This window comes from Tamandua tetradactyla, chromosome 26 (genome assembly GCF_023851605.1).
Source record: "Tamandua tetradactyla isolate mTamTet1 chromosome 26, mTamTet1.pri, whole genome shotgun sequence".
NCBI classification, from domain to species: domain Eukaryota; kingdom Metazoa; phylum Chordata; class Mammalia; order Pilosa; family Myrmecophagidae; genus Tamandua; species Tamandua tetradactyla.
Window position 1 is genome coordinate 10313651 of NC_135352.1, and position 60948 is coordinate 10374598.

At 37.7% G+C, this 60948-nt stretch overlaps 1 long non-coding RNA gene across 2 annotated transcripts; it reads left to right on the forward strand.

Annotated features, from left to right (window-relative positions):
• The first annotated feature begins 13431 nt into the window (after positions 1–13431).
• Positions 13432–60445, forward strand: LOC143669928 (uncharacterized). Of its 2 annotated transcripts, none has more exons than XR_013169129.1 (3): positions 13432–13699; positions 59698–59830; positions 60170–60445. It is a non-coding gene; the product is annotated as an uncharacterized LOC143669928 (long non-coding RNA). The 2 variants fall into 2 exon arrangements; XR_013169128.1 differs by lacking the exon at positions 13432–13699 and adding an exon at positions 32079–32434.
• The last annotated feature ends 503 nt before the right edge of the window (positions 60446–60948 follow it).

A 60948-nucleotide genomic window follows, 5' to 3' on the forward strand; every position in this document is an offset into this window, starting at 1 on the left:
TTATTTAGAATAAAAGCTAAAGCCCTTACACTAGATCACAGGGCCCTACATTATATGCCCTGCAGCATGATCTTTCTGGCATGTTTTCTTGTTTCTGTCCTTCTAGTTTTCTGCACCCAGCCATACTGTCTTTCTGGCATGACCAGGCATGGTCCCACTGCAGTTTTCTGTTCTCCCCTCTGCCCCGATACTCTTTCCAAGATGTGCACGATTTGTTCCTTCACCTCTTGGGATTTATTATTCAGATGTCACCTTCTCAGGCTTTCTCTGCCACCTTCTTCAAAAGCGCAGCCTGCCACACACTTCTCTATCTGCCTCCCCCCCTTTATTTTCTCCATAGCATTGTCCCCTAATATAATAGGTCTTTTACTGATTTGTCTTTCTTATTCCCGATCTCCTCCCACTGGAATATAGGCTTCATGAGGGCAGGGATGTTTTTGCAATGGCAGGCACTGGGAATTGAACCCGGGTCTCCGGCCTGGTAGGCAAGAACTCAGCCTGCTGAGCCACCGTGCCTGCCCAAAGGCAGGAATTTTTGTCTATTTTATTCCCTTCCCTATCCCCAGGACCTACAGTCTTGCCCTATACCTAGTAAGTGTTCAAAAAAACATTTCTTGAAGAAGTGAACTTATTCTGAGATGTGACTTACTTAGGAAAAACTTCCCTGCCCAAAATTATAAATAAGTTTTATTATTTTAAAAAATGTACATTTAATCCCTCTCTAGCTCCCTCTTTCTGTGTGCCTGCATTCTTCATGTTTAAATTAGAGTTCTAATTTCACTATTTTTCCGAATTAAAAACCAGTTAATATATCACCAGCTATAAACAATGATTCTTTTTTTTTTTTTTTTTTTTTTTTTTTTTTTAGCAAACAACAGACAACTTTATTCTGAACCAGATTCTGCTTATAGACTGCAGGGTAACAAAAGGCATGCCTGCTTCTCCTGAGGAAACAAAGTACTTAACTTTTCATACTTACATAATCATTTGGGGGTAAACAAACATTCTGTTCCTCCCGGACTGTTCCAAACAAACAAGTAACAATCTCCTCAGTTTCTTGCCCACCCAGGGATGCCACTTCTCCCAACAAATTCTGCAGGTCTTGTTTTAACCCTTTGACTCCTACATTTCCCCATTTTTATTTTATTAGCCAAGGTGGCTGTGCCTATCTTAGGTTGCCCTTAAGCTCAAAAGGAAGGGTCTACCCATCATTGGCTACCAGTCAAGCTCTCTGACTTTGATTCATGAGGGAGCCAAGAGTTTTTGCAAGAATCACACTGTTAGGGTGGCTTTGCTTCATGACTGTGCCTGTCTTAGGTTGCCCTTAAGCTCTGAAGGAAGGGGCTTACCCATCCTTGGCTACCAGTCAAGCTCTCTGACTTCGATTATTTGTTGTTTAACACAGCTGAGGAGGAAGAGAAAAGTATAAACAGCCCCAAACTTAACAATGCAGTTTCAGCGACCACAGCCACTGTGATAATTCCAATGATTCCAATGACAGTTGTAACAATGAGTCCAATTAGTCTCTTAGTCCTTTTCAGATATTCTTTTGCCAAGTGGATCAGGACTTCTGTTTCTGGAGAGGATTGTTAGGATCTTGATATCTGCACTGGCAGCCAAATACCTCTTCTTTTTCTTGCTGCTATAATCATCTCATTTTCCTGCAACATAAATGCTTGGAGACAAGTGAATAGAAAATAATTCTCACAATTAAAAGTTTTATTTCTTATTGCATATAGTGCTTATGGTTGCTATTTAAAGGGAAGTTATAGTTACTAGAATTTGTTATATAAATTGGTTCCAGCCCTAGGAAAAATTTCCATAAATTTCTCTGAATAATGTATTTATCATCCCAAAAATTTGGCACAAATCATCTTCTATGTAATAAACTTTGATTTAGCTTGCCTGTCCATATAGTCTCAGTTATCTTTGAGTTAGAGATGGGAGACCCTACAAGGGCCGCATCTCTTATAATTCCATAGGTATCATTAATTATGATAACTGCTCAGTTCATATGACATAATTGCCATCCATTCCAACTTTCCTTCCCAGCTAACAGGCAAGTACCATTTGATTCCATAGAGTTATGCATATGGGTCTTTCCAAAAATGGAAGAGTTAAATTTGATACCATTTTTCTTCTTCTTTAAGTAGTTTTGGAAGTCTTGAATCTACTGGACCTGGGAATCCTACACTTGTATTCAGATATTTTGGTAAAGTTGGATCTGCCCATGTTAGGGCCTGCAGCAAAAGTGGGTTAGAAATATAAGCCCAATAAGTATAATTGTGTCCCTGTCCTTCAGCAATTAAAGTTATATGTCCTATAATACACATTACCTATTTAGTTATTTTCATCCGGGTCGACATGTCTGGGTTTTATTCTCTCTGAGGGAATCCAAACCAAGGTCCTGTCATCAATATGACTCGAGTCCTCTTCTATCAGCTGGACATTCCTCTAATGGAGACTTTTCCTTGGTTCCTTAATCTTTTTTGGAGTCTTCTTCTTTGAGCCCCACGTTGGGCACCAGATTTTGCTTCCTATGAAATGGAGCATGAAGGATATTAAGGAATGATGAGAAAGAGAGAGAGAGACTGAAAGAAAGAAAGAAAGAGACAGACAGACAGGATCAGGGGGTCTGAAGCTTAACTTTAGCAAACAACAGACCGACAATGATTCTTATCTCCTGATTTGCAGTTCTATTTTCATCATTAGCAGGGTGTGTTTTTGGACTCTATGTTCCATTATCTATTGATCTTGTCTTCCACGAATACCATGATCTTTAATTACGCAGCTTTATATGGGTTTTGATAATCAATTGGGTATGTCGCCCATCAAAATTTTCTTAGTTACTGGGCGGGCCGCGGTGGCTCAGCGGGCAAAGTGCTTGCCTGCTATGCCGGAGGACCTCGGTTCGATTCCCGGCCCCAGCCCATGTAACGAAAACGGAGAAACAAAATACAATAAAACAAGAAAATGTTTAAAAAGATGTTTCCCTTTCTTCCTCTCTTCCTTCCTTCTATCCTTCCTTCCTTCTCTCTGTCTTTCCTTTAAAAAAAAAAAAAAAAAAATTTTCTTAGTTATTGCATTTTCTGCTTTTGATGAGTTTGAGCTTGTCAAGATCAATAAAAATTCTGCTTGAAAATTTGGACTAGTTTTCAATCATAGACTAATTTAGAAAAAATCACTACTGTAAATATTAAATTTTCTTATGTATAACATTATCTATTTATGATGGTCTTTAAAAAATGTCCTGAAACTATACATACATATGTATTTTTACTTACTATTATGTTATCTATCAGTGCATCCATTACTTCAAGATATGAAAAGAAAAATAAATAGTTGGTTCAATGGATGCTAAAAAAGCATTTGATAAAATTTAACTCCTGTTCGTATAAAACTTGTATATTTCTGATTTGGTTTATCTTACTATTTTGTGTTTATATGTATCTTGGTTTGCTTGAGCTGCTATCACAAATATCATACACTGGTTTTGGCTTAAACAATGGGAATTCATTGTCTCATGGTTTAGGAGGCTAGACGGCTTGCCTCCGTTTGGGTTGGCAGCGTTCTCGCTGGCTGGAAATTGTTGGGGTTCCTTGGCCTTCCTATCATATGGCAACGTCTTATCCTTTCTTTTCAGTTCTCGCTGACTTCCTGCTTTTTCCTGTGGCCTTCTCCTCTTAAAGCCTCCAGTAATCCAGATTGAGACCCGGCCTGGTTCATTTTGCCACATTTTAACTAGAAATAACGTCTCCAAAATTTCTATGTAGAATGGATTCATATCCACAGGACATGGATTAAGATTAAGAAGATGTTAAATTGTGGTACATAATTCAGGCTACCACAATTTGCTTTGATTTTGTTTTATTTGCTTTTTGTGAATTCTAATGGTATTTTTTCCCTATTGTTTATGGGATTGTTGTTGTGGCAGTTTTTCCTATCGTGCTTCCTAAGTGTATAGGAAAGCTATTGTTTTTATATGTTTGTCTTGTATGTAGCACTGTTTTATAAATTTTACAAGTTATGATTATTTTTCTTTTATTCTTTTGAATTTTATTGGTAAACACTTTATGTATATCTATTACATCTTTATCTTGCCTCAGACTTCAATATTGAATTAATATAAATTATAAGTATTGATTATTAATATAAATAATAGCAGAAGTACCGGTTTTATTACTGAATGTAATTGGAAATAATTTAAATGTACCACCGTTTGATGTGAGGATTGTGGTGGCAACATTTTACTCCCTATTAATACTTTCTCGTTATCAGCAATGGGAGTTGAATTTACCAAATGATTTGTAATAGATAAGCAAATGTTGAACTGTCCCTGCATTTCTGGGAAATGCTCTCTTTTGTCGCTAAGTATCATACCTCTAGTAAGACTTCTGAGTCTAGAAAATGTGATTGAGTTTGACTCTGATCAAGTCATTTAGTTTTCCTTAACTTTAATTCTCTCTTGGGTAATATGAGTCCTGTCAAAGATACACTGAGACATTTAAAATTTTGGGGCGGGGGGCAATAAATGATTCACACATCAGGCAGCATCAAACCTAAAGTGGAAAGGACCTCTCTCCAAGGAGTGGAAAGGGGAAAGCTTATATTGGACAAATGGGGAAGCGGATGAGGAAATTTTCAACAAATTTGCAAATGATGATTTGCAAACATCATTCCCATTTCACATGGGGGCAGAACTGGGGAGCAGGTGGACATTGATTATTACGGTCTGCTTGTCCATTCTGAAACACTGTCACCACTGCATTGAAACTATCGCCAGGTGTTGCTTATCTGAAACTCTATAAGGTGCAATTCCATCGCTCCATTTTCTGCAGGTCAATTGTTTTTGTCTCCAGCAAATCCTTTCTTGGACAGGTGTCCCTCCCAGCACACCCAATGCAGGTGGCCATTTTATTTTACTTAACAGTACATTCCACCCTGTCCACAAAGTAGCTGTTAGGATTAGATGAAATATAACATTCTTACATAGTAAAATGTTATGCAAATAGCATTTATTACTTATGGTATTCAAGATAAGTGACCAACTATACCCCTGGGTAGTAAGCATGAGCTATGAGGTACACTGATAATAAGGATGAACTGAGAACATTGCATTATTATTTCATGTAATTGATCTTTTATTCCAGCAGCATTGACTCTATACAGCAAACAGATGTACACAAGATGGTAAGTTAATTTTTCCTAAGACTACACCAAGGTTAGAAATGTTGTCATTGCTTTGCCTGAAGTTTCACTGATACCAGCCAATAATTCTTGGTTTGTAGCTGAGGCTACTAACTCAAGAATAAAGGCTTTACTTTGAAGGTTGGAAAGAAAATTGCCCACGGGATGAGATTTCAAATATTGCCACTAGGTGGCATTACATACTTATCAGAAAAGTTTCAATTTGGCATTTATTCACCAGTTAATTGTTAATTAGTTAGACAGAGATATTGGTAAATATAAGTTAGTGATTGTTCTAGTTTGCTAGCTGCCGGAATGCAATATACCAGAAACAGAATGACTTTTAAAAGGGGGAATTTATTAAGTTGCAAATTGACAGTTCTGAGGTTCTGAAAATGTCCCAATTAAAGCAAGTCTATAAAAATGTCCAAATTAAGGCACCAACAAGAGGTTACCTTCACTCAACAAAGGCTGATGAAGTTCAAGGTTTCTCTCTCAACTAGAAAGGCACATGAACATGACAATGTCTGCTAGCTTTCTCTCCAGGCTTCCATTTTATGAAGCTCCCCCAGGGGTGTTTTCCTTCTTCATCTCCAAAGGTCTCTGGCTTGCTGGGCTCTCTGTGGTTCTCGTAGCTCTGAAGCTTTTTCCAAAATGTTTCCTCTTTTAAAGGATTCCGGTAAACTAATCAAGACCCACCTGGAATGGGTGGAGTCACATCTCCCTCTAATCAAAGGTTAATACCCACAATTGGGTGTGGCCCATCTGTGTGGGGATAATCTAACCAAGTTTCCAACCTACAGTACTGAATAGGGATTAAGAGAAATGGTTGCCTCCAAAAGATGGATCAGGATTAAAACATGGCTTTTCTAGGGCACATAATCCTTTCAAACTGGTGCAATGATAATAGCACTATCTTTTAGAAAACTGTCCCTTCCAATTTACCTGAATATAAGCTAAAGTTAACAACAACACAAAACTGTCTTGGAACAGTATTGTGGAGCTGTCATTTGAAAAGAATCACTTCTAAAAAAATAATTAAGCTATAGCAAATGGATAGGATATACTCTCAGGACTACAAAAAGTCAACGAGAAAATTTATCAAAACAGCAAACATTTTTGTACTCAGTTGAAAGTTCTAACCTTTTTATGAGAGAAAGTGGATCTAAAAGAGCTTTATAAGTATACTGATGGCAGAATTAAACATAGCTTTGTAAGGAAGCTGGGTAGGATGACCATGGCTAACTAATTTTTATATTGAAGTTATGGAGGTTTACTTATTCTGTCATATTTTGGGGGTTGTTGCTGGTAACAGGACACATAGATGGATAGAAATTAGGTAGTAATAATAAGAAATACTATCATGATTATTAATTCTAGGTAAGGATAGGAAGGAACTGAATTTAGAGCCAGGAATTTTTTGATAGGGACCCTGGGAGTAGCATTTACCTACTCTGAACAAACACTAGCTTTTATTCTACTCTGTTTCAAATAATCTCATCTGACCCCTCTATGCAACTGTACTTCCACCTGTATAGTCTTACTCACACTTATGGTATATTAAAGAACTAGACATTTTTATCACTCTTTAATCCTTTGGGAAAGAAGGAGTACCCCAAGTCCATAGCTTACATTATTCAGTTTGAAACAGAGTGGTCTATGGTTGCCATTTGCAATCATGGATTGAAATACCATCTTCAGCAGACACACTTATAAATTCAGCTATAAGCACACCTTGCATCTCATCCTCAGTCACACGTTGAATAATCCTTTTCCCATGTGTTTAATACCATTAATATCTTTACAAATATGAAATAGTAGACTTTCATCACAATATTTTATGATTTCTATCATAAATAGAAATCATAGACTTAGAAATAGAAATCATAAATAGAAATAGTAGACTTTCATCACAATATTTTATGATTTCTATCAATGGACATTCCTGTTAAGGAAGAAACTCTTACCAATGGGTAGAGTGTCTTGGCAAAGAAGAAAAATGATACTGAGGAAGTTGTATGTAATTATAATATAAATATATATATATATAATATAATGTAGTGCATAATTATATATAAAATATATAATTCCATTATCTAAAACTAAGATCTGACATGAAAAACTCAGAAAAGTCAGGGATCTCAAGAGAAACTGTTTCTTTATACAGATTTCCTGTGTTGAAATTTAACTTCAAGTGTTACCTCACAGTTTGGGGAATTCTATCCTCTTAGATAATCAGTAAATGTTCAACATTTTAAGGCATGCCACTCTTCTGGAATCAATCAAAGTCCAAGAAGGAAATTCCCTGTTGGGTCACATGGGTTTTAAGTGCCGAGTCATGCTGACTCAGAGGGCAATGGTGTAAAGAGGTAGGTGGGAAGGATCCCAGTCACTCAGGTCACGGGAGTAGCAACAACTCCCTCCTAGGACTGGAGAGCTCTCCTGGTCATGTGTCAGAATTCCTAACCAACGGGAGAGAGAGAGAGAAGCTCAAGCTGCCTCTTTTAATTCAATGAGGGAAACATGCCTGGAATGTCATTTGCGTAACTGTGACCTCTGTTCAGTACAGTATGTCCAGCCAGGTGAGACAGAATCTACCACCCTGTATGTAGACATTTCAAGGGTGTGCTTTAACATTTCAAATGCAGAAATATTTATCATGGGAGAACATTCTCACCTATTCAAGTTGGGACTATGTGGTTATACAATTCCTTTTAAAAATCAACACACTTACCAATGTACACAATCAAATTAATGTTGACCTTTGTTGCACATCCTTTTGACTCCCCTCAGAAGTGATAAACCTTGTCTTTTGAGAATAGATTTGAGTTTTGGAAATAGCCAAAATGAAGGAAGCTTGGAGGGGGTACTGAGGAGAGTCACCTGAAAAGCTGAAGGATGGAAAGGCCTGAAGCTGCAGTGCTTAGGTTTTTCCAACAGGAGTTTCTCTTAGTTCTCACAAAGATTTCCCACATCTGTAGTGAGGGTGGCCTGAGAGAGAGAGTTGTTATTTGTGGATGGTAGGTAATGTGTGTTTCTCTCCCATATTGGACACTCCATAAGAAAGCACGCAAAAATTTGAGCAGTGAACTGAGTCCTTTAAAGGGCTCAGTGCATCACAACTGGATGTTCTGGTTGAGGATGCTTAAGTCTAAAGAACTGAAATTGTGAGTCATATTCCATTATAAGGAATTCAGTGGAGCATCTCAATTTATTCTATATAGCCTGGGATTTCATGCTATTATTTTTAAATAAAGTCTAATGCTCTAAGAATAAATTTTGGGAATATGTTTACTAAAGTAAGATGTTGTTTACCATTTCTATTTATTTCCACCCTATTTGGATTATGAGAAACATAAGAAAAGAAGACGAACAAAGCAACCTATGCTAGATTAAGATCTATGGGGAGTTTATTTAGCCTGGACTCTGTCTTCTCTAGTGACAGAATCACGTGGTTTGGACTGAGATTTAGATTGAGTAAAAAGGAAACGTTTCTAGACAAAATTCCAACCCTTCTTCCCTCGTGATCTATGAATTGGAAATGTGATATATAGCAGCCTGCCAGGAAGGTTTAAATTCTATGCTGCCTTATTTCAGGGGGAGTAATGACTTATCTCCTGGCAAGTCACCATGGGCACTGGTTTTAAGTTTCAAAAAAAGCTCACTGTTTGCGGAGGCTGGGGATTTGACAGTCTTGATCAAAATATTAACAAAGGATACTGCAGAAAAATAAAGGAAGGTAGCCTTCCTCATTAATACTCGCAAATTTTAGCAAATCATGATGTAGCTTTAAACTTTGGCACCTAAATGAGCTATCTATAATGAACTATATATTGCCTATTCAGATCACATGCACACATATATATGCATACACATACATATACATATATACATAATCACCTATATGAAAGAATATTTGGAAAAGTTTCTTTACAAGCAATATAGTCCTGTGTATCTGGACAAGATTTTCTTGCTCCATATTTTTATCTCTCTTTTCAAATGTTCTAATGCTGTAAAAACCTTAGGTGGCTAAAATGTGATTATCTTCCTCATTTAAGGAAATTGGACCATTTATATTATGTCACCCCCTCTCCACCAAGTCAAACAATATTAGCCTCCCATTTTATTCTAAAATGGAGTGTGTAGAAGCAGGAGTGAAGTAAAGAGACAACAATGACCAGTATACTGTAAAAAATGGTGACGCCTGGTTCTATTTTTGCCCTTGAGTAGTTGTTATGCCTTTTGAGCAAATCACATTACCTCAGCAGGTTTTAGTTTCCTGGTCTGTAGAGTGCGGGGTTGAGCCAGAGAGTTTCTAAGGCACAGGTTTTCCACCCTGTCCGCACATTAAAATCACCTTAAGACTTTGTAGAAGGTGATTTGCCCGAAGTAGGGAATGTTGTCGTATATTTACCTCTGTACCCCCAGAGCCTACTGCAGCAGAGGGCATATAGGGTTTCCAGATTTAGCAAACAAAAACACAGAATGCCCAGGTAAATTTCGAATTTCAGATAAACAGTGGATATATTTTTAGTATAAGTATGCCCCAAATATTTACCCGACAATCCTGCATTAATAGGAAGTTAAAGTTCACTTATGAAATGAATATAACCCGTCAGGGTTATTTTAGATAAACAAACTAAGTGGAAAGGGTTATACAGTTTTTCAGTCATACCACATGGGGAGTTCGTTACTTAATCTTTTTCAAGTGCTCCCAGCTTTAATCTGAGTACTTGTTCTTCCTCTGATGAATTATTGCATCAGCGGGAATGTGTTAGATTGTAAGCAACGTATAACTCATTAAAATAGTTCAAACAATAAGGACCTTTGAGTTCTCTTAACGAGAGGTTTGGAGCAAAAATGAAGTCTTCAAGGATGCAGGTGTTTGGTTCATTTTTCTGCTGGAACATCCAAAATGGTTAGCTTTCTTCCTTGGTTCTCCCTCCACTAGACGTAATGGCTGCATTTCCATATATCTCGTCTTCACATAAATGCCTTCGAAGGAAAGACGGAAGAGCAGTTCCTTATTATACATATCTTTGTTTTTCTTTATTAGAGAAATTGTAGGCTTACAAAAACAGTCATACATAAAACACAGGATTTCCACATGCCACCCAATTATTCACATCTTGCATCGGTGTGGAACATTTGTCACAACTGGTGAAAGCACATTTTTATAATTTTACTATTAACCATACTTCATAGTTTAACTTAGGGTTCACTGTGTAGTATAATTCCATGGATTTTATTTTTTAATTTTATTCTGTTACCATAAATACAACCTAAGATTTCCCCTTTAACTATATGAAGATATATTTCAGGGCTGTTAATTCTGTAACAGTGTTGTACCAACATCACCACCATTCATTGCTGAAACATTTCTATCATTCCAAATAGGAACCCTGTACATTTTTGAGCCTTTACTTGCCATCCCCTAACACCACCCCATCCCCAGCTAGCTTATAGTCGAGATTCTGACTCTATGAGTTTGCTTATTATTTCATATTTGTGAGACCATACAATATTTGTCCTTTTGTATCTGGCTTATTTTACTCAACATGACGTTTTCAAGTTTCGTTCATGTTGTTGCACGCATCAGGATTTCATTCCTTTTTATGGCTGAATAATATTCTGTTATATATATATATATATATACCTCATTTTATTTATCCATTCATTGGTTGATGGACACTTAGGGTGCTTCTATGAATATCAGTGTGCAAATGTCGGTTCGAATCCCTGCTTTCAATACTTTGGGTTTTAGGATTGCTGGATTCATATGGCAATTCTATACTTAAAACTGAGGAAACACAAAACTGTCTTTCACAATGGCTGCATCATTTTACACTGCCACCAGCAATGAATGAGTATCCCATTTCTCTACATCCCCCCAATCCTTGTATTTTTCCATTTTTTTAATAGTAGCCATTCTAGCAGTTGTGAAATGGCATCTTATATGGTTTTGATTTGCATTTCCTGGAATGGCTAATGATGTTGAATGTCTTTTCATGTATTTTCTGGTCAGTTGAATATCTTCTTTGCAAAGACATTTATTTCAAGTCTTTTGCCCATTCATTCATTGGGTTGTTTGTCTTTTTCTCATTAAGTTAAAGGATGTCCTTGTATTCTATAAAGATATTAATAAAGATATTAAGTCTTTATTGGATATATGTTTCCCAAATACTTTCTCCCATTGTGCAGTTGTCATTTTACTTTCATGATGAAGTCCTTTGAGGAACAAACATTTTTAATTTTGAGAAGGTCCTATTTATCTATTTTTTCTTTTGTTGCTTTGCTCTCTGGGTTTAAAATCTAAGAAACCATTGCAGAACACAAGGTCCTGAAGATGCTTCCACACATTTTCTTCTAGGAATTTGGTAGACCTGAATCTCATATTTATGTCTTTGATCCATTTTGAGTTGATTTTTGTATAAGGTGTGAGGTAGGGGTCCTCCTCTTTTTTTGTTGCAAATGGAGATGCAGTTTTCCTAGTGCCATTTGTTGAAGAGACTAATCTTTCCCAGTTGAGTGATCTTTGCTCCCTCATTTCAAATCAGTTGGCCATAAATGTGAGGGTTGATTTCTCAGTTCTCAATTTGAGTCCACTGGTATACATGTCTGTCCCGTGCAAGCACCATGCTGATTTGATTACTGTGACTTTGAAATAAGTTATAAGGTTAGGAAGTATATGTCCTCTAACTGCATTATTCTTTTCTAGATAGCTTTGGGTATTTGGGGCCCCTTATCCTTCCATATAAATTTAAAGATTGATTTTAAGATTGTTGGAATTTTTATTGGGAATGCATTGACTCTAGAAACCTTTTTTGGTAGGATTGACTTATTAAGAATATTTGGTCTTCCAGTCCATGACCATGGAAAGGTCTTCCATTTATTTTGGTCTTTTTTGATTTCTTTTAACAATGTTTTGAGGTTTTCTGTGTACATTCTTTATATCCTTGGTTATATTTATTCCTAGGTATTTTTGATTCTTTAGTTGCTATTGTAAATGGAATTTATTTCTTAATTTCTTCTGTGTTTTCATTGCTAGTTTGCTGACTTCATTTATTAGCTCTAATAGCTTTGTTGTAGTGTTTTTTTGGAGTTTCTATATATATATATATATATAGGATCATGTCATCCTATATGTAGAAATAAGGAAAGTTTTACTTCTTTCTTTCCACTTTGGAAGCCTTTTATTTATTTTTCTTGTATAACTGCTCTAGCTAGAACTTCTAACAATGTTGAATAACAGTGGTTACAGTGGGCACCCTTGTTCTCAATCCTAGAGAGAAAGCTTTCAGTCTTTCACCATTGAGTATGATGTTAGCTGTCAGTTTTTCATACACACTCTTAATCATGTTAAGAATGTTTCTTTCTATTCATAGAGTTCTCAGTATTTTTGTCAAGGAAGGATTTTGTCAAGGGCCTTTTCTGCACTGATTAAGATGCTCGTGTGATTTTCCCCTTTAATTTTTATTGTGTATATTACATTAATTGCTTTTCCAGTGTGCACCACACTTGCATACCTGGGATAAAACCCATCTGTCCCTGGGGTATATTTCTTTTAAGGTGCCATTGGATTCAATTTGCAAGAATTTTTTTTGAGGAGTTTTGCATCTATATTCATTAAAGAAATTGATTGTTAATTTTCTTTTCTGGTAATATCTTTATCTGGCTTTGGTATTAGGGTAATGGATGTTGGCTTCATGGAATGAGTTAGATAGTGTTCTCTGATCTTTAATATTTTTGTAAGAGTTTGAGCAAGATTGGTATTAGATCTTGTTGGAATGATTAGTAGAATTCACCTGTGAAGCCATATGCTCCTGATCTCTTTTATGTTGGGACACATTCTTCTTTCTGCTTATGCAATGTCTTCTTAAAATCTTTTATCGCTTTAGCTATATTTTCCTTCATTTCCTTGAATAGATTTAGGAAATTGTTTAAATATCCTTGATTAGTTGTTTCAAATTCTGTGTCTTCTTTGAAGTTTTAATTTGTTCCTTTGGGTCATATCTTCCTGTTTCTTAGTATGACTTTAACTTTTTGCTGGCATTTAGCCATCTGAGTATCTTGATGGGTTTACCCTGGAGGTCAGTTTCTTTCTCTTGCCTAGGGAATTCATGTTGGTTGCATGTGCTGGTTTGAAACTGTCATGTACCCCAGAAACACTATGTTCTTTAGTCCTGATTCAATATTGTTTAGGGTGGAACCTTTTGATTAGGTTGTTTCTGTGGAGATGTGACCCCCCACAATTGTGGGTGGGATCTTTTGATTAAGTGGTTTCCATGGAGATGGGTCCCCACCCATTCAAAGTGGAGTCCTTTGAGAAGGAACCATTTTAGAAAGAGCTCAGAGCTGACATAGACAGAGACATTAGGAGATGAAGAAAGAAAACACTCCCAGAGAATTTGTTTGAAATGAGAAGCCAGGAGAGAAAGCCAGCATACATCACTATGTAACTTCCCAGCTGACAGAGAAACCTTGAAGGTCATCAGCCTTTTCTCAAGTCAAGGTATCCTTATCTGGATGCCTTAGTTTGGACATTTTTATAGCCTTAGAACTGTAAACTTGTAAGTTAATAAGTTCTTTTTATAAAAGCGTACCCATTTCTGGTATATTGCATTTTTCAGCAGTATTAACAAACAAAAACAGTTGACTTTAAGGCATTTCTTTGACACTCATTTCAACTTATTATAGACCTTTAGTATAGCTCATGTTCAGATTTTTCCAGCTCTTTGTGATGTGATTCTTCCCCTCGATACATGGTACAATTTTTGAGAATGCACTACTTTTGCAGTTGTTTTACCCTCAGGAGAAAGCTTTCTTTTCCCTATTCCTTCTCTGAGAATGCTGATCTGTTCAACTTGGTTTCAATTTGTCTCTATAATTTTTCAACACTCCTTTCATTGTCTCTAGCTGTTTCTGCCTGGAGGGCAAATTATGGGAGGAGAGTCACCCCGGAGAGTACTTTTCCAAGTAGTATTTCCCATAAGTAAGAGGGCCAGGGACTCATGAAGGGGGCATAGATCAATTCCAAAATGTCCTGTAGAGGAGACTTGGAAAAATGCCAAACTTCCCCAGATCTGTGCTTTCCTTGCCTGTCTAGCAGATGGCACTTTCCAGCCAAGTGTATCCTGCAGTCTTAAGGTACTATTGTGCCTATAAATCTCAACTACCAAATCCCTGTTGGGGGCAGGATTGAGGCTGTTGGCAACTTTTCTCTTGGGTGGATTGAAACTATAGTTCCATGCACTAGCACAGTGGAAGGCCCTGAATATAAATTTTAGGTATTTTTAGTTTTTCTGATTGGTGTCAAATTCTGTGAGTATTGAAGGAGGTAGATGGAAATAAGTATGGAGGCAACTGACGGCATCAGCTCCAACGATCCCATCTACAATGGTCCTTTCCTTCAGAATGGGACCATTCTGTAAATGGACACTTGGCTCATGGAACAGATGGATTCTTGACTCATGGGCCAGTCTGAAGGAGTGAGAAACACTTCATGGTTTTTAGGAGGCATTTTCTTAGAAGCCTTTACTCCTTAAACCCTGGCCATAACCAAAGAGACATCCCTGTTGGTTCCACCTAACGTTTAGCCATGTCATCATTTACCCACAATGATTAGAGCTTTAAAAGTACACAATTACAACCCTTTATGTCCAGGAAAAAATGAAAAGTCTGAAGAAACACTTTCCTTGTCCCATTATTAACCTCAGTTTCTCAAGCCAAAAATCTGGCAAAAAAAAAAAAATCCCACTGAATGTATGCAGAAAGATCTCAGAAGAACTGGTAGAATCCTCATTTTATAGAGAAGCTTTTTTTTCTTCATTGAAATATATCCAAATGTACTTTCATTCTTAAGTATGCTATTAGAAGGTATGTAATACAGACAATAATTTTCTTTTGATAGCCATGACCACTCAAGAACTTAAAGTATTCTGCATACTTATATCAACCTCCAAACACTTTGATCAGCTAAAGCAGAACAGAAAGTTGTGTATTTCAGTGTGGGAATACTTACATAGGCTCAAGACTTACAAAAGACCTTTGGTCATGATTTTCACACAATGTTATATGCTTGTGTTCACTATGTACCCGGGGTGTGTCTACTGGGGTAAATTCTTTCACACTGCTCTTAAAACACAAATATTAAAGTATATTTTCCCAAAGTTGATATAAAATTCCAAGTTCTGTGCAAAATATGTTTAAATTGCTACATGTGGAGAGGTTATTGCAAAATAAAGAAAACTAGTATTTAATGTATGGCTTTAGTATGCCAGACACAATGCTAAATGTCTCACATCTTTGAATTTATTTAATCTCAAAAGCAACTTTTTAAGGTATTATACAGGCTATTGATTCACCCAAGGTCATATAATCTAATGAATATCAGAACCAGAATTAGAATTATTGCCAAAAACTACATCTGCAAAGGAAGATATGTGGAGTTTTTATTAATGCATACTCAGTATGGTAGTTTTTTCTTTGTCAGTATCTTTGCCTATCTATTCAACTATTTGTGCTTAGGGTTGAATTTCAGAGTGGGCTTTAAATCTAGAACAGCACTCAGGATCATTATGATATCCAGAGATATTTTCTTGAGTAAGACTTGCACAATTTCTCCCTGACAAGGATAGTTACATCTCTGGAATTCACACCATTATGCATTCCAAGCACAATGAATCAACCACTAATTATTCTCAGGAAGTGTTCAACATTCTCTTCCTTCTTTGGGTGATATGATAAACAGTGAAAACAATACCCTAGGTACTTAGTAGTTGAGCAGCACATGATCCAACATCCCAAATTGTTACAGATCTTCAAATTCTGTACTGCTTAAAGAAGGAAAAGACTGTGGATTAGGGTACTTAAGGAAAAAGTGGCTACTGAACTTTCCGTGAATATTTAACTGTGAATTTGTTCCTCAAACAAGGTTCCCAGGTATGTAGATGAATTTACAGTGATCATTTGAAAAAAGCACTGGGCTTTGGAGGAAGCTTAATTGAGAAAACTCTAAGGAAAACTAAGCAATGGATTCCAGCTATTTTTGGAAAAAAAGATGATAGAAAGAATTGAGAGGTGAAAAATTAATCTGGAAACAACAACAACAACCCACTGCCTAAGGGTTTTTACAATGGGTTTTCATCTTTTTATTTCCTAGTAACTTGAGTATAGTACAATTTAAGGATTATTGTTCAACAATTCATTTATTCAACAATCCTTTGTTGCAAGTCAACTCTGTGAGACGTTGATAAAGAAATGTAAATAAATGATACAGAAACAGGAATAAACCTATAAATTGGGATATAAGTTAGAAAGGGTCACTACAAAATGGAGCTGGATACCAAAATTCAAGAAATTCTGTAGACTGACCTATGGATTCTGGGTCATCTTGGCGCTCTCCTACCACTTATCATATAATGAAAGCAAGTGATACGATATTACCCTTGAAAAACTCTGCTCACTTAAAAACATGAGTCTACACTTTTTGAACACTTAACAATGTGCAAAGAACCTGTGAGAAATGTGTTTTGGATAGAATTAATAATAACAGAATATTAAAAAGTGTGATGTTGGTCCTTTAAAATGATTTAAGTTAAAGATGTCGTATTAAGAGATGGTTTCCAATTTTGCTATTCTGAAGAGATGGTTTCAGCTTACAGTTTTTAAGCAATTCAGTTCACTCTCAGAACTCTAATTTAATATTAACTTTCACTTAGAGAAATGTCTTTTGAAATCCAACCTGAGCCAAAGGAATATTTCTTTTGACAATTTCCTTTGACAATAGCTGGGGGAACCATTCTCTGTCACTCCCAGTGTTCCTGTCTTGACCCTTTTCTCATGTATTACTGATTTGTTTCTAAATTCAGAAGGGAGCAATGCATAATCACTATTACTTAAAAAACTCCAACATCTCCTAGAACAGGCAGGTCTAGGGCAGGTCTACATTTACTTACCATTAGTGTAAGTCTCCCTCAGATAAGGCAACTCTGTTAAGGGCTTTTGACTACTAATTCTTTTTGTAGAAAACTTTTTTCTGACCTGGGACAAAGACCACTGAAAGTGTAAAATCTAGGCTCATTCCTTAGTTCATTAAGGAGTCATATTGCCTTACACAACCAGAAAGAGAGGCTCGTAATGGCTCAGGAAACAAGAAAGCAGTCTGACCCAACAAAATGCCAGACATTTGGATGAAAACTGAAATCATATTGTTCCGATATTTAGGACACTGATGAAAAGGTTTTCAGTTTTATTTTTTTCTTGGCATCGAGTTAGAAGTGTTTACTCAACTTCTTCTAAGAGTTTTATGCTTTATCTCTCATAATTAGGTTCCCTTTAAATAATCCCTTAAAGCTGTTCAACAAAAACACATCTAGGAACCCATGTGGAGGGACTTTGAAAGGTCATTTATCCCAATATGTATCTCAACTGCTGTGTCATACACCATGGATACATTCAAATATCTTTTTGTCATTTTAAAGATTTCCTTTGCTCTTTCATTTCTCTACAAGTTCTACCTCTTATTGCTAATTTCTTCCAGAATCATTCTTCTTGCTCCTACTACATTATGCATCTCTGCAACCGTCATAAAATGAAAACAAGATTATTGTATGTTCCTGCTATTGACTTACAACAAAGACTTTAGTCTTGTCATAAAAAGATTAATGTTGTCTTTCTCTCCCTAATTTTAAACAGGACACCTAGAAAAGAGATATTGTCATCCTTACTCATTCTTCCTTTGATGAAGAGTCTTCTTTGAGTTTTATGTCTTGCATATGTTTTCTTAACCAAACTACACCGTATTAAGTCTGGGAACCAAGTATCCTGAGTTAAGATTTTGATTTGTGTTCTCTCTCTTCCTTTCCAACCTATTTCTCTGATTCTTCCTTACCCATGTCCCATAGCATCTCATACCCATGTAATGCGAAGAGCTCACCATGTTTCCTGATGTATTCTTATGTGGGCATATGGTACATATCTTGAAACAGTTTTAAATTTCACATAGCTGTGCAGTCAGCTGCTGGTTTCTACTGCTTCTGGAAACCTTGCCAGTACCATCTGCAGTCCCTCTAATTACACTTTCTGACCAGAGGGCAACTGGCCAGAATTAAATATGATCACATTCAACAAAAAATTTCAGGATTCCAATGCCCTAGCTCAGAAGCAATATGGGCTTGTCTTCAGTAGGAGAGAGAAGTTAACAAGGTCCCCTGTTCCAACTATAGTTGACCTTTCTCCAAGTTAGCAAACACTTTTGACACTTGAAAGTGGCAGGACTCAGATCCTATACACAAATATCAGTCATCAGCGAGTCGGAACAATAGAACTGGGTAGGTAAATGACAACAAGAGGAAACTTTTCTGGATGCTAGATTACCTTCTTGGGATTGGGAAGAATTATTTTGACTGACATTGGAGTCACAATTTATAGGGTCAGGCTAATTGCAGCTTTAGAGAATTCCCTGCCTGAAGAAAATTCTCACCAGGTCAAAGGAAACAAACTTATTTAACTGACTCCATGGCTCCATGTTTAGGCAGGTAGATGTGGAATGGTGAGGTAACTGATATTATTTAGGAAATTTGAGTCCAAACTCCAGAGATTAGCTTATTGAGACATAGCATTGGGCTACACTTCCTTTACTTGTTTAAAGTTAAAAAATCAACTTTATTGAGATATAATTTACATAAATATCCTTCATTCATTTACAGCATACACTTCAATGTGTGCAGCTGTGAAGCCACTGCCATAATTAAGATAGAGAATATTTCTGTCACCCTCCAAAATTTCTTCTTGCCACTTTTCTGTCCCTATCTCCCTCCACCCTTGGTCCCAGTCAGCATTGATATGCTATTATGTCATTGCTATTTTTTGCATTTTCCAGAATTTTATATAAATAAAGTCATCCTCGTATGTCCGGCTTTGTAGACACAACATAATTATTTTGGCATTCATCTGTTTTGTGGTGTATATTAGTAGTTTGTTTCTTTTTATAGTTGAATAATATTCCATTGTATGAGTGTGCCACTTTTGTTTATCCATCACCTGTTGATGAACATCTGGACTGTTCTCCATTTTTTGGCTGCAGTGCACAAACTTGCTATAAATGTTGTGTACAAATTTTGGTTGGACATGTGTTTTCATTTCCTTTGTGTAAATACATGGAAGTGGAATGGCTGGGTCATATGTTTAACTTTATAAGAAATTAACAAAGTGTGTTTTCAAAGTAATTGTATGATTTTACATTCATGCTAGCAATATTTGAGAGTTTAAGGTGCTTGAAATCCTCACTAATTTTGGATATTGTCCATCTTTTTAATTATTGTCATTCTAATGATACACTCTGCTATTTCATTATAGTTTTAATGTCCATTTCCCTGATTACTAATGTGATTTATTTAATTTCATGCCATTTATAGAACTTTTTTTTAAATACACACTGTGCCAGTTTGAAGCTAGTATTATCTCAAAAAGGCCATTTCTTTAATCCTCATTCAATATTGCTGGGTGGAATCTTTTTGATTGTTTCCAAGGAGATGTGACCCACCCAATTGTGGGTAGTAACTTTTGATTGGATTGTTTCCATGGAGACGTGTCTCCACGCATTCAAGATGGGGCTGCTTACTGGGGCCCTTTAAGAGGGAACCACTTTAGAAAAAGCTTCAGAACCAACAGAGCTACCAGTACCAAGAGAACATACACAGCCAGACACCTTTGGGGCAGAAGGAAAATGCGCCCGGGGAAGTCTTATGAAATGAAGAGAGAAAACTAGCAGACTTCACCATGTGCCCTCCCAGCTGAAAGAAAAACCCTGACCTTCATTAGCTCTTTCTCTGGAATTATGGTATCTTTCTCTGGATACCTTAATGTAGATGTTTTCATGGCCTTAGAACTGTAAACTTGCAACTTAATAAATAGCCTTTATGAAAGCCATTCCTCTTCTGGTATATTACAATTCTGGCAGCTTCAGCAAACTAAAACATATACCTTCTTTAGTGAAATGTCTGTTCAAATCTTTTGTCCATTTTTCTGTGGGATTGTCTTCTTATTCAGTTGTAAGAGTTCTTTATATAGTCTGGATGCACATACTTTGTTAACTATATTCTTTTCAAGCATTTTCTCCAAGTCTGTGGTTTTTGTTTTCTTTAAATTTTCTTAACAATGTCCTTCAAAGAGTACAAGTTATAAATTTTGGTAAAGTCTAATTTACTGATGTTTAACAGCTCATTCTTTGTGTGTCTTATTTAAAAAATCTTCATAAAACCCAAAGTCACTAGAATTTCTCCAGTGTTTTCTTCTAGAAATTTTATAGTTTTAGTTTTATATTTAGGTCTATGATCTTTTTTAGTTAACTCGTTTTGATAGTTTGCGATAAGGATTGAAATTGTTGTTTATTTGCTTATTTTGTATGCATATATCCAGTGTACCCAGCAGCATTGAATTTCCTTGCCACCTTTGTTGAAAGTCAATTGGCCACACCTGTGTAGATCTACTTCTGTGCTCTACTCTGTGTTGTTGTCCCAAATATCTGTCTTTCCACCAAAATTACACTATCTTTATTATTGTGGGCAGTTGTGAGCTCTTACTCTTCTTTTTCAGAATTGCTTTAGAAAAACACTAGATTCATTGACTTTCTAAATAAATTTTAGAATCATCTTAATTTCAATGAAAACACCTGCTGGAATTTTCATTTGGGATTGCCTTGAATCCATAGATCAATTTAGATAGAAGTTTTCAACCTATGAACAGGTTTATTTCTCCATTTATGTGATTCTTCTTTCATTTCTTTCATCAATGTTCTGTAGTTTTCAGTGAGGAGTTCTCACATGTCTTTTGTTAAATATATGTGTAGAAATTATTTTTTTGTTTTCAGGTACTCTTCCAAATAGAAATTTTAAATTTAATTTTCTAATTGTTTACTGCTAATATATAAAATACGATCAATTTTAGTGTTTTAACTTTGTATTCTGGACCTTGCTAAATTCATATATTAATTCTCATCTTATACATTCCTTGGGATTTTCTACATAGACAACCATGTTATTGCAAATGCAATCCATTTTTCTTCTTTCTTTCTTTGCTTTTAATAATTTTTGCTTCACCTTGTCCATATTCTCATTTTATCATTTTGTAGTCAGTGTTTGCAGTTGCCACCTATGAGTGATAACCCAACACTATGCTAAAACCCTAAAACCCTGGTGGCAACTGGGAGAATGGGACATGAACACAGAACATGCACTGAAGCAAATGGGGGATGGCTGGACTTTCAGAATAGAATTTTTGCTGTTTGTTTGTTTTTTAATTTCAGTATAACAGTGAGATCTCAGATTGTTGATCATTGAGGGGCAGGAAAATAGCTGCTGGAATAAAGAAAAAGGAAAGATGCCCTGAAGGTATTTAGTTAACGAGAATCAAGGGTGCCATTTCAGTCTTGCTCTGCTCTTGCTCTTGCTGATGGGTCATTTACACTGAGGTCCTTTGAGCTGGTTGGTGGGAAGGAGAGACTGTCATAGAGGTGTGAATGGAAGTGGAGCACCAAATTAGCCATGGCTGGAAAACAGCTGTGAACTTTTTAATTATTATGCTTTTCGTGTGTGTAGGCTGACATCAGCCATAGGCCAACATGCCAACCACTGACTACAGAGGTAGTTTCAATCTCCCAGTCTCAAATTTTGGATGCTTCTCTCTTCTCCAGTGGTATCATCCTCATATCTCAGGGACTCCTTCATTCTTCTGCTCAAAATATTCAGAAAAAATCTGAATCATTTTCTGGGATTAAATTCTGCTGCATATCTCCCCAGCCCATTGCTATACTTCAACAAGATGTGTCTACAGATATTGTAAGTCCCAAAGAAATGAAAGCTAAAAACGATAATAATATATATGCAGGGAAGGAAGTGGCAGTTATTGAACACCTAGTGTAAGACAACCAAGAGTTGTTATTTAATCATAGCCAGATTAAAAATAGAATTTGTATCCTCATTGTAAATAAAAGGACTGAGGTTCAAGAGATTGAGTTTCTTATTCAAGACCATATTTAAAAGTTGAGAATGAATTTGATCCTCCATCTAAGTTTAAAGTAAAAGTTTTATTCCATTGCACTATTCTGCCTCTCCAATAATACTACTGCACACTTTCATTGTGTAATACATTTGCTGATTTATCACTGGCTCTATAATACTAGATTGTGCATTTCCTGTTGCCAGGAGTGTATTCACCATTGTGTATGCGTTCTCTAGGACAAGGCAAAGCAAATAGTGGGTACTCAATGCCAGCTTGTTGAATTGACTGTAAGTATTAATAAAACCATGTCTATAAAAGATTTATCCATTCATCAAACAAATACTATTTTAATAGTTAGGCATTTAGGTCTAGATTAGAAGCAATTGACAGTGATATAGGACACGATGGGGTTAAGTAAAGCATTAAGGGAACACAAAGAGCTATGCAAACTGGACATGGGAGGTCAGTAAAGACTCCCTAAAGTAGGTAAATTTTGACATTAATTCTGAAGAATGGTGCACTGTGGAAGCAGAAAGAGGGAGGTCAATGCATGACACATTCAGGAAAATGTAAACAGCTCAAAACAGTTGGGATATTGAATGTGAAGTAGAGAAACGGGGACAGAGAGTAAAATGGGGGCCAATTACGAAAATATTTTTATGTTTGGCTAATGCATCAGATTTTCAATCCAAAGGGACCACTACAGGTATATACTGACCAGAGGCTGGATCATATTTTTAATTTAAAAAGAATATTCTGGCTTCTTTGTGAAAAGTGATTGAAGTGGAACAGGCCACCATTTGGGAGATAAACTCTCAACTAAGGTAAAGAATATGCGATTGGGAAAATGAGCGGAGTTGAGAGGTAATAAAAGTAAATTCAATAGAACTTGGAGGGTAATTAATTTGGGAAGTAATAGAGAAAGAATTCATGAGGTTGATTCTTAGGTTTGGGGTTTTAGAAAATGGTGGAGAATAATGTCATTTAATAAGTTCTTGAACGCAGGTGGAAGTTAGTCTGCAGGAGGACATCTGTAATGAATATCATCCCAAACAACTTACTAAAAACTGAAGTTCATCTTACTTATTTTCTAAAGCATTAACCACCATGCCCCCCCTTTTGTCACATATCTTTATGACATCATCATTTTTTGAGTCTTATGACTGCAGACCTCATATTCATAATTGAGTCCTCTTCTCAACTTTCCACTTTCAATTATCATCAGGCCTGTTAGTCATGCCTTACCAACATCTCTTGCATCTGACCACCGTCCTATTCTCTCTGTCGTAACCCTAGTCTAAGACCTTTTCACTTCATTGCCTGAACAATTTTCTAGCTAGAATAGTTTCCTAATTTGTCGCCTTACCTGCAGTTGCTCCCCAATGCAATCCATCTGGCACCCCATGACCAAAATGATTTTCTTTAAACACCGCTTTCATCACTTCTCCGCACTCAAATATATTCAGTGTACTCTCCTCTAGCCAGATGAGTTACTCATCATCTTTCCAGCCTGTCTTATGCATTCCCACCTAGGGAACCTTTGCTTGGAATGTGGCTTTCTCTGCCTCTCTAAACAATTTTCATCCTGTTGGGCTTAGTTCCAGTCCCAGCCTCCAGGAGCCTTCTGTGAGCATCTATGGCAACCTCTCAGCTCCTGAAATCCTCTTGCACATAACGCCAATTTTGTTTACCCACTTGTATCCTTCTCTGTGTAAGTCTGGTCTTCCTATCTAAGCTGTTAGGCTCCTTAAGGCTGAAGAAAGCCACTTCTTCAGCATATGGTATACATGCAGAGAAGAGAGAACCAGAATCTGATTGGCTTCCAATTGTTATTTCTTGTTACCACTTGCCTTTGCAGGTGATGAAAGGTTATGCCAGGTTGATGGGTATTTGTCCACTGAAGCCAGATGCCCTTGCACTGCAGGCCCCTGCCCAGTGCATAGCAGTGATGTACACTAAGTGCCAATGTCTCCTCACTTCTGATTCCCATTTCTGTACTCAGCCATTGCTCCCTCAAGTCCACTGCTGGGTGCAGAAATCAGCTGTCTTATGGGAACCTCCAAGAAGGCCATGTTTTCAGCCTTCTTTGCCAGCTGCTACCCCCTGTTATCTTGGTTAGTTCCTCTTTGAGAAGCCTGCAGTCCCTTTTGTAAATTAGCACAGAAAACAGATTTTCATATGAAGGTTTATGTTAGGATCTATATATTTCTGGCTATAAGAAGCTTCCTTGTTGTTCTCTCCCCCACCACATTCCCACCAAGTGATATCTGTAAGTGGCTCTAATGGATTCACCTTACAGAAACCTATGATTCCAATCTCATACAAAGGAGAAGCTAACTTCATTTTTAGTTGCCCATGCCTAAAGTTTTCTGTTTGTCTTCCCTTCAACCCCAGTCCATTTCCCATCCCATTTCTGTCCTGCTCTGTGCCTAAATGGGGAGATTACCTTCTATAAACTGCATCACCAGGGCCCCCTTACCTACTGCTTCCCATTAAGTTTGGGCTAAAGAGGGCCTATACTATATGCTGAGAAGGGAAAGAGGCTGTGTAGGTATCCCAGTCTTCCCTTCCAGCCCCACTGCAGTTTGGCAGTAGCTTCATCCTCTGTGGCAAAAGGACTTGCCAGACATCCCTTTTCCAGGGCTCCCATAAAGCCACTCCCTTTCAGCTTAGAGGGGTAATGGGTTCCAGCTGATGCTAGTCTAAGAGCACTTCAACATACCTCAATGGTTCCCTCAACTGTGTTTCTTCATTACACTCTCTCGGGCTAAACTGTTTTTAATGTGCCATATATATGTCTGCTGCAAGAACACTAACTGAGGACCCTGACAGTGCCCCCTGTAAGAGCAGCCAGATTAATAGTTGCCCTTAACAGGTTCTGGACATATTTGTATCTCCCATGACACCAGGCATGGTGATGGGCCACTTCAAAAGCAATTGTTATCCTAGACTAAGAACTATATTAATGAGCCAAACTCAATTCTGTGCAAATCCAGGGGTTCCATTTGAAAAACCATGCTGCTGGACATGCTAGCACTGATATTCTGATTATTGCACTCTGGCTTAGCCCTTCACCCTTCTAGGTTCCCAGTTAATGGTGAAAAATCGAGACGACATTATCTTAATCCCTGGTAGGGGTGGCACATTGAATGGACTCAACAGTCTGTCTACAACCCAGTGAAATATGTCTGCCCTCTTCCAACTCTAAAATTCTAAGCCATTGAGACTGGTATCATTCTCTGTCATCTAACTTGTTTGACACTGTCCTAGAAGATGACTGACAGTTATTCTAATAGGGCTGATGCTGCAACATTGCTACCTTTGGGATAGTTTGGAGATGGTTTATTTGCAGTACTTTCTGTTTCACACACATAATGTTCATTCTCAGAACTAGAAGAGCCACTAGTACCCAGCCCACTGTCATCAAAGAGGCAAACTCTAACCAGATACCTTAGTGGAGTTTGCCACTTTCTTGCTTATGGGAGGCCTCAGAAACTCTTATATTAATTAACTTTTCTCCATGCATGTGCTCCTGAAAAAAATTTTCCAACATATTTCCAAGTTATTTTAGCTGGGTATTTCCCTGCCAATCTTAACATCGGTGTCCCCACTTTTTGTTTTCTTAATGATTACTCCTAAAGGAAACAGGAGGGGAAAGATCTTGTGATATCTTTCCCTAGGATTTAGTGTAATGTCTCTTGAGGAAGTCTTTTTTTTTGGTAATTCAAATGTAAAATTGCAGGGTCCAGAAGGACCAACACATGCAAATTTGGAACAAGCATTTCCAAAGCAGAAGTCCAATATAGGTGCTGTCACACATGCGTAAAACAAATTATCCAATGGGAGCAGCCCATAAATCACTCAATAGAGAGTGCCAAAAAATTCCTTCCAGGATCTAAAACCCAAACATATTGAAGCTCCAAACCCTTACTTAAAAATTCTGAAGGGTAAATGAACTGTGAGTGACTATGGAGAAAGTGTAAGAAATTCATCTACCTGACGGGACCACCTGCTAATCAAGATTCACAGAGTATTTCATATCCAACTATGAATCAAAATTCTTGAGCTAAGTTTATGGCTTAAAAAGCCAAAGATTCCTGTCATCATCATTACTGTTATTTACCAGTTTCTGAGCCAGAACCTGTGTGAGTTGCTAGGTTTCTTAGAGGTAGTTGATCTATGTAGGTTGTGTCTGATCTGAGGGAGAAGCATGAGTTGGTTCCAGGTGCTCATGTTAATTAGTAACACAGTAAATCACAGTCAGAGAAAAGAGGGCTTGTGTGGGGAGAGGGTGAGTGTTTTAGTTTCTTAACCCATTGCATGGCCCTGGAGGAGAACATTCTACTCTCTTTAGAAATGTCTAAGGGAAGGTACTTCCACACAATTTCAGTAAATTTGCACACAGCCTCTTGCGCAAATCTTTTCTAAAAAAAGCATTTATTGAAGTAGACAGGAAATAAACAATTCTCATAGCAAAATGTTTCCGCTCCCAGGTGTTGAATGTAAGAGGAACCAAAAACAAGTTGCCTCTAAAATTTGGAAAAAGAGGAATGGATTTTGCTCGTAAGTTTGAGCTATAAAACCAATGCCCTGAAAAAGATTCGGGGTGTACAAAGTCTTGCACTAAATCATAAGACTTGATTCATCTTATTTACCTATTAAAATATGACTGGGAGGATTTTTTTAAAAAAATTGCAAGCTTTCTGCTCCCTGTTTTTATCTTTCTTTCATTATTTTTTTCCCCTTTATTTGGTTAGCTATAGCATCCTTGTGAGGACGAAGAGCATTACTGGAAAAAGATGGGAGAAGGTAAATTAATGTAAATTCCAAAGGCAGGGTGATACCCTGTGAAATACAATTCAAAATGAGAAAGGCAGTTTGCCTGCGTGTTGAGGAAAGGACTAAAGATGGAAGCTAGTATAGGCCAGAATGTTTTGAAGAGGGAGAATGAAGATTTTGAAACGCAATGTTAGTGAGATGGTTAAAATGATTTTTCAGATATTTGCTAAGTTGTGAAGAGTAACTGCTCTTTAGTACCTATTTTCTAATGTTGCTGGAATGCAATATACCAGAAATGGAGTGGCTTTTATAAAGGGGATTTATCAAGTTACAAGTTTACAGTTCAAAGGGCTTAAAAATGTACAAACTAGGGCATCCAGAGAGAGAGATACCTTGACTCAGCAGAAAGGCTGAATAGCATCCAGGATTTCTCTGTCAGCTGGGAAGGCGTATAGCTGGTCTCTGAGGGCTTTGTTCCTGGTTCATTACTTTGTGCTTCTGATTCCAGTAGTTTCTTCTCTAGGCATCTGTGGGTCCTTTATTTAGCTTCTCTGGGGCAAAACTGTGGATTCTGGCTTGCCTAGCATCTCATGGGAAGGCACATGGCGATTTCTTCTGGGCTTCCCTCCCTGCTTCCGGTTACAAATGACTCCTACAAATGCTGTGGGGGTTTCTGGTATTTTCCTCTGCATCTCTAGATGTCTGTGTCTCTGTTGGCTCTGACTGTCTCTCACTCCGTGAGTTCTTTATGGACTCTTAGTACACGAAGCAAGGCCCAGCTTGAATGGGTGGTCACATCTCCATCTAATCAAGGTCACACCCACAATTGGGTGGGTCACATCTCCTTGGAAACAACCAAATCAAACAGTCCCACCCTACAATATTCAGTCAGGATTAGAAGAACAAGGCTTTCCTGGTATGCATCATTTCAAACCAGTGCATCACCTTTGTAGAGAATCCTGAATCCATATCCGCATTCCACACCATGGCTTTGGGAGCACAGCTAAATTTCACTGGAATGGGTCACTGTGTTGAGGTGAGCTCTAGGGAGGGAGGAAACATGATTGATTTGGTTCAGACTACTTAGAGAAACTATTAATGAAATGGAGGTTATTCAGCAATGGAGGCACAATTCTCAAAGAAAGAGAAGTAAACATTGGCAGTGTCCATTCACGCACAGCCCAAAAGAAAAAGGAACATAGCCAGTGGATTTTAATGCTTTGGTTCTCCTAGAAAGGTGTTCCGCATGATACCTAAGTCTTTGGCTTTTGAGCTGTGAACTACTCCTTAATATTATCCAAGGAAGTGTACCTATTCTGCTCCTATGGTCACTAAACAAACTTCTCACTTTACTTCAACTTACCCCTTCAAAGAAAGACTAAGCTAGTTGTATTGACCAAAAATATACTTGTCTACGATTTGGCAAACTTCTTCTGTAAAGTGCAAGACTGTAAATATTTTAGGCTTTGCAGGTCATAGTGTCTCTATCCCAAATATACAACTCTACCCACAGTAGCACAGAAAGCAACTATAGGCAATAATTAAACTAACGGGTCTGGTTGAGCTCCAAGGCCATTTTATTTAACAAAACAGGATCAGCCCACAGTAGAATATTTTTTCTTCATCTTCAATAAAAATTTGAATTTCTCTTTTATTGGTATATCCCTGTTAGCTTGGTTAGTGTGCACTTGGCTTTGAGAAGCAGTTTTACTCTCAAGGTACTGACAAATTCAAATCTCTGAGTGAGAAAGGCTGGTGGTCTCAGATCTCAGATAATGGTTAATTATCAAGTACAATGCCCCCCCCCAAGGCCGGTTTCTCCCCAGATAAGGATAGGATCTCATGATAGAATTTAGTATAAGGGCTTTTGTTTCTGTTTCTGTTTTGCTGAGTGGACCCTCAAAGGTCATCAAGACTAATTAGTTTTATAAAGGGAAAAGCGAGCCTTAGAAGTGTTAACTAATTTGGTAAAACTGGAAACTAGGAGTGCCCCTAGAATTTTCAATGCTAGTCGACTGGCAGCTCTGATTCAAGGTCTTGATCTACTTAGGTGATTCACTGGTTTGGGCTATGCTGCTAAACATATCTGTAAAAGCTTGAGACCTGTGTCCTCCGTTATCAAGAAGCAGTTTTAACATGTTGATGATGATGATGAAAGCAGATGGTTTGGCAGCCAAGAGCACCCAAGGGCTCTGAGGACGCTTATTAAAGTCTGTATAACAATCTTTAATGCTATTTTGGATTTATTATCCATATATTTATCCAAACCAACATTGAACCTGTTTATGTTTTGGATTTTACAACGGATTCAGGTTACAAATTTCATTCCAGATGAGACGCCCTTCCTGTTAATTTAGAGCCTATATATTTTTTTAATGAAAATTTATGGTGACATAGCTAATAGATAACTAAGACTAACTGACCCAGCAGCTCTTGGGAGAGCATTCTGAGGCCATCCTTTACAGAAAGAATCTTTGGGTACCTTACATAGTATGTTACTACAAAATAACATAATAGCACAGTGATTTTTCCAACATTTTAAACTTTCAAACCTTGCTAAAAATTTGCATGGAATCTTAGATAACACTGGTAACAGATGCATCAGTCTACTTGAAAAGCATTTAATTATTACTTGTAAAACTTAACACCATAGTCCACACGACATATATTTACTTATTTTGTTAAAAAATTGTCTCCCTGCACTAGAATGTCAGCTCCATGAAGGCAGGACTTTATTTACCCCCAGCCACTAAAACAGTCTCTAACACGTAGCAGGCATTCAACCTAAGTATTGTTGAATCAATCAATTGTATGAGAACGAAAAGCCAAGCCCTAATATGAGGCTCCCCCCTTGATTATCTTCCCCCAACCCATTGCAGTATGTTTGATCCTTTGCAAAGCTATTCCCTTCTGGTCTAAACCAATGGTATAGAGTTTACACACATATTATCTTATTGGGTTGTCTCAACAACCCTGAGTGGGAAGTAGTACACATATTATTTACAATTTGTACATGAAAAAGCAGACGCTCGGAGAAGATAATGGATTTGCTTACAGTCACATTGGTGGTAAATGGTAGTACTGTAGAGCTGAGATTTAGGTCCGAAAGCACTACACCAGTAAGTTCAAATTAATTTGACTACAACTTATAGGATACAGTATATTTTAAATTATGATACAGAGCATACACACACACACACAATTGAAACAAAGAACACCCTTGCTAATGTAATAGAATCTGGTACTTTAATTCTATTTAATTAAAAACAAATATTTTAGTTGCAATTCAGAGATTGAACAACAGTGCATGCTACCACCCATATTTTCTTGCATTACTTTCTCCCTCGCTCATTTTGAGAGTGAAATAATAATTCCTCATGTAGGGCTTCCCTGTCTCCTCTTGAAATCACCAGGATGGGGGGGGAGCAGGATAGTTCCCCTGTGCTGGAGTCATAGGATGTGAATCCAACCAGGCTGAGAGGAAATGAAAAGCTTTTATGGGGGAAAAGGGGGTTGAGAAAATCATATCCAAAAGCCTGAGCATTTTGGGCAGGAAACAGTTAAGAGACCACTACACGCATCGAGCTGCCAAGACCACCACAATGTTCATGCAAAGATTAGACAGAGAACAGATGTGAAGTAACTAGAGTCCTTCAGAGTAAGATAGCGACGACATAAATTAACCTTGTCTAGGACCTGACAAAGGGACCACGCGCTTTTTGAAGTCTTAACAGTGAAGCTATTTTTTATGGACTCTCCAAGGTTATATACCTTTATCCGACAGAAAACGTTTTATGAGAGCCAGTTGTTGTCAGGGAAGGAAAGTGAGCCCCGTGGGGATTATCAGGGTGACTGCATAAAAATAAATGAATAAGGCTGCAAAACAGCTGAAGTTTCCTTGAGTTCTCTTAAACTGATAAGATTCCTTCATCCCTTGAGATTATTTTTGTCTATTTTCCTGAAACTGGGAAAACAAAGAAGTGAAACTATTCCCGATGCATCCAAATGAGTGATTGAACTCCTGATCCCCCCAATTTGGCTGGATTTGGTGGCAGCTCCCTTTCAAACTGCCTTTTCTAGTGGGGTAGCTGCTAGAATTATCCATACCCACCTACTAGAGAACGAGCTGAAGTGACCACTTGCACACGGAATGAAAATTGTCCAGGTGGCGATACTCTAGGAGCAACCACCCAAGATGTGGGCTGACATTGTCAGCAGAAATTAAACCCAAGTCTTTGAGGAAGGTCTAGCTCTTCAGTTCTCAAAAGATACATTTTCTAGTTAAGGGAGGCTCAGCTGAGGTGGATTTTAAGCCACAGATGGCTGTGTCCTGAAGACGATATGGAGTTCAGGACACCACTAATAGGGGCCTGTGAACCTCAGATCTCCTAGGAAGTCATAACCTAACATTTATAAGAAGTGGATTTTGGCAGTTTCTCAAAAAGTTGAATATAAAACTACCGTATGATTCAGCAATTCCACTTTTAGTTATATATCTAACTAAGATATTGACAACAGGAACTCAAGCAGATACTTGTACACCAATGTTCATAGCAGCATTTTTCACAATAACGAAAAGGTGGAAGCAACCCAAGTGTCCATCAGCAGAAAAATAAACAAAATGTGGCATATGTATATGATGGAATACTATCCAGCTGTGAAAAGGAAGAAGTTCTAATGTGTGCTACAGCATGAGTGAACCTGGAAGACACCACGTTGAGTGAAATAAGTCAGACACAAAAGGACAAATATTGCATGATCTCATATGAAATGTTTAGAATAGGCAAATTCATAGAGACAGAAAGTAGAGAACAGGTCACCAGAGGCCAGAGAGATGGGGGAGTGGGTAGTTATTGTGTAATGTGTACAGAGTTTCTGTATAGGGTGATGAAAAAGTTTTGGTAATGGATGGTGTTTCGGTTTGCCAAAGCTGCCAGAATGCAATATATTAGAAATGGGTTGGTTTTTAAAATAGGAAATTTTTAGCTTGCAAATTTACAGTTCTAAGACTGTGAAAATGTCCCAGTTAAGGTATCGATAGGATGATACCTTCTGTAAGGACAGGCTACTGGCATCTGGACTTCCTCTGTCAGCTAGCAAGTCACATGGTGGGCATCTGCTGGCCCTTTGCTCTTGGGTCTTATTGCTTTCGGCTTCTGGTTCCAGAGGCCTTCTCTCTCAGCAACTCTGGGGGCTTTTTTTCCTCTTTAAGCTCTCTGCAAAATTCTCTGGGTATTTCTCTCTGATCTCTCTGGGCTTTTTCTGTTTTTTTTTCCCCCTTATAAAGGACTCCACTAAAGAACTAAGATGCACCTTAAATTAGTGAGTCCCATCTCAATTGAAACAACCTAATCAAAATGTCCAGTCTACTATAGGTCTACACAGGAATGGATTAAAAGAACAAAAGCCTTTTCTGGAGTACATCACAGCTTCAAACTACTGCAGATGGTGTGGATGGTACAACATTGTGAGTGTAATGAAGGGTATTGAATTGTATACTTAAAAATGATTAAAATGGAGAATTTTGTGAATATATATATAATATGTTACATAGTAATATAGTGATATATATTATATACATATAATATATATATATAAAACCACAGTTATTTTTCTGAAATAAAGCAGTAAAAAGGAAAGAAAAGAATCCAGGGCTGGAACTGAACCTGGTGGGTAGCAGAAAGGCTGTTCCATTTGGGCTAAATTTCTCCAATTATTTGTTTAATTAATTAATTAATTTAAAAATTCCTCCAATTATTGATGGAGTGCCTGCTCATCTGGGAGAAGGAACATGGGGTTTTGTCAAGGGCTAAGAGGGGGAATCAGGGGTAGTATATGTGTGGGGGGCAGTGGTTGAAAGAGAGCCTGCCTTGATCGAGGCAGCTGGTCTTCCTTGCGTCTGTAGCTGCCTGCTCTGGGTTCCAGCGGTTGGGAACCTGTCAGGACAGACCTGGCTTGTCGAGCCACATTTGCCTGGTTGCTGGCAGCTCTTTCCCATGGTCCCTCCTGAACAGGCCTCACCAATCCTGCATGGCAAGACAGCCAGCCCCGGATACCCTAGGACTCACCATCAAGTGATAGAGCAGAGCTAAGAGAGACCAGAAAAGCAGAGACTTATCTCCTTCTTTACGTAGGAGAATCCCTGTTTCCTCTCTTTGTTCTCAAGGCCAGTTTACCTGTGGGTGGTGAAGCCTGTGCCCAGGTTGTAGACGTTAAGGAAAACTGAAACAAGTCTCTACCCTAAAACGTCCCTTTCGAGCTGCCTAAAACACCATCCATAACTTGAGTTAAACAGTTCTATTAGGAAAAAAAAAAAAAACCTAACCTTATTCTCCAGGGAGATCTGAGAGCATTTTTTTTTTGTATGGGCAGGCACCAGGAATCGAACCCAGTGCTCTGGCATGGCAGGTGAGAACTCTGCTTGCTAAGCCACCGTCACCTGCCTGAGAGCATTTTTATCATTCAAACCTTACTAAGAACTATTTCATTTTGCTCATTTTCCTCCTAGCATCAAGCTGAGGTCACTGTAGTTGAAGGGATAGAAAATTTGGGGATGGAGATATGCACTTTTGGAGTAGAGGGCATTTCTGGGAAAGGCAATCTTGGGTAAAGTCTGCTGTGGTGTCTTTGGTTATCTGAGGTTCAAACAGTTGTAGATGAGGGTGTGTAGGTGGTTAAAAAGTGGATGATGGGGAAAGAAGGAATCTAGGAGAATCTACAAAAGGGATGAGGAAGGGCCAACAAAGTCATACTTCGGTGAACTGGAAATTGTGCCTAAGGTTTACCTTGTTCTCCTGTGCCTCCAGCTCCTGAATCCCTTTCCTGTAGTGCTTAAGTGGGAAGGGTTAACCCCAGAATGGGGAAAGTTCTTTTAACCCATTTCTGTGGGTGGGACCTTTTGATTAGATAATTTCAATTGAGATGTGACATACCTCACTCAAGGTGGGTCTTAATGCTCTTACTGGAGTCCTTTATAAAGGGATAAAACATAGAGAGATGAAATTAAAAGAAGCCCAAAGAATAACAAAGCAAAACAAAGAAGCTTAGAGGAAGCCACTGAAGCCAGCAGCTGGAAGCAATGAAACCCAGGAGAAAAGGATCAGCAGACATCACCACATGCCTTGCTACCTGACTGGAGCCCAGGCTTGCCAGTAACTGGTCTTCAGAGAAGGTATCCTCCTGTTGACACCTTAATTTGGACGTTTTCAGAGCCTTATAATTGTTCATTTATAAGCTAGTAAACCCCACTGTTGAAAGTCAGTCCATTTCTGGTATATTGCATTCCATCAGCTATACCAGACCAAAACAAAGTCCCTGCCCGAGGTTAGAAGTAGAGCCCTTTCTTTTCCTGACCTCATGCTTGAATCCAGGTGAGACCCTCACTGGCAGCTGTAAGCAAGCTTCACAGCAAGCCCTTCTGTATGGGAACCACATCTGATTCACACATGTATCTCCCCACACTGCTTAGGAATAGGATGTCCTACTCCCAGAAGGCACTAGTCAAGTTTGGTGAAGGACTGATTCACCCAGTGGATAACATGTGCACATTTCACACCTGTTATGGCTCAGAGACTGTTTCCATTCTGTTCCTTCTCCCTTCCCATTCCATCCATGGATGAGCTACTATTCATCCTCAAAGACTCAGCTGGATGTGTTTCCTTTGTGAAGCTTTTCCTATCTGTCTTCACATGATTTCCTCTTGTATAGCACCTAGTAACACGTGCCTCCATTGTATCATAATTATTGATTTCTTTCTTAATCTTATCCACTTGATTCTGACCTCCTTGAGAACAAAGATGCCATTTTTATCCTATTTCCAGCATATAGCACGATGTTTGGCACCTAATAAGTTCTTGGTAACCATTTGGTGAATTGATTGGGCCTTATTAAAAACTACTTCCAAGGGACCTCATCAGTGATCTCAGTGACCTTTCAGCCAGTGTTTAGCCAAATAAGTGTTCAGCAGCTTAGAGAAAAACATCACATGTATTGGACCATGAGTAGGTCTGTCTACTCATTTCAGTTTGCTCTAAAGAGCTAACTCCCACTGCATATCCAGCCAAACTCCCTTAATTCTCCTTCTAAACACTTTCTGAACTTGGCATCTGAAAAGACAGGTTATTAATTTGGCACATGAAAAGCTGTCACACATTTCTGGGCTTGCTGAGTCGTGAAGGATTGTCAAGAAATAAAAGAGTCTATAAAATGATTGCAAATCGGACCCATAAAATATGACCCCACCTGGTTCACTGTAACACTTGTTTGGGATGAAACTGTGCAGCTGGGGAGCAGATGTTGTAGGCTTGCCTTTCTCATGGCACAGAGAAGATCAACAGAGGATTGAATGAATGGGCCATTTTGACTGCACATCTGATTTTCTGCCTTTGGATAGATCCTTGCTGGTGCTGAACTCTCAAAAGGGGCTACTTGTTCTCAAGAGCTGAGGCAGTTCGTGGGACAATTTCAGCAAAACAGAAAGACCCATTTGAAAGGTAGGGTTATAATGTGGTTTAGTTAGACATATAAGCAGAGTGAGAAGTCCTTTGCTGTGGCTGGCATTTTTTCAACACATTTTTTGTACTTATTTTAGGGGGAAACCAGTATTTCTTTTCCAAAGAACTTAAGCATGCTTCCTCTCTTCTCCTTTTCCTCCCTTATTCCCTTCCTCCCGTCCACTTTTTACTGTGGGATTTTTCAAATGTAGTGCTGTTAGTGAAACAGCATAATAAACTCCAATATTCCCATCACCCCGATTCAATTTTGTCCAACTCCTCTTATAACCTTCAGTTCTAAAAGGGTAGGAGTTTTTCTTCATCTTGTCTGTTCCTGTACTAACTATAGTTTCTCCAATTATAAAAAGTCCCAGAGGGGGCATATGTATATCCAAACTTTAACAGCAGATCTAAAAGGTGGGTTGTGTGTATGCAAGGGGTGCTTTTAGTTTCCTGACCCCATTTTTATCCGTGCACTAAGGCCACCCAAATAAAGTAGCTCGTTTCCTATGCAAATGTTGCTTCAGCACAAGTCTTTCTAGCTGTTTCTCCCAACACAGTTGTTGTTCATAAGTCCTTCTATACAGTAATTCTGCCGTTGCCACCAATAAATGAGCAATATTAACATCCACCTTCTGGAATCTAGATGTCCTGGTCACCCCAGCTCCAAGGGCTGATCTCTACCCTTTATTTTTCATTTTAATTGAAGTTGTCTCTTCAGTTGCCTTGGTATAAAAAAAGGTCGGATTAATTCTTTTTGAGTTTTTCTCCTTTTCCTATTTTCACTCCTTCTCCTTTCTTGGTCAAAGCAACTATTATCACATATTTGCAACTTTTAAAATTCAATTACAAAAAAATTTTGATTAAGCAATGAAAATTCTCTAATGTTTTGGTATTACTTAAAAATCACTTTGTATTTGGCCTTTGATCTTTCCAGCCACCTGTATAGTTAAGATGCCTCTGCTTAAGTGACTCAGTACTTTTTTTACATCCTCTTGATAGTTTATAGCTTTTGTAAGTAATATCAGTGTTCCTTAGAGAACTGACCTACCAAAAACATAGGTGGGAGGTTTATGCCATTTAAGTATTTTTCCATTTGTATCTTTGACTAGTCTTGGGAAAGTTCTATATTAAGGTATCACCACATTTGATTTTACATCTGTAAAATGTTTTACAGTCACTCATTAACTCTTTCTCAGTTTGAGAAACTAAGTCATACAGGAAAAAATGGCTTGGCTAACATCACAACTTTGTAACTATCAAGTTAAAAATCAAGTTTAGAGAAAGGAAAGCTGGAGGTTCAAACATGGGTATGTATAACACAGTGAATCTTGTGGTGGACAATGTCTGTGATTAACTATACAAAAATTAAATAGAAATAGAACAGCTGTATGATATTATTACAAGGAGTTAATACTAAAGGGGTATATGGAAAAAATGTACTTACTGTAAACTATGGACTATAGTTTACAGTAATATTTTAATACTCTTTCATCAACAGTAACAAAAGTACTACACCAGTATTATGGGTCATTGATCCAGGGGACCAGGGTTATGGGAGGATTTGGGTTTACTTTTTTATTTTTATTTCTATTCTGGGATAATGAAAATGTTCTAAAATCAATCATGGGGTTATATACACAACTATGTGATGAAACTGTGAGCTAGTGATTACACATTTCAGAAAGTTTGCATGGTGTGTGAATATATCTCAATAAATCTGCATTAGAAAAAGATCAAGGTCAGAGAAAAAGGGCAGGAATAACATATCTGATATGTCTGTATATGTCTGTATATCAAAATTATATATCACAGAATGAATATGACATAAAGCATCTTCATTCATTAAATTTTTATTTGTATTTGTAATTCCAAAATTACTAGCTGGAGTTTGGTGTTTCATATTTAATATGTTTGAGTAAATTAAGTTTTGTTTACATTTTACAGCATGTGTTTCACTTTGTCTCAGCTATGGATTTACAGAACTTTGGCTAAGTGATATAATCTCTCTGGAACCCTGTTCTCAAGTGAAGAAAGGGACTAAAATATTTTTATTCTTCCTTTAATCTGATGTGTTATATTTTAAAATCAGGGCAAGCAACTGAGTCAATTTTGTTGTGCGCTGATAGCTCCTAACGAGGACATGTACAGTTAATATCGGGCAGTTAAGTTGCCTGGAAGTACGAAGTGTAAAAAGAACTATAAATAAGAGATACACGGTTCATCTTTTCTGCTCTCTTAGCTTAACCTCCAAGGATTAGTCTGCATGCAGCTCACATATGTACACATAGTGAGAATATGGTTTGTTGTACATAATGAAGCAAAAGTACTTGGTATTCAACTATAAAAAATGTTGGAAAAATTTTCCCTTCTCAAATTAGTTTCTCGGAGGAGGTGTATGAAGTGCCAATTAATATATGCATATACTTTTGCATATACTTTTTCAACATTTTTGCTTCTTATTTTCCATTCAGAACTATGAGGCAAAATGTCAAGTCCTTTGCAGCTTATCCATAATTTTCCTATTTATTCCAAAGAATGCAAAAAACACTCACTCATGTCAGGTGCATACCAGTGTACCATATGGTGGCCTCCTGTATCTGCTATGTCACCATGCCCTCAGGAACTGAGAGGAAGTACTGTTCACAGGACACAAACAAACCAGCCGTCAGATGGGAACTCTTGCTCACTTTTAAACTGCTGATTGTCGGATATTAAAGAATTTCACCAAAAAATTAATAAAGGGGGAGAATTTAGAAATATTACTGAGCTTGACATTAGGATCACAGGCCATCATTCATTCATTTATTTCACAAGTATTAACTAAGTTCTCAAGGTGCCAGGGTGTGTTCTAGATAAAGGAGATGCAAAATCACAAAGAAGAAAGTAAACAAGTAAAGAAATGATGGAGATTTTTTGAAAGTGGTAAGAGCCAGCAGACCTCTCTGAGGGAGTCATATTGAACTTGATGTATGGATGTTAAGAAGGAGCCAGGCACTCAGATATCAGGAAGTAGGGAATTCCAAGCACATAGCAAATGCAATGGTTCTAAGGCAGGTACATACCTGAAAGAAGAAAAGCCAGAGTACCTGGAGGGCAGTAAGCCAGTTGGTATCTCTAGGTCAGGAGCTTGTTTGTGGACCAGCTTTAAAAGGCAGGGTGAGGAGTTTGGATTTTGTTCTTAAGTAATCAGAAATTATTGGAAAATAATACATGGATTATTTTTTATACTTATGGTTAGCTATGGCGGAAATGGAGCAAGGAGGGGGAACTGTGGAAGCAAGAGGACACATTAGGCTATTGCATGAAGCAGGCCAGGTGACATAAAATGTGTGTTTGGGACATAAATTCAATGGAAGTTGCTGAGAGGTTAAATGTGTGAGTTAAAGGAGAAATGCATTAAGATAACTTCCAGATCCACTTGGTGGATCATGGAGCAAAAAGAAAAAAGAAAGCAAATTTGTCATGGGGTTGGAATTGAGGGTTTTGTTTTGGGACCATATTTTGATTGAATTGCTTGTTAGACAATCAAGTAGATATAGGGAGGCTATAACTGGATATATATGTCTGGGATCCAGAAGAGAGTCCAGAGATGGAGATAGAGTCAATTAGAGGGTCACTTCTATATAGAATTATTTCAAGGCATTAACCAAGATGTTGTTAGCTAAGAGGAGTGTATAAAATGTGAAGTAGTTCCAAGATGGAATCCTAGGGCATTCCAACCCTTAAAGAACCACCAGTGGAGGAGACATCAAAAAAGCTTCAGAAACTCAGGAAGAATGTCAGGAGCCTGTGATGTCACCAGAGTGTCAAAAAAGAGGCCACTGCAAACTCAGAATGTCTTGATGCCATTGGAGATGCTGAATCCCTCCTAAACCTCTTTCTCATCTCACTCTTACTTCTCCATTAGCCAAATCTTCAGCTTGAATCTCAACTTGGAGGTGAGTTTTTATCTATCTCTTGCTTGTGACTCACATTCTCTCTGACTGGTTTCCACTTTTCCATTCTAGAAATGACAGCTCATTTAGCCTAGGTTTAGGTAAGTCTCCTCTGGCCCTGGATTTGAACCATTCTCCCTCAGGGGAGGCCCTTCCCTGCAAAGAGCATCTGACCCAACCAATCTTTGTCTCAAGGGAAGGACTTGATGGTTGGAAGGAAGCTCAAGATTGGTTCCAGGGAAGAGGGAGAGAGGGAAGAAAGCACAGGAAGGCTGAGGACACTCCAAGTAGCACTCTACTTAGGGGTATGCTTACTTCCAGGGATCTAGTTGAAGCCAGAATCACCAAAAACCTCTCTTTCTCCTATTTACCAGGGACAGCCATTGCCATAACTCCTACAAGGGTGAAGAGAAACTTGCCATTTCTTTAGAGGAAATGAAAGTAACTGATTTGCCATCCATAAGTAAGCATGGGAAGAATTAAGAGAATATCTCAAGGCTTAATGGTCTCTTGTCTCTCACAAAGGCTACAGGAACTCATTTTACAACTTGCCTCTATCAGGTATCTATTGCTTCATGATAAATTGACTCAAAACATAGTATCTTAAAACAACAATTAAAAATATCATCTTATGGTTTCTGTTGGTCAGATTCATGAGCAGCTTACCTTTGTAGCTCTGGCTCAGAGTCTTTTATGGAATGAAAGTGTTAACCAAGCCCATGTCATGTGAAGACTTGAATGGGGCTGGATGATCTGATTTCAAGATGGCTGCTGAAATTCCTCACAGTGTGGGTCTTTCCAAAGGGTTACTTAAGAATCCTCAAAACATGGTAAATGTTTTTACCCTGGAGTAAGTGACCCAAGAGAGAGCAAGGAGGAAGCCGCAATTCCTTTTGTGACTAATTTTGGAAATCCAGTGCCATCGCTTTCGCCACATTTTAGTCATTTAAAGTCATGAAGTCCAGCCCACTCTCAAGGCAAGGGGAACTAGTCGCAACCTTTTGCAGAATTTGGGAACATCTTTTTAAATCGCCATACTGGCATTCATTAGAAGTTGAAGAAATTGTGAGTTTTACTATCAGTCGGATGAAAAAAAGAATTAGGGCAGCATGGGTACTTGGAACGAAGTAACAGAAATGGAAGTTCTAAAATCATGCATTTTGAGCAAATATTGAGAACAACTGTTCATAGCTATCTCTGGAGAGAAACAAGACTCAGAAATGAGACTGGAAATAGCTAATCCTGCCGCAGAGAAGATACATCCCCCTTCTCCACTCTGGTGGCAGAAGGAGCAAAAATGCAAAGGGCTTTTACTGATACTACAAAGAATATGTTGCTTTCTTCCAGACACTGGCCTATAAGAAAAAGTTCTCTTCCCTAGAGACCTTGCAGTGTCACATGATAACAAGCCTACAATAAGGTCAATTAGTAATAAAAGTTAGCCGAAGAAGCCTAGAATTTGGACTCTATAAGAAATATAGTTATAATACTTCCCTTCCCCTCTCTTTGCAGTTTAATTCTTGGCAAAAGAACGGTCACTTGACAATATTTATTAGCCCATTAACTGTAAGTGTCTTTGCCACCATGGGAGATATTTTTTATAGCAAGTCTATTCTGTTACAAGCTATACTGTAGGTGTCTCTCCATTGTACAAATGAAATGGTGAGCACTAGCTCTCTATTGACATCTATGATCCATAACTACAATATTACTTTTTTTCTGAGCTAATGAAAAGGAACATGATCAGCCCGATTCAGGCATGGCTGACTTAAATCACTGATTCCTGCAAATGGGCAGCATTTCCAGAGAGAAAGGGCCATCTCTCTCCCCCTTTTCAGACTTCCACTCCCAAGAAAAGGGGAAAGCAAGAGAATTGACATGCTCTAAGTGTGAAATACTATATTAGGATATTTGCCTACACTATTTAATTTAATTCTTAGATCAGCTATATTAAATATGAAGGGAGGTTTTGCTATTATTAAACAAGATAAGGAAACCAAGTTTCAGAGAAGCTAACTTCTCTGTACCCCCAGGCACACAGCTGTTATGTGGGGGAGCTGGGATTCGAATCTAAGTCTAAGCATCAAACACATAATAGTCTGTGTTAAAAGAAATTATAGTATCCTCAAACATTGCATCATTTGTCATTTGCTTTCTGAAGAAATCTGAACCAGGTTAGAAATGATTTGGTAGGAGCAACAAATGAAGCATCACTGGAACGCTGATAAAAAAAAAGAGTCATCCTCTTAGAATTACGGATATTGATTCTTTAAATAAACCAAAACATGGTTTTTAAATTATTTTTTTTGATGTCAGGGAAACTATAAGCCCACACTCTTTAATTGGTAGTGATATGATGCCCCTTGACCAACAAATACCAGATTAAACCAGTCACTCATTCGTCCATTTATTTCCTGTATTCCCATAGGTTCTTCCCTTTACCCAGCACCGCCCCCTGATCCCAATGGCTTGACTAATATCAGATCATTCTCTAAAACTCATCTGGAGTGCCAGTTTTCCTGAAAAGCCACTATGATGGATTTCATAATATTTGCATTATGAAATGTAAATTTCATTTATATATGAACCAGTTGCCTGTTTCCCTAGAGAACCCTGACTAACACAGCTACCTACCCTGTAATAGTATCATACATAATCTTTGTTTTATATTTATCACCCTATTTTTTTTCTTTTAATTGGTTGGTGTTCTAATTTGAAAGCTGCTAGAATGCAATATACCAGAAATGGAATGGCTTTTGAAAAGGGGGAATTTATTTTGTGACAAGTTTATAATTCTAAGTCTGTGAAAATGTCCAAATTAAGGCAAGGCTATAAAAATGTCCAATTAAGGCACTAACAAGGGTTTACCTTCACTCAAGAAAGACTGATGAAGTTCAGGGTTTCTCTCTTAACTGGAAAGTCACATGGCAGACAAGGCGACATCTGCTAGTTTTCTCTCTGAGATTCCTGTTTCATGAAGTTCCCCAGGGGCGTTTTCCTTCTTAATCTCCAAAGGTCTCTGACTGCGGTGGTTCTCGTGGTTCTCGTGGCTCTGAAGTTTTTCCCAAAATGCTTCCTCTTTTAAAGATTCCAGTGAGCTAATCAAGACCCACTTGGAATGGGTGGAGTCACATCTCCCTCTAATCAAAGGTTAACACTCACATTGGGTGCATCTCATCTCCATGGAGATCATCTAATCAAGTTTCCAAGCTACAGTACTGAATAAGGATTAAAAGAAATGGCTGTCTCCACAAAATGGATCAGGATTTAAACATGGCTTTTCTAGGGTATATAATCCTTTCAAACTGGCACAGTTGGTTTATCCATCAGCTAGAATATTAATTCCTTGAATTCTTTGGAATCAGGAACTTTATCTCACTAATCTCTGTATTCTCAGTGCCTAGCCTATTGACTATCATTTTTCTGTGTTCTCAAGTTAGCTGTTGAGTGGGTGAATTAATCATTTAATCACTACGATAAGAGAATTATTAGGCATCTACAGTCTGTAACAATATTGTATATGACATCTAATGTTGGACACTGCTTTCTTTGGCAATATTTGAATCTAGAATTCATGATGTGATGGCAACTGTAGGACACTGAGGTATGAATGTATCAAAGACCAGATCAATCTCTTTCCCTCTCACTTCTTCTCAGTTCAAGGAATCACTGATGAGACATACTGCTTTGCCAGGGGTTGAAAGACTTTTGGGGGTTCATTTATGTAGGTCTGATTTTGAGTGAACAGTGTTCACTGGGACTATGGAGAACTATTGAAGGTAGTTCCATTGGAAGAAAGAGTTACCAGCATTTGTGGACTATCCCAAAGGACATAGAACTGAGTGCTCATATTCTCGTGAACTGAGCAAAAAGTGTTTGGTTGAAGTGTATGAGTAACCATGACAGACCAAATGGATAAACTTTCCATCATTTTGAGCTTCAAAGTTAATGCCTATTTAAAATGAATTCAGTCATTCCAGAAGGTGAGAATACAATATATTTAAATAGAACCATCACAGAATGTTAAAACAGAAAGTCTTTCCAGGGTTTTGAAATAACTTGATTTTTTATGATAATTAACCGAATTCCCCACTTACCCTCTTTCTTTTGATTAGAATGCCAAGGGGTTGCATTTTAAAGAGAAAGGATTAGATTATTTATCAAACTTTTCCCCATAATAGGGGCTCAGGAAAGGATATTTTTACTTTATTCGCCCTGTGTTTATGATCAGAGAGGATTGTACAAGCCTAGCTGAAAAGAAAGGAAAATGGCTTGTAATTCAGAACCAGCCTTGAGGTTGGTGGAGAGGGTGGAAAAAGAGCCGAGTAAAGGAGGTGCTAATGATATTAGGAAAAGTGGATCTTCAGGGGAAAGCATTTACTTTACAAGTTTGGGGAGAATTTATGGAGATAATTAATATTGGCAGTTGTGCACATTTTGTGCAGGGAGTACTTTAAACAGTAACTGACTGGATGCCAACAGATGTGAAAGCAATAGTCTTTGGATTGAAAATGCTGTCCACATTGACGCAAGGGCAAATCAAAAGAGTTCTTCTTTTTCAGTGGATGTTCAATACCAGCAGCTCACAGTTTTATAAATTACCAGCTTTTAGTTTCCCTTCAGAGAATCCTCTTTAGATTCCTTTTAGAATTTTTCTCCCTTTCTGAAGTAATGTTCCCCACTGCCAGAAAAACCATACATACTACATTTTTGAGAACAGTTCTTATTTCAAATAATCTATACTGTCAGCCCGCCCCCCCCACTGCCCCCCACCCCAACACATGCTGGCTGTGTGACCAATTTGGGGTTCAGAAGACATAGTCACCGTAGATTCAGCTCTTTCCAGATGAACAGTGCATTCCATCAACTCTCAGACGATTTAATCATCTTGTGCTCACCGTAGCCCCCCCTCCAGCTGGGACCCCGTGTGCTATCGCTCCCACGCAAGAGGGCCGAAGAGAAAAAAAGGCACGCATTGCTCTCTTGCAACATTACAGAAATACTGTTCCGTACATTTTTTTTCAAAGAACAGACAAAAATAGGTGTTTAAAAACTATGTAATGCATGTTGTAGAAAAGTTAGAAAATATAATGAAGCAAACGAAAGAAAAATCACCCCAATTCCACCACATACAGATAATTACTATTTAATATTTTAACATACATATATATATATATTTTTTAAGTGTACATCATACACTTATCACCAACAATCCTCTCAACTCCAAAATTGGGCACAGGGATTAAAAATAAAAATTCATTGCACTACTGAGTAAAGCATTCCTATTAACTTTCATAAAAAATGTCCAAACTTTGTTAAAAATGTATCAAACTTTCAAATGATTGGGTTTCAGATATTTATAATATGTACTGTTAAAACTATATGCTAACTGATACAACATACATATATTTTTAATATAATTTGATGTCCCCTTTTTCTTACCCAAACTGGGGTCCTTATGTCCATGCCACAATATTTCTCATTTAACCAACATATTGTGAATATCTTTCTACATCATTTTGACCACTGCCTAGTATTCTAGAGTAAGGATATACAATAAATTACTTAAAGCTCTATTGGTGGTTATTCTGATGTTCTGTTCTTATATACTCTGCTAAGAAAAGACATGATATCCTGTCCACAAATCATGTGAGGGGTGATATGTGTATTTGTCCTACAGGTCTACAGATCTTCCTGAAAGCTGCCGGCAACAATAGCTTGCTGCAATGTAGTATGGTATTGTCCTTACATCTCCAAACATATCAGTGACACACTGATGAATCCCACTTTAACCTTTGTATCATTTACCATTGGTTTCTCTTGTGTTTCTCAAGAATTCTCTGGTGTCTAGGCCAACTTTCTTGATCATCTCTTTGCTGTTCTTTTTTTTTTTTTGGCTGAATGTGGTAAGCATTTTTCTGAGGTCAGTAGATGGTTGAGCCTGTCTGGATTACATTTTCGGGTGGTGCATCACACACCATGTCTACTCCCTGGCTCCAACCAACAGGACTTTAAAGAGCTTAAACGAAAGGCTCAGAAAGTTTCTTGGATATCAGACAGCTCTTATAAAAATAACATTTTTATGACTTAAAATGTAAATGAATCAGAAACATATGGATAAAATTTCCTTTGAAATGCCCGAGGGTTTTAAAAAGTAAAGAGAAGAGTGCTTGCAGAGTGAATTAATTCGAGTTTTGCCAAAAATAAAGCATTTGAAAAATTGTTTGGGATGTTTTGCTGATCCCTAGGTGCTCACAGAGTCTCTGTCCTCTATTTGAAAAGTACCTAAAATTTAAAATTTAGGTCGCGCAATAAAATGCACTTAGGGTTCAATGGGCATTTGGCTCTCTAAAGAACTGATTAAAAAAAAGTCAATTTTAGATCAAGTGTACTTGAAATGTGCCTTCCTTCTTCAATATCTCATGATTTTCTCCCATAGCTATGATCCTACCCATGCCACGTTGAGTAGCTCCAAGAAAACGCACACTGTGTTGGGAAACGTTTGATATCGAACAATTTAACACCCCTGTCTTACTTTCCCTTTTCTGTCGGTTGCCCCAGGATTGTCCTGCTCTACTAATGTAGGCCAGAAGCCACAGAAGCAAAACCCTAGACAGTGATTCTTGTGTAATCACTTACATTGAGGAAGTGCTCTTAGGAGAAATCAGTTAAGAGGTGGGGAAACAGATAAGGCACAAGCAGAAGCTAAGCAAAGATAAGATTTCAGCTGAAGTCTAGTCTCAACCTAAGACCCACAGGGAGCTCTGAAGCTTGAATGGCTCCAGAGTTGTCTTACCTTGAGGCATATCCCAGATAAGTATCCCAGCAGTCATTGGCTGGGAGCTGACCTTGGAGAGAGAGTGCAACTTTCCTAGCACTTGGGGGAAGGGCCATTCAATCCCTCTGCTGAGGGCAAGAAGCTTCAAAAAGGTGTTTCTCTCAAGAAAGATGTGACTGTAGCCTTAGCAGACAATACCCACAGCAGCTAGGGGGACAGATGCAAGGGACAGATAAAGGGAATCTGAGCAGGTCACTAACAGTGACCTTATACCCTTCTTTCTCAAAGCCTTGAGGGTATCTTTCATTCCCCTCTCCATGCTTCTACCATATTCAGACGTCAAATATTTCCATTTTACTTTTGCTGCTTTTCTTGTGTTTATCTTCCTTGTGTATTTCCCACTGCAATTGTATTAATCTTAGTCTAAGCTTTGCCATGTAATGCCTAGATGACCCTATTCATTTCCTGACTGAATTCCCACCTTAGCATATCCCCGACTCAGATTTTCTCATACACCGCTGGGTTGCTATTCTTCTTCCAACACTATTTTCAAATGCTTAAGAATCTACTGTGGGCAGGCCACGGTGGCTCAGCAGGCAAGGACACTTGCCTGCCATGCCAGAGAACCGGAGTTCGATTCCCGGTGCCTGCCCATGTTAAAAAAAAAAAAAAAAAAAAAAGAGTCTATCGTAATTCTTGTTGTTGTTTTTTTGCCCCTCCCCATTTTTAATTTATTAGAAAAGTTGTAGGTGTACAGAAAGATCTTGCATACAATGCAGAGTTCCCTAATGCCACCCTATTATTAACACCTAGCTTTAGTGTGGTACATTTGTTATAATTCATGAAAGAACATTTTTATAATTTTATAATTGTACTATTTAACTGTAGTCCATCATTTACTGTTCACTGTCTTGTACAGTCCTATTTTTAAAAATTTTTATTCTAGTAACATATATACAACTTAGAATTTTCCCTTTTAGCCACATTCAAATATACAATTTAGCGCTGTTAAGTATGTTAGCAATGTTGTGCTACCACTATCCTGTCCATTACCAAAACTCTATGATTAACCCAAAGAGATATCCTGTACAATTTGAGCATTAACTCCTCATTCTCTGCCCCCACCTCATCCCCTGGTAAACTTTATTCAAGATATTGACTCTATGAGTTTGAGTACTCTAATTATTTCACACCAATGAGGTCATCTGTTGAAAAATTTTTCAAATTTGCTAAGATGATGGAATACCTTGGAATCATAGTGTCGTCTTTAGAGCCTGATTAAATGGTAACATAGTAACCTTAAAATAACAAAAAAAATTTTTTGCCATATCTGATGATATACTAAAGTGGATTATAAAATGGAAACCCAAAATTTAAGAAAAAATAATTTTAAAATTATTGAGAGAATTTATCAAGTAACTAAATTAAAGTTTTATTTAAGTGAGATACTATGTATAAAGCCCTTAAATCAGCCCTGACAAGAATAAGTGTTCAATAAATATTGGCTAATAGTGTTACCACTATTGCAATTTTCTCTTAACTATCACTTATTAGTTTTTGTAATTCACTATCCCTTGTTTTTACTCAAGGAAGCAAAAGTGATCATTTAAAACCAAATCAGATTATTATACCATTACCTTGCTTATCTCTCTTCCCAATGCATTTACAATAAAACCCAATCTTTATCTTGGCCTGAAGACACAGCAAAATCTTGCTCTGCCCATGTCTCCAACTTCACCTCCTGCCACTGCCCAACACACCAGCTTCCTTAAATTCCTCTTACATGTCCAGGTCCTTCTCTCCTCAAAGCCTTTGTAGCTGCTATCTCCTCTTCCTAGAAAGGTGTTCTCCTCCTACTCTCCTGGCGTGAATGGTTCCATCTTTAAGTGTTGAATGTTTCCTTCTTATGAAGCCTTTCTTAACTATCTCATTCATTCATTCCTTCAATAAGTATTATTGAGTATTTACACTGTTAGACACCACTCCAGTCCCAGCAGAAAAAGTAAAAACCACCACAACAAACAGAAAACACCCCTGACCTCATAGAGCTTACCTATGGGTAGGGAGAGAAAAAACAAAATAAGCAAGCTCATGATAGCTATGTATGTATGTGTGTGCATGTAGATATATGCATCTTGTTCACTATTGTATTCCCCAACATGTAACATTGTGCTCAACATGTATTTACATGTTGTACTCAACATGAAATGTACTCAACATGTATTTATGAAATGAATGTGTGAAGTGGTTTATCATTATTGAGTCAAAAATTAGAAATCACCAAGTTACTTTTGTTTTTTTTTTTTTTTTTTTTTTTACATGGGCAGGCACCGGGAATCGAACCCAGGTTCTTGGGCTTGGCAGGCAAGTATTCTTACCTGCTGAGCCACCGTGGCCCGCCCACCAAGTTACTTTTGAATGCAACCTATTATGCTGGAATGAAACGAAATTTCACACATGAAAGTATATAGTATAGTGACTACGTTGAATAAGAGTGGTGAGAACTGGCATTGCCTGTGTTTTTCTTTGATAGTCTTACTAAAGATTTGCCAATTTTATTGATCTTTTCAAAGAACAAGTTCTTTCTTTTATTCTCTGTTGTATTCCTGTTTACAATATTTCTTCCTTGTACTGGCTTTGGGTTTATTTTCCCTTATTTTTTTGAGGTTCTTGATGGGAATCTAGATTACCAATTTGAGACATTTCCTTTTTCCTTATAGGTGCATTGAGTGTTAAAAAGTTCCTCTCTCAGGCTTGTGTTAGCCGTGCCCAATAGGTTTTGATATTGTATTTTCTTTTCAATCAGCTCAATGTATTTTTAAAATTTCTTTCCTCTTTGACACATGAATTACATAAAATTTTGTAGTTTAGTTTCAAGTGTTCTGGGATATTCTTGTTATCCTTCTGTTATTGATTTCTAATTTGGTTCTATGTGGTTAGAAAACACACTGTGTATTGTATTAGTCAGGGTTCTTTAGAGAAACAAAACCAACAGGAGATATCTGTGAATCTGAGATTTATAAAAATGTCTCACACAACCGTAGGGATGCAAGAGTTCAAGATCCATAGGGCAGATCACGAAGCTGACGACTCTGATGAAGGTCCTTGACGAACTCCATAGGAGAGTCTGGCTGGCTGAAGAAGTGAAAATTCTCTTTTCTCCCTTAATACTCTTCAACTGATTGAATGAAATCCAGCAGATTGGCTTCTCTCATTGTGGAAGACACACTCTTAGTTGATCGTGGGTGTAATCAGCCACAGATGTAATAAACTGATGATTTAATAAACTAGCTTTCTGATTTTTCAACCAGCCAGGAAATATTCTTGCAGTAACAGGGAGGCCAGTGCTTGCCTGAGCAGACAACTGGGCACCATCACCTGGCCAAGGTGACACCTGAACCTAACCATCACGCTTGTTGACTTGGTGGCTAACACATCACCTTAAACCATATTTAGTCTCTAAATAGACCTCAATGACAGACATACATTTCACTTAACAATACTCAATTGTCCTGTATATAACCAGAAATATGATAAAACCCTTCAAAATAGGGTGCAAGTACATAGGTAATATTTGCCCTTAAATTTGATATACTGTAACTTAAATGCTGTAACATGAACAATACAACTTATACTGTATGATAAGATGAAAACAAGATATTTTCTTTAAGTATAAATGCAAACATACTCATAAAAAAACAAAGAGGAAATATTTGTACCATCACAGACCTCATTTCTGTAACTGGTCATGTGGTGTATCTATCATTACTTTCTTCCACCACCCATTCCATGCTCCTTTACCCTCAGCAAGCACTTCAGCTGGCCGTGGTTCTTTGCCTGGTGAGGTGACTCAAGCCTTCATTCCTGAAGTTTCTGGGCCATTGATAGTCCTGCCTGGATTGGGTTGTTGCAGTTTTCCATTGACTTTAATCACTGGGCATGACAGTACCAAGAAACATTGTAGGGGATCTCCTATATTCCAGGAAAATTCTTTACCTCCATTGCGTAGTTGGAGTTCTATTTCCCCTTGTTAGTCAGGATCTGTCATGTCAGCCAGTACAGTAATACCCTTCCTTGCCTGTTGTGCCGGTCTGAATCTGTGGTGGACCCCAGAAAAGCCATGCCCTTTGATCCTCATTCAATATTGCTGGGTGGGAGCATTTTGATTGTTTCTATGAAGATGTGACCCACCTAATTGTGGGTGGTAACTTTTGATTAGATGATTTCCGTGGAGGTGTGTCTCCACCCACTGAAGGTGGAGTTGCTTGCTGGAATCCTTTAAAAGAGGAAACATTTTGGAGAGAGTCCCTTTTTGGTAGAGCCATGTGAAAACCAGCAGATGCCACCATATTCGCCATGCACCCTTCCGCTGAGAGAGAAATGTTGAACGTCGTTGGCCTTCTTGAACCAAGGTATCATTCCCTGGATGCCTTAAATTGGACATGTCTAAGGATTTGTTTTAACTGGGACATTTTCTCAGCCTTGGAACTGTCCAACTAGCAACTCATTAAATTCCGCCTTTTAAAAGCCATTCTGTTTCTCGTATATTGCATTCCGCCAGCTAGCAAACTAGAAACCTATTGATTCAGAGGCATGAGAAGCCCAAAGTGGCCAGGTGGCAGTCTTAACTTCCAGTTCAAAGGAATCATTGTTGTGTCTCCCATTAGGAGTATACCTCCTTTTGGAACTAAGGCCTGTAGACCAGCAAAGCTTAAGGTTACAGGGAGAGGAAGCAACATTTTTTCTAGTGGATCACTAGAGTTGGTAGTGAGTAGTGCCACCCTCATTTCCACCCCTTGATTCCTGGACCTGTGAATACTGGCTATGGCAGAAATAGCACCATACAGTGGATACTAATTCAGAGCATACACAGCTTCCTGGAGAACACTGCACCAGCCCTGCAAGGTATTGCCACTTAGTTGGCACCATAATTGGGTCTTCAAAAGACCATTCCACTGTTCTATCAGCCTGGCTGCCTCAGGATGATGGGGAACATGTTAAGACCAGAGAATTCCATGAGCATGTACTCATTCCTGCATTTTATTTGCTGTGAAGTGGGTACCTTGGTCAGAAGCAATGCTGTATGGAATACCATAATGAGGTGGACAAGGCATTCCATAAGTCCACAGATGATAGTTTGGTGGAATCATTGCATGTAGGGAAGGTAAATCCATATCCGGAGTATGTGTCTTTTCCAGGTAGAACAAATTGCTGCTGCTTCCATGATGGGAGTGGTCCAATATAAACAACCTGCCACCAGATAGCAGGCTGATCACCAAGGGGAATGGTGCAATATCCAGGATGGAGTGTGGGTCTCTGCTGCTGGCAGATTGCACACTCAGCAGTGGCCATAGCCAGGTCAGTGTTGGTAAGCGGAAGTCCATGTTGCTGGGTTAGTCAATTCCAATTATGCATTCTGGAATTGGGGAAATAACCTCAGACCCACTGGACCCACTAGACCCACTGTGAGATGGACTTGAGCTAAAACACCATCGATCACCTGACCTCCTTAACCCCCACTCAGACCAGAGCAATGTTTTGGGTCTCCTGAAATCAGTGTCACTTTTGAGCCAGTGTCTAGTAATCCATGAAAGAGCTGATCATCTTCTTTTCCCCAATGAGCAGTTGCCCTGGTAAAAGGCTGTATGTCTACTTGGGGAAGGCTGGGAGGAAAGTCAACAGTGTAAATTTTTGGCAGTGAAACATGATCTTTCTCCAAGGGTACCTAGCTTTCTGCTCATTCCAAGATTTCTGAATCTGTAAATTGTCTCAAGTCTGGGAATTGATTAAGGGGTCATGACTCCCTGTCTTTGTAATTCAAGTTAAACTTCCTTTCACTTGACCTAGAATGCTTCTCCTTATACGGCTCACTCAAGAATTTAGTAGACTGCCCATCTATTTTACTTTTAGGTACCCAGTGCCATAAGTCTCTGAGAGTCAGAGACTACTGAAGTCTACTAGCCAATCCCGTAAGTCTCTGAGAGTCAGATTATTTTGACTGCTGCATTGAGTCTACTGTTCATAATGGTAGCTACACTCACCTTGTCCATGGTGATTAATTGTTGACACATGGCTTCTGCCATCTCGGGATATGATCATCCCCACTGTGTTTAAGAATTCCAGCCCAGTGACAGAAGTTCCCATAGTAATATCTGACCTGCATAAAAGTGTGAATACAGAGCTCTTCAAGAATGATGGCGCCAACCTCACAAATTTATTTCCTCAAAGTCATGATAAAACAGTGCATCCTCTGGACATTCCTGGGGTGTGTGAGCAGGTATTCCATGATAAATCCACTCTAACATTCCCATCTCTCTAAGCCTTTGAATCCCCTCATCTACATTATATCAGGGAAATTCTGGCATTTTAACCTCAGGTTTAAACTGACCACCCAAACAAACTGTTAATGCCTTTTCCAACCCCTTGAACTACAACGTTGAACACAGACTCTCTGCTTAGTAGGCCATATCAATAAATTCAGTCTGATCCAACTTTATATTCCTTCCACCATTATCCCACGCCTTTAATATCCATTCCCTTGTATATTCTCGGATTTCTATCTATATATATTAGAAAACTCATGCAGTTCTTTTGCATGGAGTGTAGCATACCTCCTCATGGTCACACTTTGTACCTCATCTTTCAGGGTCTGTGGGGACTTTAGTATAGTTATAGGTCTTTAAGAAGAGGGCAGTGGTGGTGGTGGGTCATGACAAAAATTAGAAGTGTCTTTCAAGCCAATTACTTCAGGACATTCTATTGCAGTTTCTTCTGGGAAAACAGGATAGATCACCCACACATGGGAGTGAAGATGGCTTCCCCACGGGAGGTGGTTACACATTTAGCAGGCACTGAAGGGTTAAACTCTTTAAATGGATGTTGAATGGTAAACTCTTCAGGAAGATTGGAGACCAGGAAGCTGTTTCCTCAGGTCAGGCTGGAGGTCAGGTAACTGTCTCCTTAGGGCAGGGAGGAGATTGTGTGGCTGTTTCCTCAGACTAGACCATTACAGTCTATCTGGCAAAAACTCAGCAGAATCCAGGGTTTCCCTGTTCCCACTGCCATCATTATCAACCCATATGTCCCCATTCTTTTCCAGTCAAAGCCCTTACTTTATCAGCAGAGACCCTACAAGGTTGACAATTCAGTTTATGTTGAAAATCTCTACTGACACAATGAGACTCTGGGTCTGGTTTTCAGAGATGTTGAGTCTGTGACCACAGGAAATAAGACTTTCTTTCAGAGTACACATAGAAACTTTTATGTCTTTCATACGGTGTTTGTCATAAGTTTTAAGCCTTTAGCTCATCACTTTCTCTCATAATGTATACCTAAGAACAACCAGCCAACATCATTATATGTCTACATTCCACAAAACCCTGTTAAGATGTTAAAAACACACTCACCCAGAGCCTTGCCTCGTATAAGAGAATGATTAGGGGAATCAAATGGTGATATTTTGCCAGCAAATGCCATGGATTGTCAGTGCCATCTTAATTATTTGAAAAGAGCCCTTAGTGTCTAAGGAAAATGGGAAGTTTCCAGCCATTATTTCCTAGATTATTTTTTCAACCCCTTCCCTTTCTCTTCTCTTTCTTGGAATCCAATGACATGAATATAAGATCTTTTATTACAGACTTACATGCACATGGCTCTGTTCATTATTTTTTAGTCTATTTTCTTACTGTTCAGATTGAGCAAATTCTATTGTCCTTCTTCCTAGTACACTAATTCTTTCTTCTGCCTCCTTCATTCTGCTGTTGAACCCCTCCATTGATATTGGTATTTCAGTTATTCTATTTTTCCTTTATTAGAGAAGTTGTGGATTTGCAGAACAGTAATGCATAAAATACAGGATTCCCATATAGCACTTCACTAACAACAATCTCATTGGGGAAGGACATTTGTTACAATTGATAGTAACAGATTTTTATAATTGTAATATAAATTAAAGTCTATAGCCTAATTTAGGGCTCATTTTGTAGTGTCTTTCCATGGATAATTTTTTTTTTCATGGGCAGGCACTGGGAATAGAACCTGGGTCTCTGGCATGGGAGGCGAGAACTCTGCCACTGAGCCACCATCACACCACCCCATAGATAATTTTTTAAATGTTTATTCTGTTACTGTATGTATAATCTAACATTTTCCCTTTTGATCATATTCAGATATTTATTTCATTACTGTTAATTGCATTCACAATGTTGTGCTACCATCACCTCCATCCCTTACCAAAACATTTCCATCATTCCAAATAAGAACCCTGTACATTTTAAGCCTTCATTTCCCATTCCCTATTCCCACCTTGTTCCTTGGTAACCTGTATTCTAGCTTCTGACTTTATGAGTCTGCTTATTCTAATTGTTTCAAATCAGTGAGATCATACAATGTTTGTTCTCTTGTGCATGGCTTATTTTACTCAACACCATGTCTTCAAGATTCATCTGTGCTCTCTCATTGATCAGAACCTCATTTCTTCTTACTGTTGAATAATATTCCATTGTATGTATATACCACATTTTATTTATCCATTCACCAATTGATAGTAACTGGGATTGCTTCCATCTTTGGGCAAATGTGAATAATGCTACATGAACATCCCTGTGCCAAAATCTTTTGAATTCCCAATTTTGATTCTTTTGTATATATACCTAGAAGTGGGGCAGCCAGGTCACATGGTAGTTCTGTACTTAGCTTTCTGAGGAACTGCCAAACTCTTTTCTACAGTGTGTGTCTCATTTTACACTGCCACCAGAATGAATGAGTGTTTCTCCTTCTCTGCATCCTCACCAACACTTGTAATTTTTTTTTTAATGGGATTCATTAGGTGTGAAATGGTATCTCATTGTGGTTTTAATTTGCATTACCCTGATGGCTAATGATGTTGAGCATCTTTTCAAGTGCTTTCTGGCCACTTGAATATCTTCTTCGGAGAGAAGTGTATTCAAGTTTTTTGCCCATTTAAAAATTGGTTTGTCTTTTTTTCTTAAATTGATGGATTTTTAGTATATTATGGTTATTAAACCTTTATGATATTTTCATGATAAATCCTTTGAAGCATGTTGTTTTTTTTAGATTGTGGTGAGGTCCCATTTTTCTCTTTTTCTTTTTTTGCTTGTGCTTTGTGTGTAAAATCTAAGAAACCTAACACAAGGTCTTGAAGACACCTCCCTACATTTTGTCCTAGAAGTTTGTAGTTCTGGCTTTTATATTTAGATCTTTGATCCATTTTAAGTTGATTTTTTGTATATGGTGTTAGGTAGGGGTCTTCTTTCTGTTTTCATAAATGGAGATCCCTCTGTTGAAGATAATATTCTTCCCTCATTCAGTGGGCTTTCCTTGCTTGCCAAAGATCAATTGGCCATAAATGTGAGGATTGATTTCTGAGCTCTTAATATGATTTCATTGGTCTACATGTCTTTTCTTGGGCCAGTACCACACTCTTTTGATTACTGTGGCTTTGCAATATATTTTAAGATCAGAAAGTGAGAGTCCTCCAAATTATTATTCCTTTTAAGATGGCCTAGCTATTTAGGGTTCTTTATCCTTCCAAATAAGTTTGATGATTGGCTTTTACATTTCTGCAAAGAAGGTTGTTGGAATTTTGATTGGGATTGCATTGAATCTATAATTTGCTTTAGGTGGGATTGATATATTGACAATACTTAATCTTCCAGTCCACGAACCCAAAATGTCCTTCCATATATTCAGATGCTGTTTAGTTTCTTTTAACAGTGTTTTGTTGTTTCTATGTATTATCCTGTACATCCTTGGTTACGATGATTCCTCGATATTTTATTCCTTTGGTAGATATGGTAAATGGATTTTTTTTCTTCCAATTGCTTTATCAAGAAAGAGGGCTGGATTTTTCCAGATGCCTTTTCTTCATCAATTGAGATGAACATGTTTTGTTTTTTTCTCCCCTTCATTCTTTTAATTCATTTTCTTATGTTTAACAAACATTGCATACCAGGGATAAATCCCACTTGATCATGATATATAATTCCTTTCATATGCTGATGGATTTGATTTGCTGCTATTTTGCTGAGGATTCTTCCATCTATATTCACAAAATATTGGTCTGTAGTTCTCTTTTCTTGTGGTATGAAGATGTTGGCCTCATAGAATGTATCAGGGAATGTTTTCTCCCTTTCAATTTTTTGGAGGAGTTTGAGCAGCATTGGAATAAAGTCTTCTTGGAATGTTTAGTAGAATTCATCTGTGAAGTCATCTGGTCCTTGGCTTTTCTTTGCTGGGAGGTTTTAAATGACTGATTCAACCTCTTTACCAGTGATTAGTTAGTCGAGATCTTCTATTTCTTCTTGAATCAAAGTAAATAGTTTGTGTGTTTCTAAGAATTTGTCCATTTTATCTAGGTTGTCTAATTTATTTGTATACAGTTGTTCATTTTATTCTCTAATTGTTCTTTTTATTTCAGCTATTAATACTAATATGCCCATTTTCGTTTCTGATTTTAAGTATTTGTGTCCTCTCCCTTTTCCTTTGTCAGTCTAATCATGCAGAGAGAGCTATTCAGTCTTTTTATAACAATTTTTCAGCCTCTTCCTCCTGCTCATTCCTGGATACTATACAGTATTCCTCTGCCCCCCGGATCTCCAGAACAATTGCTTCAGAAAGTTCTTGCCTGTTTACTAGCTGTTTTGGAGGAATGAGTGAGTAATGGCGCTCCTTATTCTTTCATCTTTCCCATTAGCCTGGCCTGTGTTCTGTAAGTATTTTATTTTTGCTTTATAAATACTACATAATTCTTATGTTCATTCTTAAGGTTTGAAATCATTGTGTATATAGTTACTATTTCTAAGTCTATTATGTGACAGCTATAGAACGCTTGAATCCTTTCCCAGTAACCAGTTTCTCTGAAACTGCTGGGTAAAGAATTTCTGAAAGATATATGCAAATTGAATAATCCAGATAGAATCACATTTTATTACTAACCAGAGCTTTGATTCCACAATAATATTACTTTTTGTTCTCATGAATTGGGCTTGAACATATATGAATCTTAGAAATGATGTTTGCCTAGTCATGGTTTCATTAAGCATAGAATTCTAAGCAAGGATCCTGGGGACAACCAGCCTGACTTCTCCAGAAGCTGGGTGACTGTGACAAAGCTACCAATTATTTCAATGCCTGATTTTTTATGTGTGAAATCAAAAAGATAAGAGGGCTACCTCCTGGGATTATGATGAGGATTAAGTGTGCTAATATTCATTTTGCATGTATAACATGTCTGTCTCCTAAGAACCATATGAGACAGGTAAGTATTGGCCTTAGAATTATTATCTCCTTTTCCAAAGGCAGCACAGGAGAAAAAAGGCAGTGCAAAATCATTCAATGTTTGCCCCTCTTAATTAAAGCTACATTTTCTAACCTCTTTGCCCTGAGGACTCTGTTTATTGTCCTTTCAATTTCAATGCTTTTATATTCCCTTTATATATGTTAGCAGTTCTTTCACACCATGATGTTTCTATCTGGTTATTACTAATACACAAATGGAGGTCATAATTTTTTTGATAATTGCTCTCTATCCTACCACTTATTACTCTCTTATTAATTCTAGGAGCTTTTCAGTTAATATTCTTCTATTTTCCAGGTAGCCAATTATTTCATAGGCAAATACAATTTCATCATCTTATCTTTTACTTCAGTTGCAAGATTTATTGCTCTACCTAGAACTTTCAAAACAGATGATTTTCTCTGCCTTCTTTGTTTTGATTTACAATATTGGTGAAATATCCATTCTCCAATCCTCTTATTGACAACTTCTCTCCTTTCCCTTTTCCTCTGAATTCAGGAAAGCATCTCATTAATTCTGTGTTGCTGTTTTCCATCAATACCAACATGAATTTTTATTATTTTGTTGATAATTTTATTGCTGGAAGACATCTTAAAAATCATTTCTAGTCATTAGAAGGATATCTGTGGGTAACTTATTTTTTTAAGCATTAATGTCTCTAAATTATAGAATTAGAATTATAAAGGGAAAAGAACCAAATATTTTCCTATCTTCTTGTCCATCTCCATTGTTTCTGTGCATGGGTAATGAAAAATCTAGGCTTTTTCTCTGTTCAGTTCCTTGGGGCTATATTTAACTCATCTGTGTGAACTTGAGCTTGCACATCTCTAGACTGAGTCTCATCATCTCAAATGGGGGAGAATGAGTGTTCTAAAATTATTCATAATGCTTTCTCATTGCTAATATAATCTCTGAGCATATGTTCATGCTAATAGGCATGTTTAAATTGTGAGGCGATGATAACGAAATTTAACTAATGAAGATTATTAAAAACCATATTCAGGGCCACGGTGGCTCAGCAGGTAAGAGTGCTTGCCTGCCATGCCCGAGGACCCAGGTTCAATTTCCAGTGCCTGCCCATGTAAAAAAAAAAAAAACAAAAAAAACATTCAGCTCATATTCAGGCAACGCATAGCCTACTAAAAACTATTCAAAAATAAATGCTTGGCTAATAATTCTGGTGCCATTACAAATGTATACTGGAATTGAACAATTAAATAAATGGATGGCAATTGGTGGGGGCCAGGTTTCTCACTGTTAGAGTGGAAATTACAGGTAAGCAAGGGGAGGGGGCTAGAATGATCCATGTGGAAAGGGATTAGATCTGAAAACATCAGTATGAACTCATGTTAGCTAGTAGATATAGATGGTTACATATAGAAATATTTCTAGGGATATATACCAATGCAGGTTAGTTACACATACATTTCCTTGCTCTGTCAGCTGCAGGGCCTATAAGTATCAATGTGCAACAGCAGTGAGCACACCTAGCATCTATTTTCCAGTAAACAAAACCAGAACTCTTTGGAGAAATGACTGATTTTAGGACGGGGCAGGAAATATAGAAGATGAGACTGAAGTATTTGATAGTGCCCAAAGTAGGGAAGTGCTCAATTAAAAAACCTAATCAATGATGGGGGTCTATGAGAGAGACACCAGTGCCATTTGTAAGAATTCCCAACTACCAAAGCTTGAACAATTTGAACCACAAAATGAAATAGTATTGGATTATAACCTAATATATAAAATAAATATCCATGAACCCATACTGATATAAATGATTGGATAAGTTAATAAATGGGGCAAGGAGACAAATCTCCAGTGCAGAACTCCAGATAATTTATGTAGATTCTCTGCCCTCATAGAGGTGGAGCATAGCTACCACTCATGAAGTTTGGGCTATCTATTATGATTTCCTTTCAGAAGGTACAGTGTGGAAAGAAGCCCAAAAGTCCTAACTTTACAGTGGAGAAACCTGACAAACATTACCTTAGCCAGATTATCAAGGTCAGCATCAACAGTGATAAATCAGGTTGATAGCATATACTCTTGATATGATGGGAAAAGGGTGGAAATTTACTTCTGCAATATTCCTCCCTGCAAAAGGCTCATAACCTCAATTAAATCATGAGAAAAATATCAGACAAGTCCTAATTGAAGGGTATTCTACAAAACAACTGATCAGTCTTCCTCAAATTTGTTAAGGTCATCAAAAACAAAGTCTGAGAAACTGTCCCAGTGAAGAAGTCTGAAACATGGCAGTTAAATGTAATACATACTGGATGGAATATTGGAGCAGAAAAAGGACCTTAGTGAAAGCTAAGGAAATCTGAATGAAGTATGAACTTTAATTAATATAATAGATCAATATTAGTTCATTAATTGTAAAAATTGTACCATATAGTGTGAGATGCTAATAATAGAGAAAACTAGATATGGAGTATATGGGAACTCTCTGTATTATCTTTGTAATTGTTTTGTAAAGCTGAAACTATTTTAAAATTAAAAACCTGTTTTTAAAAATGACTTCAGAATAAATGAATGACCAGAAGAAATATTTAATACCAGGAAATAAGGATGGAGTGTGCAATGAAGGGAACTTTGTGGAAAATAATTTATTTGGTTAATTTTAAAATATAGACTAGAATCACTTATTCTCACCTCTTTTCCTTTGCAGAAATAGATGCAGACAGAAGACAAAAAATTTGGAAACTGTGTAGCCCAGCCAGCAGGTGGCCAATCACATTTAATTTCAGTAAATAGCCTATGATCAGAATAATCAGTCTGGGGCCAGTGTGCCAAACCTATTATTTTTCCAATGGGATAATTGTCTTAATTCAGACCAAGGAAATAATTGAGGGTTGGAAGGTGGAGAAAGTTGAGTAACAAATAGACTCGTTGAAATTATTAGTTTTCCACAGTCATGGCCAAAAACCAGAAATAATAGGCTCATATTAAGGAAACAAAGAAACAAAAAAGAGAATATGAATAAATTTGTATAATTGTGTTGATTTGCTCATTGAAAATGACATTTTGAATTCATTTTGATATAGAATTAGCATAAGACCATATATATTTAGTTGTTAATTCTTCTCATAATGTAGATAAATGAAATTTCAACTTTTAAAGATTTACAAATATTTCTCAGCATCTTATGATAATAATATTTTGCATTTTTTTAAAATTTTCAAGAAATTTTCACATGCTTAAGGATTCAGTTTTTTGCCAATTGAATTAAAAGTTTATTTTTTCTCCATTATAATTAAATGCATTTATCAAAACTAAAAAAAGGATGGGCCACAGTGGCTCAGCAGGCAGACTTCTCGCCTGCCATACTGGAGACCCGGGTTCATTTCCCAGTGACTGCCCATGAAAAAAACACTAAACTATAGAAAGAAAAATACTCTCTGAAGTATTTCCTATTAGCCTTGTTAATTTTTATTTTTAAATATATTC